The 72,089-nt window shown below is 37.8% G+C and overlaps 1 protein-coding gene and 1 pseudogene across 2 annotated transcripts; both read right to left on the reverse strand.

Moving 5' to 3' along the window:
* Positions 1–15,067: 15,067 nt before the first annotated feature.
* On the reverse strand, positions 15,068–37,480 carry Manea (mannosidase, endo-alpha). 2 transcript variants are annotated; one of them, XM_006537899.4, is made up of 5 exons: positions 36,987–37,480; positions 30,979–31,560; positions 27,183–27,292; positions 19,648–19,724; positions 15,068–18,870 (listed from the first exon to the last, which is right to left on the reverse strand). In XM_006537899.4, the coding sequence occupies exons 2-5, from the start codon at positions 31,520–31,522 to the stop codon at positions 18,213–18,215; spliced, it is 1,389 nt and encodes a 462-aa protein (XP_006537962.1). In that variant the 5' UTR covers positions 31,523–31,560; positions 36,987–37,480; the 3' UTR covers positions 15,068–18,212. The 2 variants fall into 2 exon arrangements, with proteins under 2 accessions (XP_006537962.1, NP_766453.2); NM_172865.2 differs by having other exon boundaries at positions 37,159–37,214.
* Positions 58,966–60,837, reverse strand: Bhmt-ps1 (betaine-homocysteine methyltransferase, pseudogene 1; annotated as a pseudogene).

Raw genomic sequence — 72,089 nt, forward strand, 5'->3', positions numbered from 1 at the left:
TAGAGATCAGTTTGAATTAGGCAATCAAATAAGTGATATGAACAAGTTGAGATATTATAAAAAGAAAGAATATAGTTTGTTGGATTTTATCTGAGATGCTGTGGAAAGAGAGTATAATAAATATTTAAGAGACATACTCAATACTATATAGAATGTAGGGAATGATGGCTAGGAGAAGGGAGATTAGTTTTATCCAAGGGTAAGCCACAGAGCAGGTTATCCAATCCCAAGAGTCTTTTCTAAACACAAGGAAAATTCTAACAGGACTCAGTAGGTTTCTATCTCTTGAATGGGGGCAGTTGTTACTGCACGTGCACATAATGAACAGAGATTTTGGGGGAATCACATATTTCTTCTGTTGTTTATGAAATATAGAGTCAGATACTGTCCACAATTTCAAATTAAACAAAAGAGTATAATATAGAAACATTTTGCATTGTTATATTTTTTTCAATGTACTAAATAGACCTTACTGTACTTCAGGTTTTAAATATTTCCTTTACAAATTTTATTCATCTTCCTTCTAAACTTTTTCTTATTTCCACCATTCATAGATTTTTTTTCCGTACACACTTTCACCATATTTCTTTCTTCGAACATCTTGTTACTCATAATCGTTTTCCAGACTAAACTTGCTTTACACGTGTGATAAGTGAACCACAAGCAACATGTCCAATCAGAGTCATGAAGTGAACAATTGGTTCTTTGAAAGTTTCACAAGATTGGACAATGATTAGTCAAATTACTAAAAGCAATAATGATTCAAATTAATAAAACTGGAGATAACAAAGGAAACATTAAAACAGACACTGATGAAAGTCAGAGAAGCATAGGAACATGATTTAAATGATTTCACCAAAGTGCAAAATCCAGAAGAAATGGATTCATTTCTAAAGGTATATGCAGGCTTAGATCTTTCAATACCCACCTAAATAAGGGTTCTCAAATGCCTTGACCTCCCTTCTTGCCCACCATCCAAAGGAAGGGGAGAATAGATAGTAAGTAGGACCGGGTGATGTCAACCTGTTCAGAAGTAATTCTTTGGAACAATTACAATCTATCTTTGTCAGCATACCAACAGTCCAATTCAAAAGTGTTACCAAACACAAATAATCAGTGGGGGCATGATTCAGTAGAAACTTTCAGTTCTCTTCTGAAGCTGCATTGAACTGAACCAGCCTGAATGACCATGACCAGCTGAGACACACGGAGAAGTTCACTGTCATGCCTTTATCAATCAAGTGAAGATCAGTAAAAACTTGGGACCAATGAAGAACTGTACAGCTAACAATTCAAGCACCCTGTCAATGTCCATTGAATCCCACTTATACTCTCTCAAAATATTATGTTTCTTGCCTTAGCAAAATAACACAAGTGTGTGAATCACATGACACATCTAGAAAGTTTCGCTTCAGATATATATGTAATCTGCCAAAGTTAAAAGTTAAGTCAAAATGAAATGAGCAACTTAAACTTTTAACAACTAATGATAGAAACAGTAATTACAAATATTTCATCTAAGTTCCCAGATCCCGCTGAGACTAGTCTGCACAGGTGAAAGTGTGGACTACAGAAGCTAACAGCTTCTGGGACAGGCCCTGTTTCAGACCTTCATCTTCTGCCAGAAGGCAGGGATGAATGCCAGACATCTGTGAACATTCCCTGCAAAAGGAGAGCTTGCCTGCAGAGAGTGCTCCAACCACTGACACTCAGTAGAGATCTAGTCTTCCAGGTCTGCTAATAGAGGGTAATGGAATCACAAGAGGAACAAGCTCTAACAAGAGACAACTATAACAACTAACTTCAGAGATTACCAGATGGCAAAAGGCAAACATAAAACTCTTACTAACAGAAACAAAGACCACTCACCCTCATCTGAACCCAGCCCACCCACCTCACCCAGTCCTGGATACCCCAACACACCCGAAAAGCTAGACCCGGATTTAAAAGCATATCTCATGATGATGGTAGAGGACATCAGGAAGGACTTTAATAACTCACTTAAAGAAATACAGGAGAACACTGCTAAAGAGTTACAAGTCCTCAAAGAAAAAAAGGAAAACACAACCAAAGAGGTAGAAGTCCTTAAAGAAAAACAGGAAAACACATCAAAATAGGTGATAGAAATGGACAAAAAAAAAAAAAATACTAGACCTAAAAAGGGAAGTAGACACAATAAAGAAAACCCAAAGTGAGGCAAGGCTGGAGATAGACACCCTAGGAAAAAATCTGGAACCATAGATGTGAGCATCAGCAACAGAATACAAGAGATGAAAGAGAGAATCTCAGGTGCAGAAGATTCCAGAGAGAACATGGGCACAACAATCAAAGAAAATGCAAAACGCAAAAAGATCCTAACTCAAAACATCCAGGAAGACCTAACCTAAGGATAATAGGAATAGATGAGAATGAAGATTTTCAACTTAAAGGGCCAGCAAATATCTTCAACAAAATTATAGAAGAAAACTTCCCAACCCTAAAGAAAAAGAAGCCCATGAACATACAAGAAGCCTACAGAACTCCAAATAGACTGGATCAAAAAAAGAAATTCCTCCTGACACAACATAATCAGAATAACAAATTCACTAAATAAAGATAGAATATTAAAAGCAGTAAGGGAAAAAGTTCAAGTAACATGTAAAGGCAGGCCTATTAGAATTACACCAGACTTTTCACCAGAGACTATGAAAGCCAGAAGATCCTGGGCAGATGTTATACAGACACCAAGAGAACACAAATGCCATCCCAGACTACTATACCCAGCCAAATTTTCAATTACCATACATGGAGAAACAAAAGTATTCCACGACAAAACCAAATTCACACATCATCTTTCCACAAATCCAGCCCTTCAAAGAATAAGAACAGGAAAAAACCAATACAAGGACAGAAATCACATCCAAAAAAAAACAAAAAAAAAACAAAAAAAACAGGAAAGCAATCCTTCAACAACGTAAAAAAAGAAAAACACAAGAACAGAATGCCAACTCTAACAAAAAAAAAAAAAGAAAGAAAAAAAGAAAGAAAAAAAAACAGGAAGCAACAATTACTTTTCCTTACTATCTCTTAATAACAATGGACTCAATTCCCCAATAAAAAGATATAGACTAACAGACTGGCTACACAAACAGAACCCAGAATTTTGCTGCTTACAGGAAACCCATCTCAGGGAAAAACACAGACACTACCTCAAGGAAAACAATTTTCCAAGCAAATGATCTGAAGAAACAAGTTGGAGTAGCCATTCTAATATCTAATAAAATCGACTTCCAACCCAAAGATATAAGAAAGACAAGGAGGGGTACTCCATACTCATCAATGGTAAAATCTTTCAAGAAGAACCCTCAGTTCTGAATATCTATGCTCCAAATGCAAGGGCAGCAACATTCATTAAAAAAACTTTAATGAATCTCAAAGAACACATTGCACCTCACACAATAATAGTGGGAGATTTCAACACACCACTTTTATCAATGGACAGATTGTGGAAACAGAAACTAAACAGGGACACAGTGAAACTAACAGAAGTTCTGAAACAAATGGATTTACCAGATATCTACACAACATTTTATCCTAAAACAAAAGGATATACCTTCTTCTCAGCACCTCATGGAACCTTCTCTAAAATTGATCATATAATTGGTCACAAAACAGGCCTCAACAGATATAAAAATATTGAAATTGTCCCATGCATCCTATCAGATCTCAATGGATTAAGGCTAATCATCAATAACAACATAAATAATAGAAAGCCAACATTCATGTGGAAACTGAACAACACTCTTTTCAAGGATATCTTGGTCAAGGAAGGAATGAAGAAAGAAATTAAAGACATTTTAGAGTTTAATGAAAATGAAGGCACAAACTACCCAAACTTATGGGGCACAATGAAAGCATTTCTAAGAGGAAAACTCATAGCTCTGAGTGCCTCCAAAGAGAAACTAGAGAGAGCACCCACTAGCAGCTTGACAACACACCTAAAATTTCTAGAACAAAAGGAAGCAAATTCACCCAAGAGGAGTCGATGGCAGGAAATAATCAAACTCAGGGGAAAAATCAACCAAGTAGAAACACGAAGAACTATTCAAAGAGTCAACCAAATAAGGAGTTGGTTCTTTGAGAAAATCAACAAGATAGATAAACCAGACTCACCAGAGAGCACAGGGACAGCATCCTAATTAACAAAATGATAAATGAAAAGGGCAACATAACAAAAGATCCTGAAGGAATCCAAAATATCATCAGATCCATCTACAAAAGGCTATACTCAACAAAACTGAAAAACCTGAATGAAATGGACAAATTTCTAGACAGATACCAGGTACCAAAGTTAAATCATAATCAGGTTAATGATCTAATCAGTCCTATATCCCCTAAAGAAATAGAAGCAGTCATTAATAGTCTACCAAACAAAAAAAGCCCAGAACCAGATAGGTTTAGTGCAGAGTTCCATCAGACCTTCAAAGAAGATCTAATTCCAGTTCTTCACAAACTATTCCACAAAATAAAAGCAGAAGGTACTCTACCCAATTCATTCTATGAAGCCACAATTACTCTGATACCTAAACCACAGAAAGACCCAACAAATATAGTGGACTTCAGACCAATTTCCCTTATGAATATCGATGCAAAAATACTCAATAAAGTTCTTGCTAACTGAATCCAAGAACATAAAAACAATCATCCATCCTGACAAAGTAGGTTTCATTCCAGGGATGCAGGGATGGCTTAATATACAGAAATCCATCAACATAATCCACTATATAAACAAACTCAAAGAGAAAAACCACATGATCATCTCATTAGATGCCGAGAATGCATTTGACGAAATCCAACACCCATTCATGATAAAAGTCTTGGAAAGATCAGGAATTAAATGCTCATACCTAAACATGATAGAAGCAATCTACAGCAAACCACGAGCCAACATCAAAGTAAATGGTGAGAAGCTGGAAGCAATCCCACTAAAATCAGGGACTAGACAAGGCTGCCTACTTTTCTTACATATTCAACATTGTACTTGAAGTCCTAGCCAGAGCAATTATACACCAAAAGGAGATCAAGGGAATACAAATTGGAAAGGAAGATATCAAAATATCACTTTTTGCAGATGATATGATGGTATATATAAGTGACCCTAAAAATTCTACCAGAGAACTCCTAAACCTGATAAACAGCTTCGGTGAAATAGCTGGATATAAAATAAACTCAAACAAGTCAATGGCCTTTCTCTATACAAAGAATAAACAGGCTGAGAAAGAAATTAGGGAAACAACACCCTTCTCAATAGTCACAAATAATATAAAATATCTTGGCGTGACTCTAACTAAGGAAGTGAAAGATCTGTATGATAAAAACTTCAAATCTCTGAAGAAAGAAAATAAGGAAGATCTCAGAAGATGGAAAGATCTCCCATGCTCATGGATTGGCAGGATCAACATTGTAAAAATGGCTATCTTGCCAAAAGCAATCTACAGATTCAATGCAATCCCCATCAAAATTCCAACTCAATTCTTCAACGAATTAGAAGGAGCAATTTGCAAATTTGTCTGGAATAACAAAAAACCTAGGATAGCAAAAAGTCTTCTCAAGGATAAAAGAACTTCTGGCGGAATCACCATGCCAGACCTAAAGCTTTACTACAGAGCAATTGTGATAAAAACTGCATGGTACTGGTATAGAGACAGACAAGTAGACCAATGGAATAGAATTGAAGACCCAGAAATGAACCCACACACCTATGGTCACTTGATCTTCGACAAGGGAGCTAAAACCATCCAGTGGAAGAAAGAAAGCATTTTCAACAATTGGTGCTGGCACAACTGGTTGTTATCGTGTAGAAGAATGCGAATCGATCCATACTTATCTCCTTGTACTAAGGTCAAATCTAAGTGGATCAAGGAACTTCACATAAAACCAGAGACACTGAAACTTATAGAGGAGAAAGTGGGGAAAAGCCTTGAAGATATGAGCACAGGGGAAAAATTCCTGAACAGAACAGCAATGGCTTGTGCTGTAAGATCGAGAATTGACAAATGGGACCTAATGAAACTCCAAAGTTTCTGCAAGGCAAAAGACACCGTCAATAAGACAAAAAGACCACTAACAGATTGGGAAAGGATCTTTACCTATCCTAAATCAGATAGGGGACTAATATCCAACATATATAAAGAACTCAAGAAGGTGGACTTCAGAAAATCAAATAACCCCATTAAAAATGGGGCTCAGAACTGAACAAAGAATTCTCACCTGAGGAATACCGGATGGCAGAGAAGCACTTGAAAAAATGTTCAACATCCTTAATCATCAGGGAAATGCAAATCAAAACAACCCTGAGATTCCACCTCACACCAGTCAGAATGGCTAAGATCAAAAATTCAGGTGACAGCAGATGCTGGCGTGGATGTGGAGAAAGAGGAACACTCCTCCATTGTTGGTGGGAGTGCAGGCTTGTACAATTACTCTGGAAATCAGTCTGGCGGTTCCTCAGAAAACTGGACATAGTACTACCGGAGGATCCAGCAATACCTCTCCTGGGCATATATCCAGAAGATGCCCCAACAGGTAAGAAGGACACATGCTCCACTATGTTCATAGCAGCCTTATTTATAATAGCCAGAAGCTGGAAAGAACCTAGATGCCCCTCAACAGAGGAATGGATACAGAAAATGTGGTACATCTACACAATGGAGTACTACTCAGCTATTAAAAAGAATGAATTTATGAAATTCCTAGCCAAATGGATGGACCTGGAGGGCATCATCCTGAGTGAGGTAACACATTCACAAAGAAACTCACACAATATGTATTCACTGATAAGTGGATATTAGCCCCAAACCTAGGATACCCAAGATATAAGATATAATTTGCTAAACACATGAAAGTCAAGAAGAATGAAGACTGAAGTGTGGAATCTATGCCCCTCCTTAGATTTGGGAACAAAACACCCATGGAAGGAGTTACAGAGACAAAGTTTGTAGCTGAGATGAAAGGATGGACCATGTAGAGACTGCCATATCCAGGGATCCACCCCATAATCACCATCCAAACGCTGACACCATTGCATACACTAACAAGATTTTATTGAAAGGACCCAGATGTAGCTGTCTCTTGTGAGACTATGCCGGGGCCTAGCAAACACAGAAGTGGATGCTCACAGTCAGCTAATGGATGGATCATAGGGCTCCCAGTGGAGGAGCTAGAGAAAGTACCCAAGGAGCTAAAGGGATCTGCAACCCTATAGGTGGAACAACATTATGAACTAACCAGTACCCCGGAGCTCTTGACTCTAGCTGCATATATATCAAAAGATGGCCTAGTCGGCCATCACTGGAAAGAGAGGCCCATTGGACTTGCAAACTTTATATGCCCCAGTACAGGGGAACACCAGGGCCAAAAAGGGGGAGTGGGTGGGCAGGGGAGTGGGGGTTGGTGGATATGGGGGACTTTTGGTATAGCATTGGAAATGTAAATGAGTTAAATACCTAATAAAAAATGGAAAAAAAAAAAGAATATCTCAGAAGATGGAAAGATCTCCCATGCTCATGGGTTGGCAGGATCAATATATTAAAAGTGGCTATCTTGCCAAAAGCATTCTACAGATTCAATGCAATCCCCATCAAAATTCCAACTCAATTATTCAACGAATTAGAAAGGGCAATCTGCAAATTCATCTGGAATAATAAATAACCAAGGATAGCAAAAACTCTTCTCAAGGATAAAAGAACCTGTGGTGGAATCACCATGCCTGACCTAAAGCTTTACTACAGAACAATTGTGATAAAAACTGCATGGTACTGGTAGAGCGACAGACAAGTAGACCAATGGAATAGAATTAAAGACCCAGAAATGAACCCACACACCTATGGTCACTTGATCTTTGACAAGGGAGCTAAAACCATCAAGTGGATAAAAGACAGCATTTTCAACAAATGGTGCTGCCACAACTAACTGTTGGTTATCATGTAGAGGAATGCGAATTGATCCATTCCTATCTCCTTGAACTAAGGTCAAATCTATGTGCATCAAAAAAACTCCACAAAAAATCAGAGACAGTGAAAATTATAGAGGAGTAAGTTGGGGAAATCCTCGAAGATATGGGCACAGGGGAAAAATTCCTGAATAGAACAGCAATGGCTTTTGCTGTAAGATTGAGAATTGCCAAATGGGACCTCATAAAATTGCAAAGTTTCTGCAAGGCAAAAGATACCATCAATAAGACAAAAAAACCACCAACAGATTGGGAAGGGATCTTTACCTATCCTAAATCAGATAGGGGACTAATATAGAATATATATAAAGCACTTAAGAAGGTGGACTCCAGAAAATCAAATAACCCCATTAAAAAATGGGGCTGAGAGCTAAACAAAGAATTCTCACCTGAGAAATACCGAATGGCAGAGAAGCACCTGAAAAAATCTTCAGCATCCTTAATCATCAGAGAAATGCAAATCAAAATAACCCTGAGATTCTACCTCACACCAGTCAGGATGGCTAAGATCAAAATTCAGGTGACAGCAGATCCTGTTGAGGATGTGGAGAAAGAGGAACACTCCTCCATTTTTGGTGGAATTGCAAGCTTGTACAACCACTCTGGAAATCAGTCCGGTCATTCCCCAGAAAATTGGACATAGTACTACAGAAGGATCCAATAACAGCTCTCCTGGGCATATATCCAGAAGATGTTCCAACTGGTAAGAAGGACACATGCTCCACTAAGTTCATAGCAGCCTTATTTATAATAGCCAGAAGCTGGGAAGAACCCAGATGCCCCTCAACAGAGGAATGGATACAAAAAAATGTGGTACATCTACACAATGGAGTACTACTCAGCTATTAAAAAGAATGAATTTATGAAATTCCTAGGCAAATGGATGGACCTGGAGGACATCATCCTGAGTGAGCTAACCTAATTACAAAAGAACTGACATGATATGTACTCACTGATAAGTGGATATTAGCCCAGAAACTTAGAATACCCAAGATATAAGATACAATTAGCAAAACAATTGAAACTCAAGAAGAACAAAGACCAAAGTGTGGACACTTTGCCCCTTCTTAGAATTGGGAACAAAACACCCATGGAAGGAGTTACAGAGACAAAGTTTGGAGCTGAGATGAAAGGATGGACCATCTAGAGACTGCCATACCCGGGGATCCATCCCATAATCAGCCTCCAAACGCTGACACCATTGCATACACTAGCAAGATTTTGCTGAAAGGACCCTGATATAGCTGTCTCTTGTGAGAACTTGCTGGGGCCTAGCAAACACAGAAGTGGATGCTTTCTGTTAGCTATTGGATGGATCCCAGTTCCCCCAATGGAGGAGCTAGAGAATGTACCCAAGGAGCTAAAGGGATCTGCAACCCTATAGGTCAACTGCAATATGAACTAACCAGTATCCCCTGGAGCTCGTGTCTCTAGATGCATATGTATCAGAAGATGGCCTAGTCAGACATAAGTGGAAAGAGAAACCCATTGGTTTTTGCAAACTTTATATGCCTCAGTACATGGGAATACCAGGGCCAAGAACTGAGAGTTGGTGGGTGGGTGAGGGTTTGGGGGACTTTTGGAATAGCATTGGAAATGTACATGAATAAAATACCTAATAAAAAATATTTCATCTAAAAGAAGCCCACAGATAGTCGGAGGAAGCAAAGCTGAATTCTGCCAAGCTATCAAGGAAGAACTAGTAATCCACAAAATAGTCTCAAAAAAAAATAGAAAAATAATTCTTTTTAAAAATGAAGCGAGTATTTCCATGGTACATAAACCAGGTAAAGACTTAAAAAAAGAAAGGAATTATCAGTCAATATTTATGAAAAAGAAAGACAAAGAAGCTCAAAATATGTATCCCTCCTACCCCCCTTTGCTGTGTAATTGCTCTGACTCAGAGTTTGAGGACTATATTGAATAAGTAGGGAGAGTTGGGCAGACTTCTCTAGTGCCTGATTTTAGTGGGATTGTTTCAAGTTTCTCTCCATTTAGTTTGATGTTGGCTACTGGTTTGCTGTGCATTGCTTTTACTATGTTTAGGTGTGGGCCTTAAATTCTTGATCTTTCCAAGACTTTATTATGAAGGGGTGTTGGATTTTGTCAAATACTTTCTCAGCATCTAATGAAATGATCACATGGTCATTTTATTTGAGTTTGTTTATACAGTAGATTACTTTGATGGATTTCAGTATATTGAACCATCCCTGTATCCCTAGGATGAAGCCTACTTGATCATGATGGATGATCATTTTGATGTGTTCTTGGATTTGAGAATTTTGTTGAGCATTTTTAAATCGATAAATCGATATTCATCAGGGAAATTGGTCTGAAGTACTCTTTATTTGTTGGGCCCTTGTATAGTTTAGGTATCAGAGTAATTGTGGCTTCATAGAACAAATTGGGTAGTCTTCCTTCTGTTCTTATTTTGTGGAATAGTTTGAAGAGTATTGGTATTATATCTTTTTTGAAGGTCTGATAGAACTTTGCACTAAACCCATCTGGTCCTGTTTTTTTCTTCTGGTTGGAAGACTAATAATTACTGCTTCCTTTTCTTTAGGGGTTATAGGAGTGTTTAGACTGTTTATCTGATCCCGATTCAACCCTGAAATTACACCTCACACCAGTCAGCATGGCTATGATCAAAAACTCAGGTGACAGCTGATGCTGTCAAGGATGTGGGGAAAGAGGAACATTCCTTCATTGCTGGGATTGCAAGCTGGTACAACTACTCTGGAATTCACTTTGATGTTCCTCAGAAAACGGGACATAGTACTACCTGAGTACCCAACTATACCACTCCTGGGTATAATCCCAGAAGATGCTCCAACATGTAATAAGGAAAAATGCTCCACTATGTTCATAGAAGCCTTATTTGTAATAGGCAGAAGCTGGAAAGAAACCAGATGTCCTCCAACAGAGGATTGGATACAGAAAATGTGGTACATTTACACAATGGAGCACTACTCAGCTATTAAAAACAATGAATTTGTGAAATTCTTAGGAAAATTGATGGATATGGAGGATATCATCTGAAGTGAGGTAACCAACAAAAGAACACATGTGGTATGCACTCCCTGATAAGTGGAGATTAGCCCTGAAGCTCGGAATACTCAAGGTAGAATTCACAGACCACATAAAGCTCTAGAAGAAGGAAGATCAAAGTATGGATACTTTGGTCCTTCTTAGAAGGCAGAACAAAATACCCATGGGAGGAGATACTGAGACAAAGTGTGGAGCAGAGACTGAAGGAAAGGCCACCCAGACACTGCCCTACCTAGGGACCCATCCCATATACAGTTACCAAACCCAGACAGTATTGTGGATGTCAACAAGTGCTTGCTGACAACAGCCTAATATAGCTGTCTTCTGAGAACTGTGCCAGAGCCTGACAAATAAAGAGGTGGATGCTCTCAGCCAACCATTGGACTGAGCACAGGGTCCCCAATGGAGAATCTAGAGAAAGAACCCAGGGAGCTGAAAGGGTTTGCAACCCCATAGGAGGAACAACAATATGGACCAACCTGTACCCCCAGAACTCCCAGGGACTAAACTACCTACCAGAGTGTACACATGGAGGGATCCATGGCTCCAGCCGCATATGTAGGAGTGGATGGCCTTGTCAGAAAAAAAATGGGAGGAGAGGTCCTTGGTCTTTTGAAGGTTCAATGCCCCAGTATAGGGGAATGCCAGGACAGGGAAGTGGGACTGAGTATGTTGGTGATCAGGAGTAGGTGGAATAGGATAGAGGGTTTTCAGAGGAGAAATGAGGAAAGGGAATGACATTTGAAATGTAAATAAAATCTAATAATTTTTTTTTAAACTTCTCAATAAAACACTTGCAAAGGGAACACAAGAATATCTTTACACTATAGAGAGATTGAGCTGGTGAGGGTATGTAACCTTCACTTCTACATTTTATCCTCTTTGGCCCAAGAAGGTACTCAGCAAGTTATAAACAAACAAACAAACAAAAACCAAAAAAAAAAAAACCAACAACAACAACAAAAACCTATACAGGACCTTAGCCACAAAACATTTAAACTACCATCTGCCCTGCTGTCTAAACTGTTGGGGTGAAGCTGATACAGAACTTGTGGGAGTAGCAAACCAATGTTTGGTTCAACATGAGACCCATGTCAGAAGAGGAAGCCCATGTCCAACATCGCTAAGTTGATCAGAAACCATAATCCACATATCTATGGTAGAATCAAACATGACTGGCAACCCCCCCCCCCCCCCCGCCAAACCAAACCAAACCAAACCAAACCAAACCAAACCAAACCAAACCAAACCACACCAAACCACACCAAACCAAAACGAAACAATCCAAAACAAAATGACAAGCAAACAAACAAAAATCAAAAAACAAAAAGCAAGTGGAATGATTCCTAATGATATTCTGGTATGTTCATAGTCTGGGGCCTTGTCCAATCATCATCAGAGAGGCTTCCTCGGGACCCATGGCCAGAGATTGTACAGAGAGAAGGTCTTAATTGGAGGTCTCCAATGGGTTACTCCCCTTGGAGATCATGAAACCACACAGAAGAGGGGGTAAAGACTTTAGGAGTCAGAGGAGATGAACACCAGGAGAACATGGCCCACTGAATGAACTAAGTAGAGTTCACATGGGCTCACAGAGACTGAAGTGACAAACATGGGACTTGCATTGGTCTACAACAGGTCCTCTTCATATGTAATGACTGGTGTTTTGTGAGACTTCTAACAGGAGGAGTAGGTGTTTCTCTGACTCTTTTGCCTGCTCTTTAAGCTATTTCCTCCTTTTGGATTGCTATGTCCAGCCTTGATAGGAGGGTTTTTTTACTTGTCTTATTGTATCTTGTTTTATCCAGTTAGTCAGCTATCTGTTGAAGGCCTGCAGTTTTCTGAAGAAAAAATGTAGGGGGAGTGGATCTGGGAAAGGGTGTTGGTGAGGAAGAGTTGGGAGGAGTAGGGGAAGGGCATAGAGTGGTTGAGATATATCATATGAGAGAAGAATCTAATTTCAATGGATCTTTTAAATTAAAAATCAACAACATATTATTGACCATGATCACATCATCTTGAATCCAGTGATGCAGGGACAGGTTAACCTGAACAAATCAATAAATATTATCTACTATATAAATAGACCAGTGGGTAGAAACTACAGGATTAGCTCATTAGATGCAAAAAAAGGCCTTTGAGAAATTCAACACCTTTGGGTCGTGGTAGCTCACCTTTAATCCAATCATTCAGGAGGCAGAGGCCGGTATTACCCTTTTCCACTTTGCAAACACCTATTGTTCATCCACATTGTCATGTATCTTTTTGGCTTCACACTCATTTGTTAGGGTCTTATATCCCCAAGTCTGGAACTGAACTTTTTACATAATTGAGTTGCTAATTTGTTTTAAGGTTTTTTTTTTCTATTTTTTAAAAAATATATATATCAGGTAAGCACTGTGACAAGCTAAGCCATTCCCGAGTTATGGACTTGTCTTCTATTGTTATGGCTAAATTGTAAATGTTACTTCAAATCTAACTTGGATATTGGTGAGAGTATTTTGTATAGATGATTTTTTTTTTTAAGACAAGGATGGCACAGTAACCATAAGCCTTCACTAATGTCACACACCTTCTTGGTAACCAACAGTTCTCTAATCAAATTTAAGATTTGCTCAAAGCGAGGGGGACATAGCCAAATAATTAGTGTTAGTGAAGTGATCGTTATTGAAGAATATGCAATTACAAACTTACAGTGTTTGCTTAGAGTTTTCACTTAATTCACTTCAAAAGCAGCAGGCACGCACATATATGTTACAGAATATACAACATAAATTGAATTATATGTGTCCTCTTCACTTGGCAAACCTTGTTTTGAACTGGGGCGTGTTTATTTCAAAGAATTTTCTAAAGGGTATTTACCTCTATAGTGGACTTATAACTAATTTTATGTAATCTGTGGAACTTGAAGTTTATAATTATTTAAAAATAAAATGTAGGATATACACTAGAAATATACATTTTGATTTCAATTTTAGACTCATGATTTGCTTTTGATTACTTTATTTTTATATCATAAGATAAATAGGGCCTATGTAACAAGAAAATTCTCAGTTGTACTGAAAAAAAGTCACTCCCTTCATTGTTGGAACAGAAAGGAGTAGTGCTTAGCTTACTGACTTGACTAAGCTGATTCTCTATACATTAGTAAAGGGAAGCAGTACCTGCATTCTTAAGGAGGTAAAAAAAAAAAGATTAAGGCCAGAAAAAACATTTAGTTTTTAAATAGTTATAGAACAAAGTGGTTTTAAAATTAATTTGAAGTATGTTTCTCTTTCAAAGGAATGCTCTAAAACATAAAGACCTTTCACCTACACCTAAGTCAATTTTTTTTTTTTTATTCTGAACTGGTAAAGACTTATATAAATACATTTTTGCTGATTGAAGTAAAACGTTGCTTTTCTGTATAATGATATTCAAGCGCTTGATTGTCAGTTAAAATACTCCAACATCTCTATATTTATTAAAGAAAGGTAATCCTATCTAGCACCACAAGTCAGAAAACCACAACTATGCACAAATGGGAAGTCAAACTGCCAAGTAGTGTGCATGAGATGATCTTACATACAGAGCTGACTCCTCTCCTCCCAGCTCTACTCAGAACTGCGAGAAGGCATGAATTCAGTAAAACTGTGACATATGATATTTACATACAAACCCAACACAGTTTCTATGAGGCAGAAATGAATTATCTGCAGAGAAATTAATAAAGCAAGTTGGTTTGCTCCAGCTACGTTATTTTGACTGTTTCTGCAGGTGTTATTGAGCTGGGAAGTCATTATTCTTAAACCGAGTAAATGTCACCAGTTTAGAAAGCCCCTGGCTATGAGTGCAGCTATTCTCTTGAGGCTTGTTACTTCACTATTTTAGATTAATTTCCACCAGAAGTAATGTATAGTTATATTGGCATTTATGTGAATATGAAGCCAAGTTAAAGATGTTACCTTATCATACTCCACCTCATGCTGACTACTACCTTTCTTCTATTACTATTAAGAAAACTTATCATAACAATGAATAGATTTCCAGTTATGAACAGTATTCATTTATGCTTTTATTAGACAAAATTAACACCATATAATAAAATAAAACATTTTCCACTTTACACACATAAATAAGCAAGTTAATATACAATTCAAACACTAATAAGGGCAGTCTTTTACAATTACATCTTGAAAGAAGAAATAAGGATCTAGTTCTCTAAACAATTAGATGGGTTAATCCACAAAACAAAAGGCTTATTAAAAAACTGATTTAATTCATACTGTACCTCTTTAAGTTTACTGAATCCTAATATTCAGATTTATAAAAATAAGAACAGGATCATTTGATTAGATTGACTTGTGATCATTGCAATTCCAGCTGTGTTTCCAGTCAGACAGCAGAGACACCTGGAAAAAGAGGCTCCTCTAACAATCACTAGCAATATTGTGAATATAGCCATCCCTTGATATCTGTGTAGAACTGGCTTCAGGACCCAAAGGTAAAAATGGCTGAATATGCTTAGGTCGTTTTAAAACGTGGAACAGGATTTGAATATAATTCCACAATGATCTTCAGGTACACTTTAAACCCTCTCAACTTATTTGTAATACCTAGAAAAATCTAAGTGGTGGTTATACTGTATGGCTTAAGGGATGGAGACACACTAAACATGCTTGATATATACAAGTGGAGTTTTGTTCCCAAGTATTTTGAGCCTTAGTTGGCTGAATATTTGGTTGTGGAAACCAGAGGGGTGGCTATGGTCCTTTATATAATTATCAACTAATAAGTCTTATGAAAAGATATTTCAGTCATTCCTTAGACAGCAATTCTTTAAAAAAATAAAGATAACGTCTGTCTAATTTTAAGTTCTGACTGACTATTGATCGGGTAGATGTACTGGGAACAGCAAGAGCTAGAGTGAGCTGTCCACTGAGAAAGTTGAACTCTTATGGACAGTTGCTAGACCTTATTTGCGTAGACTTATTCTGTCTCAGAATTGTTTCATAACATTCACTTTTTGTCATGGTGGACTCAAATAGAAAATGTAACATAAGGTATGAAGAAAACAGCATATGCTGTAAAAGTCTATGTATTAAAATTCAGCTTTAATCTAGTAGCAAAGCAAAAAAAAAAGATCTATAGGTTATATTTCTCCTTATCCCAATGGAGATGTGTAATATTAAAATACTACTATATTAAATTATTCTTACAATTTATCTGGAAAAATCAGACTATTATTTTCATAATTTTTAATGGCCCAATAATATTCTGATAAATAGAAAATTTTAATTTAATAAGGTTAGTATATCTCTTGAAAAAGATTTTATGCTAAAAGAATTATTTTAAACATGCGTTTTAAAAAAGCTCTGTGTGTAAGTATGTTCAAACATTCCAGAGTAAGAGGGAGACTGACTATGACATGACATGGGTCTGAATGTCAGAGCAACCTTGCCTGCCGACCTCTGCTGCCCACCATGTTTGAGACATATGTCTTAGTGCTGTTGTGTACGGCAGGCTAACTGGCTCATGCACTTCTGGGCTCTGTACTGTGTCCACTTTCTCTCGCTCACTGGAGAAGCCGTGGACTAGAACATGCATGCTCGTGAGCTCGTATCTGTTTGAGTTCTAGGTGTTCAGACTCAGGTCTTCAGGCTTGCACAGCAAGAACTTTCCCCACAGAGCAGTCACTCTTACCCTAAAACTGCTTCCTCTCTGCTGTGTATTTTAAAATACATCCCAGAACTTACTGGTTTCTAAATGTCTTTATGCTATGAAGGCTGGCATGCAATATTTGTTAGTGTTACTCAACTGGTCCTCTCTGTAGTACTAAGAAATAACAGTTGTGTAAAATTATATAGACTAGGTGGTTTTTCTATTTTAATTATAAATATTGAATTCAGTCAATTTCTCCTATTTTCACTTTTACAAAAATTTATTTTTAGCATAGAACTTTTCAATTTGTAACTATATCACTAACAGTTTCTTTTTAAACCAAAAGTGTAAGACATCCAAATATGAGGACATAACTGAAAAATATGTTACTTTAAAACTATTTATCTCTAGTTTTGAAGTGATAAGCAATTTTTTTCTGTCTTACAGTAAAATTAAATGAAAATATTAAAAGGAAAACACTCTTGAGGATTAATGTTATCCTTTTTCAGTCAGTTCAGTAGTTTCTGGTGAACATTTATTTTAACCACTGAGAAACAATGGTTTTCCTCATAGATAAGAGCAGTCATTAACATGTATGTATGTATGTATGTATGTATGTATGTATGTATGTATATATGTATGTATTTTTCTGGGTTTTCGAGACAGAGTTTCTCTGTATAGCTCTGGCTGTCCTGGAACTCACTTTGTAGACTAAGTTGGCCTCGTACTCAGAAACCCACCTGCCTCTGCCTCCCAAGTGCTGGGATTAAAGGCGTGTACCAGTCATTAACACTTAATAAACTATATATTGTTTCTAGTCTTTAATTCAGCAGGACACACCAGGCAGGGCATTAAACATAGAAAAGCACTTAGAGCCACAGGCACCCAAGTCTTCAAATGATGACACTGATGGATGCTCTGCACAAAGCCATTCGAGAACAGACCATGGCTAACAGAAATAGAGAAATGTAATAAAATAGCTTGTTACTTAAACAAGTTTGTGTTCACAAGAAACTTGAGAAGTGAGTTTGATCACCAGGGGAAGCCAGCCGGAATCTGAATATTATTAACAAACTTCACTGAAGAGACCAGAAATGAAGCACATCTGGTTACTGTTCGTTAGCCTGAACTTTTGTTGCCAGATGTACTTAGCATGTACATACTTCTATGTCTTTGGACCCAGTATATAAGTATGACTTACTTGGACGTTAGCTACTTTTTGTGATGATAATATAATCATTTTTTTTTCTACTGTGAAACAAAAAACTAAAAGGCTATCCCATTAAGATTTCAATGTAGCTAGAAATTCAGAATACCACATCATCAGGAATGTTACAGACACAATCTTTCTTGTCAGATGTTTTCTCTGTATGGTATTATCCATTGTAGGAAAACGAATCTTTTAAAAAGTAAAAATGAAATAACTGATAAAGGTTATAATTGCAAACACAGATTGATTTTGAGTTTTCTTTCCATAACAAAAACACAGCATGTTGACTTAAGCTAGTAGACGTGATAAACTGTAAGGGATACATTATGAAGCAGGCTGCTGTTGATCCAATGCATACGTCATTCTTTCCTTACTGAATTTTTCAGACCACTTTCGAGTTAGTTCTAGATAAAGACTTGGCTTATGAGGCCGGTAATCCAGGTATATCGTGTTAGCAGTTCTTTTGGGGACAGCCTTTTCAATTTGAGTTCCTTCATGCCACTCATTGAAAGAGGTGATGGAAATTAAACTGGGGTGGGTCTGGAGTGCAGCACTTAGACCAACTTCATAATACTTCCCATTGACTCTGTTCCGGGTGTTCTGAGTGTTCCATGGTCGGATGCTTGTATCTATGTATCCTGGGCCTACACTTGGGATAAACATCAAGTTGTTCTTTTCACAAAAGGATTTCAGGTTATTCCAATTCTGATGAGATGAGCCATATGTAAAGCCATTTGTGGCAAAATATGTGTAAATACCATCAAAACCACTCTGAAGAATATCATTTTTATGCTTTTCTTCTACTAGAAGTGCAATAAACAATCCATCATAAGGAGAACTGCGAACACTCTGAGATCCGGAGGGTGTTAACAGATTGGCCCATATTGTAGGCTTTGTGATGTAAGAATCATAGACATAAAACATGGGCAGAGAATGCCCAGTCCTGGTCTTGTATCTATAAAAGGCTGGATGGTTTCCATATCTACAATAAAGATACATTAAAAAGTAAGATGAACATTCATAGAATATGCCACAATAAAACTATTCACCAAAATGAAACTGATCTATGAGGTTTAAGCATATGGTTATCAATCTTCAGGGAGTCAGTTTTATAAGTATAATAATGCAAACATATTTTTAATTTTATACATTATGAGACCCTCGCTATATTACCAGACAGGAAGTTAATTATCTCAATTATCTCAAAGAAAGCAAATGGTGACTAAATCCATAGAGAAACTACTATGATCTGCAGGAACAAAGAAACTGGTTTATCTTATCTGTGACAGGTGTCCATTTGTTGTTGAGATGATTCTTTATAAGACGATAACATACCTTAGAGAATCTTATCAGAAAAATACTTTACCAGAATGAAACTAATTACAAAATTCTTTAGCCACTGCATATGCAAATGGAAACATATATGCAAATACTGCTGTATCAACTCACTTCACATCTCATCAGAACCTTCTTTTAAAAGACAAAATATATATTCATAAGATTTTAAAAATAGAAACCTAAAATGAGTATAAATGGAAATCATAAATAGCCTGAAAAGCATACAAAATAGTGAATGTACCACCCTTCATTCATCAAAAAGTGAACTATAAGAACCTTGTGAATTATCTTCAGTTTACTTGTGGTAAAATTATCAGAAATGACAGCTCATAAACCAATTCTCAGTTATCATTTAAATGTACTCAGAACAGTGATTACCACCAGCTCACACAGTATAACTATGAACGTTGAAGAAACTCACTTGTCTATAATATACTTGATATTTTGATGCATGTTTTGATCATCTCGATTGCTATATGGCTCTATGTGAAAAGTGACCTAAAAAAGAAAAACAATATCAATTTTAAAAGCATTATCTATGGTAGTACATTTTACATAAGTAATAAGTTATCAAGTCAACAACATTAAGGTGAATATTTACTGAAGCCAGTGGATACTAACTCTATCTTACTAGATAAAACCTACTGAAAGTTTCCATGACTATATGTAAGTCAAGCATGTCATACACATGGGCTCACTTAGCCCTCATTACTGCACTGGGTACTCATTGAATCCATTTTCTTTTCCTTCTTTTTTATTAGGAATGCATTTTTTATTTTATTCATTATTTATTTATTTACATTTTAAGTGTTATCCGCCTTCCCATTTAAACCTTCTACCCTCTCCTCCATTCCCCTGCTTCTATGAGGGTGCTCCCCCACATTCCACCCTCTCCTCCCGCAGCACCCTAGCATTCCCCTACACTGGTTCATCCAGCCTCCACAGGACCAAGGGGCTCCCCTCCCACTGATGCCAGATAAGGCCATCCTCTGCTACATATGCAGCTGGAGCCATGGGTCGCTCCATGTGTACATTTGGTTGGTGGCTTAGTCCCTGGGAGCTCTGGGAGGTCTGGTTGGTTGATATTGTTGCTCTTCCTGTTTCGTAATAAAATTGTAAGTTGGCTTAGGAGGAGCAAGTTGCCAATCGCCCTGAGTTTGTTAGCTACAATGTGAGGTAGTTGACTGAAAGCTTTTATAGGATGGCATTCTTTCTGAAGTAGATTGTAAAAGACTATACTATACTATACTATACTATACTGTTTGTTTATTTATTTATTTATTTATGTTTTATTTTTTTAATTCTTTAATCTTTTTTTTTACAGTTTAGTCTTTTCCCCCATCTCGGTCTGCCCTCTAACTGTTTCACATCCTGTACCTCCTCCCCTATAATAACATGAATTGTTTTCTTTTTTATTTGACCATTACATTTATACCAAAGAGAAACAATAGAGCATTCGATTAAATCATAGTTTAATATCCTTAAAAAGGCATCCTGTGAATATGCATTTATTCTTTTATTATTCAAAGGATAGTTTATATAAAAAAAAAAAACACTTAGACAATTACATCTGAAAGCTTCACAGAGCACAGAAATTTTCATTTTAATACTGCTAAGGTCCATAAGTCACTATTGTAATAGTAGAAAGCAGTAACAAAAGCTTTCTTTCAAATATCACAACCAGATACTTAAAATTTCTGCCTAAAAATTTCAGCTGTAAAAAATCAACTTTATGTCTCACAAGAGAGAACTATATCTGGGTCCTTTCAGCGAAATCTTGCTAGTGTATGCAATGGTGTCAGCATTTGGAAGCTGATTATGGGATGGATCCCTGCATATGGCAATCACTAGATGGTCCATCCTTTCGTCACAGCTCCAAATTTTGTCTCTGTAACTCCTTCTATGGATTTTTTGTTCCCATTTCTAAGAAAGGGTAAAGTGTCCACACTTTGGTCTTCGTTCTTCTTGAATTTACTATGCCGGAGCCTAGCAAACACAGAAGTGGATGATCACAGTCAGCTATTGGATGGGTCACACGGCCCCTAATGGAGGAGCTAGAGAAATTACCCAAGGAGCTAAAGGGAACTGCAACCCTATAGGTGGAACAACAATATGAACTAACCAATACCCGGGAGCTCTTGTCTTTAGCTGCATATGTATCAAAAGATGGCCTAGTCGGCCATCACTGCAAAGAGAGGCCCATTGGACTTGCAAACTTTATATGCCCCAGTACAGGGGAACGCCAGGGCCAAAAAGGGGGAGTGGGTGGGTAGGGGATTGTGGGGGTGGGTATGGGGGACCTTTGGGATAGCATTGAAAATGTAAACGAGGAAAATACCTAATTAAAAAAAAATCAACTTTATGAAATTATGTTAACTAATAAACAATGTTGTTATATTATCTCTAGCTAGTAAGATATATACGGTATAAGGAATAAAGTACTTTAAATGATAATCATAAAAATTATTCTGAAATTCAATGATTTATCCAGAGAGAGTACATTTTATTGCCAATGAAATGAAATTATTGTTTGAGTTTTACATTATAAGTGTCACAATGCCTGATGGTGAAAAGCCACGTTACTGTAGCTTAAATCTTCCTTTTTAAAAATTGTGTAATTAAAGCAAATGTAGTTTTCATTAATTAATTTTCAAGTAAAGGTATTTAGCAAATCAATCATTCTGTCCTTAGGAGAGCACACTTATGGACGGGTCTGTCAGTAACAAACTCAGGCCAAGTCATCCTTGCAATTTGCTTCTGGAGCTGCAGACCATAAAAGATCACCTTCTTCCATTAAATGCAGATCAAGGCACTTCAGTAAATTGTTATACACTTATAACTTCTCAACTATTAATTATATATCTTGAATTAATGACAGGATTTGGTCACAGTTTTTCTCCTCCTTTCAGAAAAATATATTATACTAACATTAAAATAAAATCTAAAATAACAGAATTTCACATATAAAACTCAATGTTTGCATTACTTTTAGAGAATGTGAAACATGTAAGAACTTGATTCCACACTACTGATTTTGTCTTTACCAAACTCTTTAGAACCCTGTAGCTAAAGTACTTTCCCATGTGAACATCCTACTGTATACTTCTTCCTTAATTCTGCCACCCACTGCCTTCACCTGGTAGCACCCATTATGTCATGAGTGATGCTAAGTCCTCCTACAACTGGCAGTATCAAATATTTTGTAATTTTCTCTTTCTACAACTTACTTGTGTTTTGTTTTGTCTCTTAGAAGACTGCAAATTCTCTTAACATAAGATGCAAAATCTATTTCATTTGTGTTTTATGTAGATATGGTTGTGTCTTTGCCTCTATCTTACACCTAAGACTGTAAGTGTGGATGGATGAGTACTGTTCATATACCAAAAAAAAAAAAAAAACAAAAAAAAAAAAAAAAAAAAACAAAAACAAAAACAAAAAAAACCCCCAAAAACAAAAACCAAACCAATCCAAACCAAAACCAGAATCTGGTACATAATAGCTACTGTATGAATATATGCAAGCATATATTAATGATTTCAATGCAAAATGAAATAACAGCTAAATTAAACTCTATACCACTGCTTAGATCTCATTTAGATAAAATTTGCTAATTTCTCACTATGAATTTATACTACTCATTCAAGAAACATGACTGCTTATAAACCATTAGTATAAAACATATGGTTTATATAAACGTTACAAAAACCTGTTACTTTAAAATAAAATGTTAAATTTATTGCAATATAAGAAAATCAACAACTGAAGTTTTTATTTTCCTTATACTCCTAGGAAAACAAATTGATCCCTCCAGCTGAATTTATTGTGATAGGATCTTTGGTTTCTTTGAGATCTGATGTGATGATGCTTTATAACAAATGTCCCCACAATTTTTAACTGTACATTTTATTTATTCAATGCAAATAAAGTCTGTATTAGTGTGATGACATTGCTCTAGGCTGTGAATGAAGTTTAAGTAAGTTTCATGGTTTTTGTCACTAGGGTCACAAGAGAAGGGTAGGTGTCTTCTCATATTAAAATAGCAAATAAACAAAATAGAAGCATGAAAGCACGCAACATTTCTATTTTTCTCATGATTCATGAGCCAAAAAAGGCCAGCAGAAAACCTAACATCAACTGGACAAGAAACTCCCAATTCGAGAAGTGGTAGAGTCTTCCAATTGGCTCCACCATGTCTGCTAAAAGCAGGTGTTTCACAGTTTTTTTGTTTTTTTGTTTTTTTTTTTTAATCTTAGGATGTTACACAGAGAAGACACAGTGAGCAGAAATGATTCAGTTTTGACTTTATAACTGTGACATATCTACCCTAATGGAATGACAGTTCCAAGTGTTACAAATGTATGTTCTAGTAAATAATACAAATTTATATATTAAAAATTTCATCTGTGGAAAAAAATAGCCACCACTTAGATTATATTTGCATCAACAGTAATGCAAAACAAGTCACTAATTCTTCAAACATTTTTATTAGCTTTGCTTATTTATAATTAAAAACACTCAACTAAAATGACTTTTAGTTTAAATAATCAAAATTACCATTACAAAGCATTTAGTAAGTAATGCTATTAGCATATTATATAATTAAAATTAATAGCTTAAACATAAGGCAAAGCCATGCCTAGAAACTCTTTTTCTAATCAAGCATTAACAAAAGAGAAGGACAACTTTTTTTAACCTTCCAAATAGAGAACTTTAAAATCAATCCAACCCCCAAAATCAGAAACAATTAATATAGGATAATCAACAAACTATTTTCAAAGTACGTTTGGTAAGTTGAAAAGCTACTGAGGTGAGCAATTAGTATTAAGCACTAAAAAATCTGAATATCAGCAAAAAAATTTTATCAAATATAATCTTTTACTGATTATTAAATATCAAATCTGATAAATGGAGAGATCAAGTATGTAGTTGATGTTTACTGAGGTCTTCATTACATTCTTCTTCTATATAAGAGCTTTTAGTAGAAATAAAAGGGGTCTATTTTCATGTATCATCAGATTTTAACAACTTTACCTTTAAAAACTTCATTAAAGCTAAAATGTCCAATTTTATTACCTCTCCCCACAGAATTGGGGCACAGACTGGACAGATCAGGGGCCCTGGATTTACTCTGCATGAAATAAATCAACGACTTATTCAACCTCAGTTGTAGTTCCAGAACTTGATGACTTGACTATCTGCAGGCGCCAAATGACAGTTCATTGAGAGATACTATCTCAAGGCTTTCTTTAGGGCTACAGAAATCTATGCTGGAGTTTAAATGATAAAAAGGTAAAAATAAAAAATCCTTCCTTGACCCTAGTTTGGATCTATAAATGACAGAAAAGTAAACTTCTAGAAAAATAAAAAGAAAGAAAGGAGAAACAAAAAAGGTAGACCAACAAACTGTGAAGCAGATACTGGGAAGTTACCCACTGCCTCTAACCTAAAATACCACATATTTTGTTGGTACAAGGGGAAACTGCAAGCAAATACGTTGCTGGGAAGTATAGAAAACTACATACTCATGTCTCCAAAATCCAACCCCAAGAGAGGAGACCCAGAGAATCCCAGAACCCCTCATGGGAGTTCCTTTGAACTAAAACTCTGAAACAAGGAATGTCAGATTAAGAGCACTGGCACAGGCAGGCTGACCCTCAGTAGGACTAAAAGTTTTATTTGCAAAGAGAGACAGGAATGGGCTGGTACAGCCATTATTCAGGGTTTCATTGGGTAACCCCTGCGTAATCAGGTTTGAACTGCACACAAAGGTAAACAGCTCTCCTACCAGCAAATTCAAATGCACAAGACTTCTTGGGCAGAAGAGGGCTTTCCTTGATGTTTTCTAATCAAGGAAGAAATTTTAATTAGAGGTTTTTTTTTATTTAATTTTTAAAAAACTTTCACCCTTATATAGATATTTGCTCTTATTTATTTGATTTAACGCCTATTTCTATTGTCTCCTCATATATTTCTCTAACCTACAACCCACATACTTTCTCTCTCATTTACACTTCATTTTATTTTCTTCTCTTTCCCTACCACTTCCTCTAATTTGAATTGCAATTTTCTAATGTCAGTAATCTTTAGGGTCTGTTTTCCCTAACAAATTTCCTACTTCCTCCCTGCTACTTACTATTTTACATGAATTCTTGTTCATACTCAACTTATTATCTTTCCATTCCTCCCCTTAGTAAGTAATATCCTAGCAAACACTATCCTTGTGCCTTTATTCTCTATGGTCCTTAAACTTAATGAGTTTTCCTAGTAGGTCTACCCATCAGTGAAGTTTTTCCTGCAATGTTCTGTTATTGAAGCTGTGCTGGATATTATAACTGATGCTCCCTGCGCACATGAGCTGTATTGCATGCCCAATACGGGAGCTATTAGGGGAAAGGCACCTTAACCCTGCTAAAAGCTAGTCCAAGACTTTCCAAAGGAATTTCAAATTTCAATGCAAACAAAAAAGGAGATATAATAAACACTCACAATGGCCTAAAACCAGATATACAAATACTGACAAAGAAACAAGGACCAGGAAAAGTTAAGGCAACATGACTCCTCTCAAATATTCAGTTCCACAGTGTTAGATTTTCAAAATGAGAAACCAGAATAAAATACCAGACAAGGAATTCAAAAGAATGATCCAAAAAAAAAAAAAAAAAAAAAGATTGAGAGAACCAACTACCTTCTGATTTAAGGCCCACTCTTTTAGATGAAACCCATACTAGAGCCTTTATAGGGCCAAGAATTTATGGCAAAATAAACCATAGTCTCTGAAGGAGAACTTACTACTATTATTTTGCTAAGTAGATATAATATTAAGCCAAATTCCTAATGACTTATCATTATACCCATAGATTAGTTCATCTGTAACCCTCAGAGACTATTGTTTCTGCAGTATATGTGAACTGGTCAAGATCCAGAGAATAAGAAGCTGTAAAATGCTTAGCCTTCCATGGGACATCAACATCACACATCTCTCTACTAGAAGAAAGAATCAATGCAGAAGAAGAGATAGAAAAAGTCTAAGAATCAGAAGCACAGATGACTAAAGGAAACAGTACTTTCTGGCTAAAACAGGGTAGGTACAAATACGAATGCATAGCAGTTATGTCAGCATCAATGAGATCTGTGCAAGCTCAAACTGAATACAATTGAGGCATGGAGAGGGGAGCTGGACATCAAGTCCTACACATAAACTGTTAGCTTCTGGGAGAGGTGCCATCAGTTTTCATTAAGAGTATGCACCTAACTAGGCCAATCAAACTCCAGTTGAAGGCCAAACATCCAAGAACACCAAGAAGTGGACTTGCCAGGATAATTAAACAGGGCGTGTGTGTGTTGGGGGGACTGAGTGGGTGGGACAAGGGGATGGATCTGATAGACAATAGGATGAACATTAACAGAATGAACTATATAAAATTTAAAATTCAAAGAATTGTCAGAAATTTTCTAACCAATTTATAAAGATGTAAGGTTATACTGTTAAGCATAGTAGTTTTTGGAATTTAGGGGATACTCAGACATTAATTTCACTAATTTCTATACTCTGTTCACAAAGAAACCCTCCTTTTCTTATTAAACCACATAGTACGGGGTAGACAAATTAGTACATGTCTTTAATCACAGCACTGAGAGGGAGAAGGCAGGATGACTCTGAGTTCCAAGTCAACCTGGTCTATAGGTTCCAAGCAAGAGCTACATTGGGAGTTCCTGTTTAAAAATACAACAAAATCTAATAAATGAGTATAAAACATGGTCAGTAAAATAGTAAGGAGTATCTTATATAGGTTCTGAAATTTAAATTATCAAAACAAACCTTTAAGATGCAGTATTGTTTTAAAATATTTCTACATATATCAAATTTTAATTAAAATGAGTACATAAAATATTATTACTATCATGAGGATAAGAGGATTAGCAATGACACATATACTTTTAAAGTAAATTATATACCTTCAGATTATATTTATGAGCTTTATCCAAAATGGTTGGCACCAAGTGATCAGTAGCTTCGCCATTGTCATCCCTTGAATCAGGTGGGTACCAAGACAGGGCCAGAACTCCTAATCGAGAAGCATAAGAAGGAACAAGAGCAGCAGGGCGTTATCAACAGTGATGCCGGTGGAGAGAGCTGGCGACATGACTAAGCACATTAAAAAAAATGATGCACTTATTTGGTTATGGTATCTAATATTTATGAACTATTTTAAGCAATTGGTATCTTCTGATATTAATGTAGTACACATTTTAGAATAATGAAGGCTCTCAGCAAGAAAGCATGTAGTCCCTATATATTATCTCCTACAGTTCCAACCATCTTCCCCAGTTCTCCACATTCACACCTTTCATTCATATGCAGTATTTACTATATTTGATGAACAGTATCATCATATTATTATTACTATTGACTGCAGCTTTTATTAGTGCTGTGAAATTTGGTGGATTTTAAGAAAAGCATAAGGTTGCTGGGCATGGTGGCACATGTCTTTAATCCCAGCACTTGGGAGGCAGAGGCAGGCGGATTTCTGAGTTTGAGGCCAGCCTGGTCTACAAAGTGAGGTCCAGGACAGCCAGGGCTATACAGAGAAACCCTGTCTTGAAACACACACACACACACACACACACACACACACACACACACACACACACACAAGAAAGAAAAAGAAAAGCATAAGGTTATGAGCTAACCACTATAGTATCAGACAGATTCGTTTCCTATAAACATTAGTCCTTCTGCCTATTCACCCCTTCCCCCTTCCATTTACCCCCCAGCAATAACTGATTCTTCACTCTCTATAATTCTCTCTTTGCCGGGATGTCATATAGCTTGAATCTCAAGGTACAGAGCTCTCTCTAACTGGACTCATTCGTGTAACTGCTTGTATTTTAGGTCATCCTTGTTTTTTATGACTCAGTAACTCATAGATTTTTTACTGCTGCATAGCCACTGTGTGGATGTTTATCCACTTTCCTATTACAGGACACACTAGTAGCTTTTTAATTTTTGGCAATTATGAATAATACTTCTATAACCATCCCTATGCTGTTTTTATACATAAATATCATTTATAAGATTTTATAAAAGCAACATGATTGGAGTGTTTTCCTATAGTATCTAATTATTTCTATGCTAAGAAATTACAATATAGGTATGAGAAACACCAGTCTACAGAGAAATCGCTAACTATAGAGAAAATAAGATAAATACTTCAAAGCTTCAAATATAAAAAATGGTATAGTAGAGAGACAGCATGGATATCTCAATGAACTAACACATATTTTAAGTTAGGGGAAGAAATAATAATGTTGTATAAAGGAAAGTTTATGCAAATTAAGAAATCAAGATAAGAAATGTCTTAAAATCAAGTCAGCTAAAATCCAGAACCATTAGCTGAGGCAATGTTAAGGCTGTTGGAGGAGTATAAGTTTTCTAGAGGGATGTGGTCCCAAAGAGGTTACCCATGTTCCAGTAGATAGTCCTAGAAAGCATATATGAGCGGCCCTAATTGGACACAATGACTTAGTTTAGAAACAGAGTACATAAGGTTGAAAACAAAAAGTGGTGGTGGTTCGGAGGATAGGGAAGGAACTAGGAGGGAGGGGATGGGGAATACATTTGACTAATATACATTAAATGCACAGGTGGAATACTTAGCCGATAAAGAGAAAGAAATTGCCTGAGAGCCAGAATTTAACACTTAAATTTTGTCATAGTGAAACTATGTACAGACGAATTCTAAATAGAGGACCAAGACAACATTTCATTAGAGCTGATGTGGAAAAGGCTGTCTTTGTCCTCCATCCAAACAACAGCAAAAGGATGTAGCACAGAATAAAGAACTGATGGTGGTTAGGGATACAGGGAAACAATGGCTATTGAATAAATGAGCTGCACCTGGATAAGGATGTTGGTGAAAAGAAATGCTGGGAGAGAAGTGATCAACATTTAAGCAGCCCAGTAGCCCAACTGTGACAACAGCATCAAGAGCAACAATAAACACTTTCTCAGCATATAGCTCAGGAAAGAAATTTTCCTCTCAGAAAAACCAGTGAATATAATCACACACAAGGGAAACAGTATGTGTCAAAAGCCACAAAGCATGTGAATGTTAAAAGTAGCATTCTACCACAGTTCAAACCGAGATTCTATTTATAATAATTATGCAAACGTTTCTAACAGCTACTGACGTCATAGCCGACCAACATCAAGTATAGGCAAAAAGTAATGGCATGAAGGCAAAGACCTACTCCTTAAGAAGGGAGGTCGTAGCAGAAGGATGATTGAGCTAGTAATAAAAGTAATCCTGGAAGCCAGTTTCCTTGGGAATGCCTGAGGGAGTGAAGCAGTTCCAGGAAGCAGCACTATCAAGCCCTGGTTCTCAATGCTCACATGTCTCTGCTGCACTTTATGCAGGTACTTAAGTGAGCCAGCATCAGCATTCTCAACAGCCAAGACAAAGCAATGTCACTCAAGAAACAACTTTCCTGAGCTCAAACAGCATGTATCAAAGAACAATGAATAAAGTATAAGCAAGCACAATGAAAAGAACACAAGAAAGAAAGTTTCAGGCTTTATTAGTGGAACTCAAAAAGACAACAGCCCTGGCTATGTGAAATCTTCTGACACTGGCCCTTAGAGATTCTAAACCATTTTCCAGGCACCAGATTATATATTGTCATTGTAGGATTTTATGATTATCTAAAGCCCTGTACCTGGAAATCACACAAAGGGCAGAGTTGAATGAGGGGCATTGGTGAGAAGAGAATAACTGATCACTTTTCACCAGTTGTGTTAAAGGTACACACTGCAATGCTCCACCATATTAAACAAGAAGTAAGAACAAGGACCGTATATACTAGGCCAAAGAGACTACAGGAAGAAATAATTCAGATATTCAATGTCAGATAAGGCATATACAAAGTTAGGAGAGGAGCATAAACAGGACAAATGGAAAGGCAAAATGGAACATTAAAAACCATATTACATTAAATAAAAATGAAACTGACAAAGGATTTGCAACGGGGGAGGGGGAGCTCAAGTCACAAAGCCCAGCCACAGGCTACAGAAAAGCAAAAACACGGTGGAACGTCCAATGCACGGCTGAAGAAGCAAACACCCTCAATCATATGATGAAATGTAATCCCCTGTAAAAATGACAAAAACTGATATTCTTACCACATAGGCGAATCACAAAATACTGTGCTATGCAAACTAAGACAAGCAAACAGGATAGCTAACTCATTCTGCTGTGTGTCATAAAGGAACAATCCCAAGCACTTCCCAGGGACAGAAATCAGATCCAGTTGCTAGAGTGGGGTCAGGGTCAGCAGTAAATAAGGAAATGAAGATGATGACAAACTGAAGGCAGGGGACAAAAGTCCCCTGCACTGAACTCACGACCTTCAGCCTTCAGCCTTCCAAGCACTAGGGCTAAAACAGGAGGACCAGGCTTCAGTCCTAAAGACCCTTCCTCACAATACAGCACAAAAGAAGCTACAGGTCAGGTGTGGAGGGGTTGCCCTAGCACATGTGAATTCATCAGTTCAATCCCTGGTACCCCCCAAAAATCAACAAAAACAAATGACAAACACCACAACATAAAAAACTTGGAAAGGACACACATGCATTTTAATCAAGGGGTATTACCTATTACTGTAATTAATAAAAGAATGATATTTATTAATGATTTAATTGTCCACCAGAATTATTTATATACACATAAATAAATAAAATAAAATAATTACCAACCAATTGAGGCTGAGCGCATTTGTTTCATGTGAGTTTCTATGACAGAAGGGTCTCGAGAGCTGTAACTTCCTAACTCAGGATAAAAACTGGAGCCAATGTCGTCTGGAGGACTATGTTGTCCTTGTGGATAGTTCTTGGCTATCCGAGGGTCCCAGTGTTCCAGGACCGGATGATTCCAGTGTATATATTTACCATCAAACTGTGGATTTCCATACCAACTGTAATAAAATGCATGTAAAAAGTAATTCAGAGGAGGTAGTTCTTCCAGGTTCACCTCAGAGGCTTTGGCTGGCAGCACAGTCATGCCAGCGCCTTTTAAAGCCTTGGTGTTTGTTTCCATGTTGATTCTATCACTCCTTTGGAAGTCAGCTTTGTTTCCCGAATGCGCATTTAGTGGATGAAGTTCTGGAAGGAGGTCAAGTCCAAAAGGAGGTCCAAAGGATGCTGCGTTTGGCCACAGCATCTTTAAGCCCATCATCAGAGAAAAAATAAATAGAATAAAAAGTGACAAAAGGATGCAGGTCCTTCTTCGAAATTTTGCCATGATGACATACTTTAAACTCCAAACTAGTAAATGTTTTTCTGTAATTCATTGAGAAAAGGATCATTAGTAATTGATATCAACATTTTCTAAGGTATTTAAAATGATATCTAAAACACAGTCACTACAATTAAAAAATAAAATGTATTATAATCATTATTAAATACTGTCAAATAAAAAAACATGCACGCAGACACACTCACATATGCGCGCGCATACACACACACATACATACACAAACACAGCAAACACATATATACAAGAACTACTGACTGGGAAATATCATATGTACATGCCAATAATAAAAAACCCATGAGTCAGAAACATAGCCCCTAATTCAACACGGTTAAGATGCAGACTCAGTAGGAGATGAGATCTCCATTCATCATCATGAATATTTTTTTCAAACTTTTATCAAAAGTTTTAAATTTTACATTTTAAATGTCTTAGGTTTGCTGATGGCCCTTTCAAGCAGATTTGGTTTTGGTGGGTCTCCTCCTTTCTTGTCCCCCAGCCCCTGACACCCCAGCTTCCTTTCCACTGTCATGCTTCCTGAGTCCTACTATCCTTACCTCCTATTCAACACCTTTCCCACTCCTGAATTTTTCTCTGAAGTTCCATAACGTATATCCATTTTCCCACCTCTTTACATACATATATACCAACAAGCATACCTTAAAGATATGCATATGAGACAGAAGGCATGACTTTTGAATTGAGTTACATTATTTAATACATTCCAAATACCTCAATTTTCCTGCAAATTTCCTCATTTCATGTTTCTTAAAGGCATCCCAAAATTCAACTATATACATACACCAGATCATGAATGAATTAATGGTGCTGTGGGTTGGTTTGCTCTCCTGAGCTCTACCTACTCAGAGCATACAGCATCTAGACACCACCAGAGAGGAAAGCTAACACATGCACATACGTGTGTGTGTGTGTGTGTGTATTCATCCACTATGCAGAGTGTATATAGTCAATTGGAGTTCTATATCCATGATTCAAGTACCCACAGATGCCTACTGACAAAGGCATTTATATCTGTGGCAATGATGTACAGATTTTTTTTCATATCATTAATCTCTAAACACAGAATACTGACTATTTTGACAATATTGATAGTGATTATTACCATCTAAAGATGATTAAAAATTCACTGGAGGAAACATGTGAATTGTATTCAATTTCTCAGATAAACTTAAACATCAATGAATTTGGGTTCCCAGGAAATTCCTAACCAATCTATCCAACTTGCTTAGAGACGGCTGTTCACATATATAATAACACAATGCAATTACATTGTAGATATGATTAACACTGCAAGTAAGAATATAGGACTTGAATTGTTTTCACTATTTTGGCAACATTTTTTTAATGGTGAAAATTTGTTTTAATGAAAGAAAAAAAAAAAAAAAGGAATGCCATTAGGCAAGTATAGAGTGCATATGAGACCTGAACATAACCTCTGCTTATTTCAGGAAGGATCAGTTCTATATAGTCCTTGAAGTCTATATAGAGCTTCAAGCTCAGCACTGCATAACAACAGGAAATGAATGCTCTGCTGTGCAAATGTGACAGAGCTAGTCATTGCACAGCAGTTGTGAAGGAAGTTGTGATAGAAGAACATAACCACTTTGGTTTGCTGCTGTAACTTGCTGTCCTGGATTTTCCAAACTATAAATGTAATACCATATCCTTCCTTCCCTTTGATTAAAGAAGATGATAATTTTTGATGAGCCATGAAGCAGAAAAAAATATTTTAAGATATGACTTTGACTATTTTAATCAAACACAAACTGGAAATATGCTTGAAGCATGTACAGTTGCTATCTCTAAGTGAAAAAAAAAAAACATAGTAATCTCTTCTCATTCTTCTAAACTTAAAATATAACTCTTAAAAAAGAACTGTGTGTTTGGGGTTAAGTACTTTATAAGTAATTAAGCATTGGTATTGAATGCTGAATAAACACACAGAGAGAATGGGTGAATGAATAAATAAGGGAGAGCTATAGATTTAGATGTAACTATAGGATTAACTTTAGAAATACTAACTCAGTAGGCTGGTGTGAAATGGACTGGTCAGGGTATGCAACTGAAAAACAATTGAGGTTGGCATTTGAGAAACATGCTAATGATACACTTGTGTGAGGATGGATAGCTCACCAAGATTCTTTATTAATGTGAACATTTTTGTTTTTAGATAAACTTACTGTGTGGGCGATGCAAGGTAATGTTGGCAATAGAAAATAAAAAAGAGAAGTATTTAAATTAATCACCAAATAGTATTCAAGATTTTAAATAAATGTGAAAGAAACATAAAAAACACTAAAGGTAGGTGTGTGTGAGTGTGTGAGTGTGTGTGTGTGTGTGTGTGTGTGTGTACGTCTAAATATTTTTTTATCCATTGATTTATGTTGCTCTAAGTCGGAGAAGCTTCCTATTGCAGTTGATAGTAGTTAATGAGATTCCTTACTGTTCAAGTTGCTGTGAATCAGCAACTGAGAGCACTTGGCTGTAGATGGCATGTCTGTACCACCACCATGCCCCTACAACACTGGAATATGGAACGCTGCTGAAGAAGAACAGTGGGAACTTAAGAGCTGGAGGTGGAAAGGGGTGCTGTGAAATGACCTGAGCATGACCAGGCTGCTGCACACATGAACTCATAGTAACTTTGACGAACTACACAAGAATAAGCATGGAACAGTGTTCTCAAGGCCCCAAATCCAGCTGAGTACTACCAGTAGTTGATGACTGCTTGCAGAGAGGGAGAGTCACATATCCTTGGGGATGTGGCCACCCTTAGGTTGCTCATACCACAGGAGATGACCCCACACCCATGAGTTATCATGCAGCAGTAAATAGAAATCAATCATTAATTGTAGAGGACATAAAGTTGGGATATGTGATGGCCAAATTCTGGACAATGTTGGAGTGGTGAGTAGTGGGTAGGTAAGACTGAGATATAAATACACATGAAATTTTCAAATAAGTAAAAAATATTATTTAAACATTTCTTGAGCTCTATAGTTACAAGAAGTCCACATTTCTATTTTTCCTTGTATAGCCTAACATTTCTATATTTCTTTTATCTGCTCCAGTTATCTCACTCATAGGGTTCCTGTCAGGATGAAGGCTTACTTCACATCTGACAATGTACTACTAAGTAGTTATGAGCCATGAGCAATTATTCATGAGGAAAATATGGGTATCAGGAAAATAATCCAGAACTAGCAGGGGGTGGAGGGTGTATGTGATGACACACTTTAATCCAAGAATCTGTGAGACAGAGTATCTCTGAGTTTCCAGGCCACTCTGGAACTTCCAGGCTAGCCAGGGATACATATTGTGGCTCTGCCTATCAATTAATTGATTGATAGATGAAATACAACCAATCCAGCATATGGGATTGAGCATGTAATTCAGTAGTTAGAACATATGTGTAGCATGAACAATTCCTTGGGTTCTAGGTTTGACCCTTAGTCCAACCTGCAGAAAACAAACAAACAAATACAGCATATGCCTTATTCTCTAAAATACCATTCAAGGTTCAAGTCAAAGCAAAAGTCTGGATTCTCTCCTCACGTCTCTCCTAAAGACTCCTGAGTAGAAAACTCTATTGAAGCAACCCTGCTCTTCTTTAATGTTGGCAATTCTTACACTGTACACTATACCAACTTATCTGTGTACAAGTTTTTGAATATATATATACTACAGCATATATATATATATATATATATATATATATATATATATATGTGTGTGTGATTGTGTGTGTGTGTGTGATTGTGTGTGTATAGGGTATATATATATATATATATATACACCCTAGTGTATTTATACTCTACTAGATCCCAAAAAATATTATATACCTCTGATTATTATTCAGCTTACTTAAGTTTTGGCCCTCCTTTTTCTTACAATGGTAGGTATTCAGCAAATATATCTGTAACATATTCTATTATACATATGCAGACCATATTTGTGTGAGGTGTATAAACAACACTGTAAAAGAAAATTTATGATTTGTGTGAGGTGTATAAACAACACTGTAAAAGAAAATTCATGAAGATTCAATAATTTTGAAGACCATCTAAACAATAGAGCATCTTAAATTTTGTGACAACACATTGCCCCTGAAGCATAAAACAAGCAGTGCTCTTGCAGGAGACAGACAAAGAAACTACTTTACTTAGCTCTAACTAAAGAAAGAGGTTTCATAAGTCCCTTGTGAGAAAAACAACTACCAAACTTCCAGTCAACTGCAGGTGTGTAGCTTCTTAAAGCAAGAAGCTCAGGCTACTGACTACTAACAATGTGTCCTCACTCAAAGGGAAGTTTGCACTACCCCGAGTTAGAAAACTAGTTCTTCTGAAACCATGCTAATTTTATGTTGTGAAAGTCAAGTGATTTCGAATGAATAGTACTACATACTCCTCAAGCAGCTAAGAGATCTAAATAACCCTGAAGCCGAATGTTGTGGATTGTTTTAAATGCATTTGCTCATATTATATAGCTCAGGAAAATGCAGATTCCATTTTAAAGTTATAATTAAATTATAAAGATTCTTCCTGTTTTATTTCATTCTGTTGATGCTATTTTCTTCTAATTTTATGCTAGAGGAAGTACCTACAGTTAGATACAGCTAACGCTCAGAACACACATCTAAAACTTTCAGAATCTTGCTCAGGTCAAAGTGTGGGTAATCTTTTGTACACAAGTTCTGTCCGGCATAATCTCATTTTCCATTTTTATCTTCACAACCGTCTATGAAACAGAACTTCATGTTACAGGTGATGAAACTGAGCAGAGAACTTTTTCCAAGATTTTGGGCTAGTAAACAGCTGAGCACCCTACAAAGGCAAAACACTGTACTGGACCTTAGGTTCCTGGCTCCAGCCTGCCCTGAGCGGCCTCAAGTAGAGAAGTCATACTACAATGACATTTTTTCACTGTGGAAGGTGACTTAACAATGGTTCCCTCGCCTTCCGCTGTAGCTCACACTTAAGGAGAAGGCAGCTAGCTCATTGTGTTTATTTTCTGACCACATACTCAACTCATTGCTTATTATAGGAATAAGAGCAGCAGCTTTGTAAGTGTAACTAACCTGAAATAGTTTCACCAAAACCTACAGTAGTTCTGCATTTTTTTTTTCTTCCAAGCTGCAGCCCACACATTGCAATGCGATCAGACCAACCACTCTCATTTGTCTTTCTAAGCTCATTCCAGACCCACAACAACGCTCACGAAAGCCTCCTTGTAAGCCATTTTCAGTACTTCTCCCACTATATTATCCGTTTATGTCTTTGACAACAACAAAACAAAAGTTTTAAGCTCCGGTCCTCGCCAACTTGTTCCTCCGCAGACAGAAAAGGAGACGGCCACCCTGAAGGGACAGTGGAAAAGGCAGAGCCCGGCCAGTTAAAGGAGAACAGAACAAAGACCCCGGAGGAGGACGCACTTGTCCTGGCGGCCTTCGGGGTCGTAAGCTGGGCTAGGAGACGGCCGGGCGACCGCCAGGGGCCTCCGCTCGCAGGTTCGGGGCTCAGGACCGAGTGGTGATGAACCACCTCAGGGCCAACTCGGGCATCCAGGCAGACAAGGACGGGCTCAGGCGCGGTGCGGACACTAACCTAGCGGCGGGGACCGGCGCGGAACCGGGCTGCTGGGCTGAGCGCGACTGGATTCCTAGAGGCCCGGGGTCAAAGGGCGTCGCAGGCAGGCGGCCCACGATTGGCTGGCGGGCGAGCGCGCAGGGGTTAGCTGCGGAGTCCCTGTGGGTCTCAGTTCCGGGGCCTCACAATTGCTCACCGGGGTCTGGGACCCTGCCTCCGCGTGGACCCACCGGATAAGAGAAAGAACCGTGAATCCTACCAGGGCTGACAGCTCTTGCGGCCGCACCGCTACCCCTCCCAGGTCCCGCCTCCTAAAGGACAGCGCGGGGCGTGGCTCCAGGGGTTGAATCTCCGAGAAGGCGGGGCTTCTGGGCGGACCTAAGCGGGCGGGGCTTTCGGGGAGAGGCTCCGAGTCCCCTAGCTTGTCCTGGAGTCTACTGCAGGGTCATGGTGGAGGAAACTACATTAAGTCAGACAGTATCCCTTAATTGCTCCAAGGAGAAATGAAAGTTCTTTTACACTTTTGCCTCTCAAGATAAGCCAAGACTCTCTGATAGAGACCAGATGTGTTTTGTTTTTCACTTTTAAAAAATCCTTTTAAATGTTACTCAGATTTATAATACATTGGGTATTTCCAAAGTTTTAAAGTTGAAAACGTGTTTTAGTTTATCAAACAGTTATTGGCAAGTCAGAAGTAGACAGACAGATATATTAAACTTCCACAAGTATACTAGGAATCAATACAATTGTACAATACAATTGTGTAATTGTACAATTACAGTAGAAAGAGAATAAGTCAGAAGCAAAAAAAAAAAAAAAAAAAAAATTGCAGCAGAGGCGAGGCTGCATCTGGGGTTTCCATCTTACATCAGCCTCACATACCAAGAGGATTCTATGTTTTGTTTTTGTTGCATGGTAACAAGGCAATCTTGACTCAAGGGGTAGAACTTTCAGATGTGATGTTGTGAAAAGTATTGTAAAGGCTTCCCTTTAAAAAACTACCGGATTATAAAAGAGATTTGAAATATACATGTAAATAATGAAAGAAAATACCCTAGTGATGGCTGCAAAAGCTTAAGGCAAAGAGTCTTGTTTCACTATCACCATTAAGCAGTATATTGTGTTCTTAAATATCTTGCTCTTTTAAAAGTAGGATTTTGAAAATATGTAGTTTCCTAAAAATCCTATCTTCCTGGCTTTGCATATTAAATAAGTGAAATATTTTCTGATTTTCCATGCAAACATGTTTGCTACACATTTATGATTTGAAATTCCTAAACATACAATCTATTTTGCATCAACTAGTTTGCTTCATCATTATAAAAACTGTCTTTTAATGTTTTCCCCAAAATGTCATCAAATTGAATTTCCTTTAAGTTATGTGTTCCCCTCCATCCTGAAGATATCCGCCTGTTCACATCCCTCTGGCTATTAGGCTTACTGGAAAAATGACTGCTTTCAATCTAAGTTCATTTTATTTTGGATATTTTAATTAATTTCTATGTGAAGAAATAAATGTACCTTATGTACAAATACCTTCACTTTGTGCATTGTCTTCACTTCTGTGGTATCTTGATAATCAAAATCCTTAAAGTTTAGGATATTTCTTGTTGCATTTAAGAATATTACAATTGTGTAACCTTGCATCAGACATTAAATTTTTACAATTGACACAAAAATTTGTGGTACAACTTTAATAGTGTTGTGGTAACATCAAGAACAAAATGTTGTTAGTAGCTCTATTCAACATAATACTGAAGTCCACCTTACTGTATCATTTTTAAAATGGTCATGAACTATTCTCTTTTGCTTCTAAAAATCTTAGCTTTAGTTATATGAAACATTATACATAGAAATGAATGAACAATATTGACAATCAGTTAGAGCACCTATGTACCAGACTGTATGTACATATAAAATTTGTAACATCATTTTTCTTATTGATTTTATTTCAATTATGTTAGCTAAAATTGGGTTTTTATACATTTTTACAAATTTTAGAATAAACTAGCCAACATGCATTAAAAGACTCTGGATATTGATTGTATTTCAATAAAATTTTAGAGTTAAATTTATAGAAATTTACAGTTTAGAGATATATTCTCTGGGAAAATGTTATGTTTATAGATTTATATTTGAGACTGGTATGTTCCCCAATGAGTCTTAGTTCATGTTACTTAAGTTTTTGCAGGCTTTTATTACATAGATTCCTCATGTTTCTTGCTAAATTTAAACATAACTTTCTTTAAATTACATATTGTATAGTCTGATCCTCTATGGTCAATGGTAAAATGCATATGACCCTGAGATTAATTTCGAGCACTGAAAATAAAATTCCAGCGGATTATTATCCTAATTAGCCCAAAGGAGCCATGTTCTTATGTGTATTTCCTATCCATAGAGTGGGCTAGCATTGTGATGTGTTTGCTGTACTTGCTGTTACCTGTGCAGACTTGTTCACTTTATAAATGTGATTTTTCTATCTAAATCATCTCTTCTTCTTTAAAACACATTCACCAGACATTCAGCATCATGTCCTATGGCCCTAGTGACAGACTGCTATACTATTCCAAGTAAAATTCAATACCATTTAAATTTTATCATGAATTTTGAGGTGTAGAATGCATTTTTCATTATACAATTGACTGCTTCTAAGCAATTACCATACTAAGTACCCCATTTCCAGCTTTTTTAGCATGAAAATTTGCTTAGTTGATCAAATTAATTTTTACCATCTTTTAAAATAGTCATAATGTCCTGTTCTAGTACATTTATGGTTATTAATAGATTTTCCTGATGTTGAATCCAAGGGAAGGACTTTATTCTATAAATATTTATATGTATGCCCACTTGCTTTAAAAAATATCTTTTATTACTGCCAGAGTAAATCAATTAAAGTAGATTCACATTGCATCACCCTGTGGTTGTCAGATTTGTGCAATAATCTTTTAAAAGGTGTTAGTGCTACAGACTGGCCTCAGTCAGCCCCTCAATCCGCAGGAGAAATCAGGGTCCCGATACAGGTGGGCAGGAGTTGGTGAAAAGGTGACAAACAGACACAGACAGAAGGGAGTATGCTGTATCGGAATGTAATTTTTCAAAGCAAGCACCAGACTTTTAATACGGAAGAAAATCGGGAAGTTAGGTGACACATCAGTCAAGGTACAATGAGGTTACTTGGATGCTTAATGGCTCTTACACAAAACAGAGGAATGCAAACATAAAGACTAGCAGGAACTAGGCAATAAAACAACTGAGACAAAGTCAGCTCTATCTAAGGTCAGCTATATTCTTAGAAGGCAGGTGTGAGGTCTTTACACTCCAGGGCAAGGGCTTTCATGCCCAAGCCATAGTTCTAATTAGGGAGTTCCATTCTAGCTAACCTTCTCATGAATAATGCAATACTCTAGTTCCTCCTGAAGCCACAGCCCAATCTACTTCCTAAACCATTATAAATCCCTGTATACGGGAGTGACTCAGTTTTTGTTCTAAGTATTTACTATGTAAACTAGCCCTGAGATTTCTAGCTCTAGTCAAGTAAATTGTAATGCCTGATTTTTTTCACGGTCTCTCCCACAATACTAGAGGCAATTTTGAATGTTATTGAATAGGTAACATCCCTACTGAATTCCAAGCCCAGGGTCGGCTCAAGGACTACCTAGGGTATTGGTGAAGGCCAGGAAGCAAAGTTCAATTTTGCTTAGGTATTGGGCAAGTCATTGCTTGGAGGAACCTACAATAAAACAATACTGAAAGAAAGCACACAGATGTATTCACTGACTAAAGCAAGGACAGTTTTGGAGCATTCTCTTTACAGGATACCACAGTTTCAGGAGACTAAGTTTCCATGAACTTTTCGCCTCAGGACTGTGTCCAAGCTTTTGGGCCTGTCATGTGAGTCACTACTGGAGTGGGTGTGGCAAGTTAGAATTGTGGGTAATGTCCTATCCTGCAACTCTGAGCACTCCTGCTCCTCCCCTGTTATTCTAGAAAGGTTGAGGTGGTTAGAGCCAGTGTTGCCAGTAGTCTTTTTTATTCCCCATCACTTTTCAACATATTTCATGTAGATGATGTATTTACTTTCCTTTCTGAACCCCTCATTTGTTTTTATTACCATATATGAAGTAATCTTATATGCCAGATTTTAACATATTTCAAATATGCTGTCATCATAATTACTGCAAAGTCTAATTTTCGGTATCCATAATTCTAAACACTACATAATTAGATGGGTATATTTCTAAATATTAATTATATCAATCTCTAAAGTAAACAGATAGCCAGTAATGAGTAAATTAATGAAAGTTCTTTTGTAGAACGTTTATATGCATGTGTTCATGTAAATATATCCAGAATATCTGAGAGGATGCATCCATTTTAAGTTTATGTATGTGTGTTCATGTAAACACATACATAATATCTGTTAGGATCTGTTGATTTTGACCTATTGTGACTCTTGCTCATTTGCCCTTTTTTCCTTCCATCTATTTTTTTTTTTTGTCATTACATATTTTGTCAATTAAAACTATGGTATTAAAAGAATGTGTCATATGTTTAGTGGGTGAATTACTTGAAGAAAACAGCTGCATGTGCCTTAACTTTAGTGGAATATACCAAGAGTGATCAGTCATTGAGATTGCCAATACGGCAGAGATGGCCAATGGTATAAAGAGTGGAGAGGAACAATCCATATTTTTCCTCATAAATTTTTTTCATGAACTGGCCTAACTCAGTAACCCAAGAGCACCACCTTTGGTGCTTTCTACTGTCATTTTATTACTATAACAGTTCCAAATACCATAAAGTACTTAAGGTTTCTCTTATCCCATTATGAAAATACCAGCAATGTTTGCATTTGATTATCAGCAATGAATGGTCTTCTTATTTCCTATACCTAGCAAAATGCTTGCATTTTCAGCCAGCATTTTCTCATCTCTATTTTAATGGGTCTTCCTCTGTTTCCTGAATATCACATGCCTCTCCTCCACTGCTTTTTCCCAAACCTGGCCACAAAGTGTCATTTAGTAACTTTAAATGTCATTGTTCCTCTCATCTGGAAAGCAAACTCACAGATCAAGGGAAGCCTGTTTCCTGAAGTACAGTGTGCTGGTGAAGGCTAGTGTTCTAGGCAGTGATAACTGCTAGGAACCAAAAGGGCTATACAGAAGAGTACAGTTTGGTTCTTCTCTTTTATGGCTCACCATTAGACATTGCTCTTATTAACTCCATCTGCATATTCTGTATTCTTCAGAATTCTATTTTACTGATGACTCTCTCTATCTAACCTATTAACCACTATGTCTTTAGTTTTCCCCAAGTAAAAGCCACTTAGGACATTCTTGCTAATAAGTAGCAACAAAACAAAACAGAACAAAACAGGAAATCCCCAAGGAAAAGCCTTTTTAAAAAAATCACAGTGAGCTTCTTAATGTCATGCCTAGTTTTGTTTTGTCCATGTGTGTCCTGCTACAAATTTTTGAGTCCTTCAATCCCAGTTTCATTTACAATTTTGGCATCAATTATATTTTTGTTCTGCACTTTATGTACTATTTGGCTGCATACATGTTTAGAGTGTTATATGATAGATTGGCACATATAACTCTAAGAAGTCCCTGAGTAAAGTTCTACACTTTCTATTGAATGACAATGCAGCTCTTTCAACTATTCTAGTCTTTTGTTAAATGTACTATGAAATCTGGTGGATGACCACTATTCTGGCCACCAGGAATCCATTTTAACTCAAATAAATCTACTCACAATTGCTAATGGGATCAAAGATGTTGGCTTTTAAACATAGATTCCTGAATCTATAAGTCAGATAAACTCTCAGATTTTATAGTGCTCACCATAAAATAACTTTTGACCAAAGTGTAAGGCTTTTCTAAGTATAGACATTCTGTGACTCCTGCATTTTATCAGGTCAGGGTAATTGTGAGGGATGGAGGTTGCTGTATCACCCTTTTGTCCACATTGATGAATGATACAAAGCTCCTGGCTAGATAATAGGTGCTGGTAGAAGTGAATGTACTAATGACTAAGCAGAGGCAATTTCTCCAATGGAGATTGTTCCACTCAGGGATAATGACTGCTGAGTAGGTGCATGTCTACAGTAGAAAGCTGAGCCAGCAGGGAGATTACATGCTCTGAGGGGGAAGTTAATGCAAAAATCCATGCAGAGCATCTCTGAAGGAATGAAGCTTCAAGTACTATGATCCTGCAAAAGTGTCCGGCCACATTCAACCAAGTTGCAAATGTTGTACCACTTAAAATGCAGACGTTGTCCTTTTAAGGTGATATGACTGGATTTTCTTCCTTTCCAAGGGATCATGCATTAGAGTCAAATGACCTTACAGTATCTTCTATTATGAAAGAAAATGTACCTTCTATTATGAAAGAAAATAAGTTCATAAAGACAGAAAATTAACATAAGCTTTATTATATCTCAAAATAGATGAGCTCTTGTGCTCTCTTTCTATATCAGGGACTCACAGCTCCTTCAAGATTATTTTCTGGGTCTATTCACTTTAAGAGGTAGTTGATAATTCTTTCTATTAAAATAGAAAAAGAATGTAGATTTATTTGCTGGAACTTCTTTGTTAAAGAATGTTGTCAAAATTCACTTATGCCTGTATTGTGTGCATTTAAAAAGAATTATGATGCTAAGGTCCATGAATACATGTATAGAAACTGATTCATGGCTGGGTCTCCAAACGCCAGCCCCTAGTAAGTGTTTACAGTAAGGTGAACAATGATTCCCAAATATACACAGCTCATAATCACCTGAACCTATACATGTTTAGTTTTCAAAGGAGCACTGTCCACACGATTGTTAACTTTCAGATGCTCAGCATAAACTCTTAACAGAGAGACCTCTTTTATGTGCCTGCAGAAACCAGAGAAAAGCACTGGATACACTGGAAATGGAGTTACAGGTGTTTGTTAGCAGTAAAATCACAGAGCCAGAGTGATCTCTCTCCAGCCCCAATCAAAGGATAATTTAAAGAGGAAATAAGGTAACCACTGCAGTGAAACACTATGACCCTGCTTTGAGAACTGGGAACAGGACAAGGAATGTCAAAAATGCAGTCTCTCCTGTTGTGGTAAGTGTCCAACACCAATAAACTCATTCAAAGAACTCACAACTCAGTTATAATATTTATAAGCTGCATGCCTAGATTGGGCAGATATACCACTACACCACTTTATTCCCTACCTATGAGTTCCCTTGCTACTTGCAGCTCCTCCAGGCCATCTTCCTTCTACTTCCTCTTCCTTGGACTTCCTCTTTCTCCTCAGACTCTGTCTTTCCCTCCTCCTTCTCTCCCCTTTCTAAAACTTCCAACCTCACCTTTCCCTTCCACTGCTCAATCTCAGGCTCTAGCTTTTATTTGACAAGTTAAAATGGGGAGAAAGTTCACAAGCAGGGTGGTCCCTCTTGAAGCGAAATTAGCATCAGAATACCAACAGCACCAGGGCAATCCAAAACACTCCCCTGACAGGGGTGTGAGTCACTGGAAGCTACAAGTAAGCTTCCTAGATGCTGGGGCTCCCCAATCAGAAGAGTCTAGTCCTCTCAAGCCAGCTTTCTGTCCATGTGTCCCTCTGTTTGTCGTTTACTAATTCCCTCATATCCTTCTTATTCAGGCTGAGTCCCTAGGAGAGATGTAAGTATTTGGCAAATGGTGCCCAAACAACAGAGACCTTGGACACCGCTATGGGGTGTTCTCATTGGTCAGAGGAAGGAGTGTTCTTGAGAGTAGCATGATTACACAGGAAAAAGAACCAATGCAGGAAAAGGAAGAAATACAGGGAAAGGAAGAAACAAAGGCAGAGAAAGAAAGAAGGAAGAAGGCACTAATAAAGGGTTAGAGGGAACAAAATTTAAAGCATTAGGTGTAAAACATGGGACAAATGAAATTCTGAGATAGGTCAGAATGTGTTGGTGCTTTGGGAGAGAGTGGGAAGAAACCCCAGAAGGGCTGTGAAGGCTCTTCAGCTTCATAGATTTCTGGACTGTGTTCAGGAAGCATGCCCATGATTTTCAGGGAAGTTGATATGAATTAGGTTACTTGAAAAACAGACAATAAAAGAAAAATGTAGGGATGCCATATTTGCTTTCAGTTTAACTGCTTTCTCATTACATTTGGCAAAAGCCAAGCAGTACACAGATGGCAAAGGCATGGTGGAAGTCTGGACTGAGTGACTATGTAAGCTATGTGCCAGCTCCTGCAATTGGCATTTTCAGAGGCCTTTCCTAGGAAGTAGACTCTCCAGAACTTAAGCTGAGAACAGGAAGGTGGTGGGGACCTGTGCAGGCAGGAGGACTACGCTGTTGCCTGTGCTTTCTCCTCACCACTGTGGCTGCAGTGCAGCAGCCACTGCATGCCAGTAGCCAGGAGTTCTGCGGAGGAATTCCCTCAATCCCAAATTATTTGTACATTTGTCTTTCTATTCCTTACCTTGCTGCCCTACTTACTCAGGTCTGTCCCTGGGGCCATGCTAGATGTGGCAAGTACTGATATGGCTTTGGGGAAAGTGAACCATTTCTTCATTGGTTATGAAAAGAAAAATGGACACAGCCATTGTGGAAATCACTTTGTAAGTTTCTCAAAAAGCTAGAAATGTAATTACCACATGATCGAGCTCTAGAACTCTTGGGCACACAGCAAAGCTTCTCTAAATTACTTGCTCATTGATGTTTGTTGTTGCTGCCCATTTCACAATAGTAGGAATTGGAAACAGCCTTGATGCTGATTAACTGATGAATTGATAATGAAAATGTGGCACATTCACATACAAATAGGAAGTATTTTTTTCAGCTATGAAGAAAAAATTAAATTGCAAAATATCGGGTAAATGGATAGAACTAGAAACAATCATCCTGAGTGAGGTAACTCAGACCCAGAAAGACATTCAAATGGATATATATATATATATATACATATATATATATATATATATATATATATGTATATATATATATGTGTGTGAAAGTTTATATATATATGTGTGTGTGTGTGTGTGTGTATATATATATATATATATATATATATATATATATATATAAACTTATAATATCCATGTAGGTCAGGAAACTAGTATGAACTAATGAGGGAATTGGAAGTTTACAAACAAGGCAGAAGAATGGTGTCATATAAAGAGGGGAATAGAATAATCGGGCAGTAAATTTGAATGGAGTGGGAGTTAAGAAGGAATGCTAAAAACTACTACTGAAGAAACTTCTTAAATATATATTCATACAAACATATAAAAATTTTAAAGGAGTTGCCCTATAACAGAGTGGCAATAACACCATAAGACACTAATAAACCTATTAAATGGCTACCTCTTTTTCAGTTGTCGATTGGTGAGGTCCCACAGAGTCATAAATGCTCTAAATTTTTGCACTTGCTTTTGGTTACACCTCAGAACTTGATAAGCAAGAGCTTGTTTCCAGAGATATCACACACTTTCCTCATAAAACATTGAAAAAAATCAAGAAAGTACTAATCTGGAACCCTTATCCTTATTGACGACCTTTCATAATAATAGAGCTATGCACTCCACTGAGGACAAATAGTAGTTGTTAAGTAGCACTTAATAGGCAGTGATAGAACTATGCACACAGCTGAGGGATGCATTAAGTTTGTCTCTCTTAACACACCTATCGAACCCTATGAACTACGATAATGGCCCACCTAACAATTCCACTGCTGTACTTGAGGCATGACTTTTGTGGGTGCAACCAGTCACATTCTAATGAAATCAAGGTTTGCTCTACAAGATAGAGCCCATACCTGGCATCAAGGCCAAGCCAAGAACTTGTGGCTGGACAGCTCATAGATTCTAGGAGACAAAGTACTATTGCTCCTATGCTAATGGTACAGAGTGCTAAACTAAAACCAAATCCCAATGACTTATTATCATACCATAAATTAATGTGTCTCTTAATCCACATTAGAGAAGCTTCGTTTTTAAGTAAATATGGAAGTAGTTAACACAGAGACCCACATCTGTTCAAGATGCAGAGAATAATGGACTGCAGAGTGCTAAACGGAACATTTGTAATATGTTCTGCTCCAAAGGCTCAGGGATTATGGCATTAGAACAGAATGATATTAAGCACCAGCATAGGTAGATTAGAAATAAGAGAGATAGGAAGTTGCTCAAAGGAACTTAATGTTTGTAACTGCATGCAAAAAACAAAACAAAAACAAACAAACAAACAAAAACCATACAAACCCAAAGGAGACAACATCTCAACACAAACTGGGGAAGTGCTTTTGAAGCCACACCCCTAGCTGAGGAGCTACTGGTAATGAATAGTTGCCAGGATAGGGAGGGGGTTTTAATTAAGGCTGTGGAGCCTTGTAGATAGAATTGGAATGAGCTCTAATGAATGTGTACATACAAAAGCATTTGGTCAGCACAAATTTGATAGGATGGGTTTAAAAACAAGATCAAAGTCGGGTAGGTAGGGAATGTTGTGAACTTGGAAAGAGTTGGTGCAGGAAAGTGAGTATGATCAAAATATATGTGAACATCTCAAACAAATACAAAAAAATATTAAAAGTGGGGACACAAACGGGAATGGAATGACAAGCAGATGTGAGAAGAATTGAAGTGATGTAGATTAAAATATAATGTATGAGATTCTAGAGGAATTAATAAAAATATTTATCAATCTTTTGCTTTAGAAAGTGATGCAAAAATTTATTCTGAGCTCTAGAAGCTGGAGAAGAAGGGAATAGATTAGACTCTGAGCTTCTGAAGAGAGTGTTCCAGGAGGCACTCAAGTTTCAGTCTAACAAAACAGACCATGTTTCTGGCACCCAGCATCATAATAAATTAAGTAACATTTATGATGTAAATGTTTCATTAATATTCAGTATCACAAGAAATCAAAAATTAAATAAATATATCTTGAAAAATAAAAAAGCAGTAATAACCCACTAAATACTTTATGCACTTTAATATGCTGAGGTTCATGTAAAAGTACACGAGGAAGTATTGTACTGCATATTTGTCCATTAAAAAATTTAAAAGGAGCTTTAAAATTCATTCATTCATTTTATGTGCATGAGTAATTTTCCCAAGAGTACATATGTGTGTCATGTGTGTACTTTAGGTCCTCAAAGGTCAGAGGAGAACATCTGATTCCTCTGAAACTGGAATTATAGATTAGGAATTATATGGATTCTGGGAACTGAAACTAGGTCCTTTGTAAGCAGCAAGTGTTGGTATTCAGAAAACTATCTTCCTAATTCCTTAAAAGCCTCTATTGGAGAGAAAAATTATATCTCAACATATTAATAATGATTGCCTTTATATAACCAGGGATTTTATTGTTATCTATTTAGGTTGATTCATTTGCTTTTTGTTGGTAAACATTGTTACCCTGAGCAACAGAGGCACAGCTCAATTTCATTCCCTAAAGGAGGCTGAAGAGTTCTCTTTTCCCTTAGGATCTCTCTCCAGGCAAAATAAGATGTGAGACTTCATGACAGAAAATAATTTCAGAAAGAACCAATATAAAGACTTGGAATTTTAAAGACGTTTTAAATATAGACCTTAAGCAAAGAGTCTAATAAAGTACAACCTAAGTAAAGAATAATATATACGTGTATTAGTCAGGGTTCTCTAGAATCAGAGAATTTATGGATAGTCTCTATATAGCAAGGGAATTTGTTGATGACTTACAGTCTGTAGTCCAACTCCCAACAATGGTCAGCAACAGTTGAGGATGGAAATCCAAGGATATAGCAGTTGCTCAATCCCACAAGGCAAGCAGGCAAGGAAGAGAGAGTAAATCTTCCTTCTTCCAATGTCCTTATGTAGGTCTGAAGGTGTGGTCCAGATTAAAGGTGTGTGCCACCACACCTGGATCTGGGATTTGCTTTGTCCCAGGTGACACTGAACTCAGAGATCTCCTTGTCTTAATCTTCTGGGATTCATAGACATTATGCCTCAAGGTCTCCATGCCAAGACCAGGTCAGAAACTTGTATCTCCCAGCCTCCAGATTAGGATCACAAGCGAACCTTCCAATTCTGAATTGTAGTTCGCTTCAGATATAGTCTAGTTGACAACCAGAAATAGCCACTACAATACTCATAAGTAGATAGGAGATTATTTTATTGGTTATTCTATTTATTTACATTTCAAATGTTATCCCACTTCTTGGTTTCCCCTCCACAAAACTCCTCTTCCCTTCTCTCTCCCCCTGCTTCTATGAGGGTGCTCCCACATCCACTCACACATTCCCACCTACCTGCCCCAGCATTGTCCAGCACTGGGACATCTAGCCTTCACCGGACCAAGGGCTTCCCCTCATATTGATGACAGATAATGCTACATATGCAGCTGGAGATATGTGTCCCTCCATCTGTACTTTTTTAAATCTTTTATTTTATTAGAGATTTTCCTCATTTACACTTCAAATGCTAGCCCAAAGATCCCCTATACCCTCCACCCACCCTGCTCCCCTACCCACCCACTCCCACATCTGGGCCCTGATGTTCCCTGTACTGGGGCATATAAAGTTTGCAAGACTGTACTGGCTAGTTTTGTGTCAACTTGACACAGGCTGGATTTATCACAGAGAAAGGAGCTTGAGTTGGGGAAATGCCCCCATGAGATCCAGCTGTAAGGCATTTTCTCAACTAGTGATGAAGTGGGAGGTCCCCTTGTGCATGGTGCCATCTCTGGGCTGGTAGTCTTGGGTTCTATAAGAGAGCAGGCTAGCAAGCCAAGGAGAGCAAGCCAGTAAAGAACATCTCTCCATGACCTCTGAATCAGCTCCTGCTTTCTGACATGCTTGAGTTCCAGTCCTGCATCCTTTGACGATGAACAGCAATGTGGAAAGTATAAGCTGAATCAACCCTTTCCTCCCCAACTTGTTTCTTGGTCATGATGTTTGTGCAGGAATAGAAACCCTGACTAAGACACAAGACCAAGGGGCCAATCTTCCCAATGATGGCCGACTAAGCCATCTTCTGCTACATATGCAGCTAGAGACACGAGCTCTGGGGTTACTGCTTAGTTCATATTGTTCTTCGACCTATATGGTTGTAGAACCCTTCAGCTCCTTGGGTACCTTCTCTAGCTCCTCCATTGGGGGCCCTGTGTTTCATCCGATAGATAACTGTGAGCACCCACTTCTCTTTTTGCCAGCCTCTGGAAGAGCCTCACAAGAAACAGTTATATCAGGGTCATTTCAGTAAAATTTTACTGGCATATGCAATAGTGTCTGCGTTTGGTGGCAGATTATGGGATGAACCCCGTGTGGGCAGTCTCTGGATGTTCCATCCTTTGGTCTCAGCTCCAAACTTTGTCTCTGTAACTCCTTTCATGGGAATTTTGTACCCTATTCTAAGGAGGAATGAAGTATCCATGTGTTGGACTTCCTTCTTCTTGGTTTTCTTGTGCTTTGCAAATTCTATCTAGGGTATTTAAAGTTTCTGGGCTAATATCCACCTATCAGTGAGTACATATCAAGTGAGTTCTTTGTGATTGAGTTACATCATTCAGGATGATATCCTCCAAATACATCCATTTGCCTAAGGATTTCATAAATTCATTGTTTTTAATAGCTGAACAGTACTCCATTGTGTAAATGTATCACTTCCTGTGTATCCATTCTTCTGTTGGGGAATATCTGGGTTCATTCCAGCTTCTGGCTATTAAAAATAAGGCTGCTATGAACATAGTGGAGCATGTGTCCTTATTACCAGTTGGAATATCTTCTGGGTATATGCCCAGGAGAAGTATTGCTGGATCTTCTGGTATTACTATGTCCAATTTTCTTAAGAACCGCCAGACTGATTTCCAGAGTGGTTGTACAAGCTTTCAATCCCACTAACAATGGAGGAGTGTTTCTCTTTCTCCACATCCTCTCCAGCAACTGCTATCACATGATTGTTTAATGCTAGTCATTCTGACTGGTGTGAGGTGGAATCTCAGGGTAGTTTTGATTTGTATTTCCCTGATGATTAAGGATGTTGAGCATTTTTCAGGTGCTTCTCAACTCTTCCGTATTCCTCACTTTAGAATGCTTTGTTTAGCTATGTATCCCATTTTTAATTGGGTTATTTGAATTTCTGGAGTCCAGCTTTTTGATCTCTTTTATATATTGAATATTAGTCCCCTATCAGATTTAGGATTGGTAAAAATCCTTTCCCACTCTGTTTGTGGCCTTTTTGTCTTATTGACATTATCTTTTGCCTTACAGAAGCTTTGCAATTTTATGAGGTCCCATTTTTGATTCTTGATCTTACAGCACAAGCCATGGTTGTTCTGTTCAGGAATTTCCCCCCTGTTCCTATATCTTTGAGCTTTACCCTGCTTTCTCCTCTGTAAGTTTTAGTATCTCTGGATTTATATGGTGTTCTAAGTTCCACTTAAAATTGAGCTTTGTACAAGGAGATAAGAATGGATCAATTTCCATTCTTCTTCATGATAACTGCCAGTTGTGCCAGAACTATTTGTTGAAAATGATTTCTTTTTTCCACTGGATGGTTTTAGCTCCCTTGTCAAAGATCAAGTGACCATAGGTGTCTGGGTTCATTTCTGCATCTTCAATTCTATTCCATTGATGTACCTTTCTGTAGCTGTACCAGTACCAAGCAGTTTTTATCACAATTGCTCTGTAGTACAGCTTTAGGTCAGACATGGTGATTCCTCCAGAGGTTCTTTTATTTTTGAGAATAGTTTTTGCTATCCTATGTTTTTTGTTATTCCAGATGAATTTGCAAATTGCCCTTTCTAACTCAGTGAAGAATTTGGTTGGAATTTTGATGGGGATTGCATTAAATCTGTAGATTGCTTTCAGCAAGATAGCCATTTTGACTATATTAATCCTGCCATTCCATGAGCATGGGAGATCTTTCCATCTTCTGAGAACTTCTTAAACTACTTTCTTCAGAGACTTGAAGTTCTTATTATACAGGTATCTCACTTCCTTAGTTAGAGTCACACCAAGGTATTTTATATTATTTGTGACTATTGTGAAGGGTGTTGTTTATCTAGTTCCTTTCTCAGCCTGTTTATTCTTTGTGTAGAGAAAGGCCATTGACTTGTTTGAGTTAATTTTATATCCAGCTACTGCACTTAAGCTGTTTATCAGGTCTAGGAGTTCTCTGGTGGAATTTTTAGTGTCACTTAAATATACTATCATATCATCTGCAAAAAGTGATATTTTGACTTCTTCCTTTCCAATTTGTATCCCCTTGATCTCCGTTTGTTGTCGAATTGCTCTGGCTAGGACTTCAAGTACCATATTTGAATAGGTAGGGAGAAAGTGGGCAGCCTTGTCTAGTCCCTGATTTTAGTGGGATTGCTTTCAGCTTCTCTCCATTTAGTTTGATGTTGGCTACTGGTTTGATGTAGATTCCTTTTATTATGTTTAGGTATGGGCTTTGAATTCCTGATCTTTCCATGACATTTATCATGAAGGGGTTTTGGATTTTTTTCAAATGCTTTCTCAGCATCTAAAGAGATGATCATGTGATTTTGTCTTTGAGTTTGCTTATATAGTGGATTATTTTGATGGATTTCCATATATTAAACCATCCCTTTATCCCTGGGATGAAGCCTCCTTTTCATGATGGATGATCATTTTACTGTGTTCTTAGATTCAGTTTGGGAGGATTGTATTGAGTATTTTTGCATTGATATTCATAAGAGAAATTGGTCTGAAGTTCTCTTTCTTTTTTGTGTCTCTATGTGGTTTAGGTATCAGAGTAATTGTGGCTTCATACAATGAATTGGATAGATTACTTTTTGTTTCTATTTTGTGGAACAGTTTGAGGAGAATTGGGATTAGGTCTGATAGAACTCTGAACTAAATCCATCTGGTCCTGGGCTTGTTTTGGTTGGGAGACTATTAATGACTGTTTCTTTTTCTTTAGGGGATATGGGACTGTTTACGTCATTAATCTGATCCTGATTTAACTTTGGTACCTGGTATCTGTCTAGGAAATTGTCCATTTCATCTAGGTTTTCCAGTTTTGTTTTTTTTTTTTTTTTTTTTTTTTTAGTATAGCCTTTTGTAGTAGGATCTGATGATGTTTTGGATTTCCTTAGTTTCTGTTGTTATGTCTCGTTTTTCATTTCTGAATTTGTTAATTAGGATACTGTCCCTGTACCCTCTAGTTAGTGTGGCTAAGGGTTTATCTATCTTGTTGATTTTCTCAAAGAACCAGCTCCTGGTTTGGTTGATTCTGAATAGTTCTTTTTGTTTCCACTTGGTTGATTTCAGCTCTAAGTTTGGTTATTTCCTGCCTTCTACTCCTCTTGGGTGAATTTGCTTCCTTTTGTTCTAGAGCTTCTAGGTGTGCTGTCAGTCTGTTAGTGTATGTTCTCTCTAGTTTCTTTTTGGAGGCACTCAAGGCTATAAGTTTTCCTCTTAGGACTCCCTTTATTGTGTCCCATAAGTCTGGGTATGTTGTGGCTTCATTTGCCTTAAACTCTAAAAAGTCATTAATTTCTTTCTTTTATTTCTTCCTTGACCAAGGTATCATTGAATATAGTGTTGCTCAGTTTCAACATGCATGTTGGCTTTCTAATATTTACACTGTTATTGAAGATCAGTTTTAGTCCATGGTGTTCTGATAGGATGCATGGGATAATTTCAATATTTTTGTATCTGTTGAGATCTGTTTTGTGACCAATTATACGGTCAATTTTGGAAGAGGTTCTGAGTAGAAGGTATATCCTTTTATCTTAGGATAAAATGTTCGGTAGATATCTGTTCAATCCATTTCTTTCATAACTTCTGTTATTTTCCATGTGTCTCTGTTTAGTTTCTGTTTCTAGGATCTGTCCATTGATGGGAGTGGGGTGTTGAAGTCTCCCCTTATTGTGTGAGGTGCAATGTGTGCTTTGAGCTTTACTAAAGTTTCTTTAATGAATGTGGCTGTCCTTGTATTTGGAGAATAGATATTCAGAATTGAGAGTTCATCCTGATAGATTTTACCTTTGATGAGTATGAAATGTCCCTCCTTGTCTTTTTTGATAACTTTGGGTTGGAAGTCAATTTTATTCAATATCAGAATGGGTACTTCAGCTTGTTTCTTTGTACCACTTGCTTGGAAAATTGTTTTCCAGACTTTTACTCTCAGGTAGTGTCTGTCTTTTTCCCTGAAGTGGGTTTCCTGTAAGCAGCAAAATGTTGGATCCTGTTTGTGTAAGCAGTCTGTTAGTCTATGTTTTTTGATTGGGTAATTGAGTCCATTGATATTAAGAGATGTTAAAGAAGAGTAATAGTTGCTTCCTGTTATTTTTGTTGTTAAATTTGGCATTCTGTTCTTGCAGCTGTCTTTTTTTAGGTTTGTTGAAGGATACTTTCTTGCTTTTTCTCGGGTGTAGTTTCTGTCTTTGTGTTGGTGTTTTCCCTTTATTATCCTTTGAAGAGCTGGATTCCTAGAAAGATATTGTGTGGATTTTGTTTTGTCATGGAATACTTTGGTTTTCCATTTATGGTAATTTAGAGTTTTGCTGGGTATAGTAGCCTTGGCTGGAAATTGTGTTCTCTTAGGGTTTGTATAACATCTGTCCAGGATCTTCTTGCTTTCATAGTCTCTGTTGAGAAATCTGGTGTAATTCTAATAGGCCTACCTTTATATGTTACTTGACCTTTTCCCCTCAATGCTTTTAATATTCTATCTTTATTTAGTGCATTTGTTGTTCTGATTATTATATGTTGGGAGGAATTTCTTTTCTGGTCCAGTCTATTTGTAATTCTGTAGGCTTCTTGTAAGTTCATGGGCATCTCTTTCTTTATGTCAGGGAAGTTTTCTTCTATAATTTTGTTGAAGATATTTTCTGGCCCTTTAAGTTGAAATCTTCATTTTCATCTACTCCTATTATCTGTAGGTTTGGTCTTTTCATTATGTCCTGGATTTCCTGGATGTTTTGAGTTAGGATCTTTTTGCATTTTTCATGTTCTTTGATTGTTGTGTCCATGTTTTCTATGGAATCTTCTGCATCTGAGATTCTCCATCCATCTCTTTTATTCTGTTTCTGATGCTCGAATCTATGGTTCCTGATTTCTTTCCTAGGTTTTCTACCTCCAGAGTTGTCCCTCTTTGGGTTTTCTTGATTGTTTCTAAATCCATTTTTAGATCTTGGATGGTTTTGTTCAATTCTATCACCTGTTTGGTTGTGTTTTCTTATAATTCTTTAAGGGATTTTTGTGTTTCTTCTTGAAGGGCTTCTACTTATATAGCAGTGTTTTCCTGTAATTCTTTAAGGGATTTTTTTTGGCTTCCTCATTAAAGTCTTCTATCTGTTTAGCTGTGTTCTCCTGTATTTCTTTAAGTGAGTTATTAATTTCCTTCTTAAAAATCCTCTACCAGCATCATGAGATACGATTTTAAATCCAAATCTTGCTTTTCAGGTGTGTTGGGGTATCCAGGACTCGCTCAGGTGGGATTGCTGGGTTCTGATGATGGTGAGTGGTCTTGGTTTATGTTAGTAAGATTCTTACATTTGTCTTTTGCCAACTGGTAATCTCTGGTGTTACTTGTTATAGCTGTCTCTGGCTGGAGCTTGTTCCTCCTGTGATTCTGTTAGCCTCTGTCAGCACTCCTGGGAGTCCAACTCTCTCCTGAGTCTCAGTAGTCAGGGCACTCTCTCCAGGCCTCCTCTCCTCTGAAGGGAAAGAGCACAGATGTCTGGAGCTCAGCTCTGCCTCCTGGCTGAAGATGAAGGTCTGAACAGGGGCCTGTCCCAGAAGCTATGTTGCTTCTGCACTCAGCAGGAGTAGACCTGAGCAGACTGGTCTCTGATGGACCCGGACACAAGATGGCTCTAGCACTTGAGCCCTTCCTGGCTGGCACCCCTCCTCTGGTGGGGAAGGAGGGTAGGTGTCTGGAGCTTAGATCTGCTTCCTGGATTCAGATGAAGGCCAGAACTGGGGCCTGTCCCAGAAGCTATGTTGCTTCTGCAGTCTGCAGGCTCTCCTGAGCAGACTGGTGTCTGAGGGACCCGGGACACAAGATGGCTCTCCCACATGCTCTGGCAGCCAGCCCATCTGTACTTACTTTTTGGTTGGTGGTTTAGTTCTTGGAAACTCTGAGGATATATGAGATATGAGATGGATAAGAATAATCCTTATGTTTTTTAACATAGAAAAAATCTAGGTTACAAGAAAGTTATATTGAGAAACTTTCTTCTGTGTATGGGGTTATATAGTATATTTATGGGAGGTATCGTTTAAATCTGGGAATGAGAAAGAAGTGCAAGGAACTCAAGTGTATACATCATTTTGGTCCTGAGTAAGCATAAGATTTCCTTTGTAAAAACATAAATTGTCTCCATGAGCAATTTAGGATTTATTAGCACTATTAAAATATTTTGCCTTTCTTAGTAGGACAAGCAGGATACATCTCGAGAGTAGAATCATTTGCCACTCAGCATCTCAGCATGCTTTTTGCCCATATTATCCAAATTTCCTATCTTTCTACTACCTTAAGATATATTAAGATATCTTCATGATTATCGGTTTCTTTTGATTATTTTTTTAATTTTGGGGCATCCTACTGTTATCCTTTATTAGATTAGAGTAAATTTATGTATTCTAGGAGCTTGCCATTCTCTTCAACCTATAAAGATTAACTGTTGTTATTAATAATCTATATGGCAATGTTTTGATCATTTAATTATAATTGTACATGTCTCTATATTAAAAGAGTTACTGTAGAAAAAGTGTTTCTTCATTTATATGTATATTTTATGACACGTAGAATAATTTCTTGCACATAGGAACTCTTCAGAAATTTTTGATTAACTGAATTCATCTAGTAGCAAGAAATTTATTCTTTATTGCCTAATTAAGAAACAAATCACTATGTGTGAATGTGTATGTGTGTATGTCTCCTAGTTACTATTAACTGTCAAGTTAACACAGCCTGAATTCACTAAAAAAGGGAGTCACAATTGAGAGATTACCCAGATCAAATGATCTGTACAAATTCCTGTGGGTCGGTGTCTTGATTGCTAATTGTTGAGCTACTCTGGACTCTCTCACAACAATACCTTGGGCAGTTGGTTTTGGCTATAAGCTATACCACTCTTGGACATATACACAAAAGATGCCCCACCATAGTACAGGGCACATGCTCCACTATGTTCATAGTAGTCTTATTTGTGATAGCCAGAACATGGAAATAACCCAAATGTCCCTTGACAGAAGAGTAGATACAGAAAATGTGGTTCACTTACACAATGGAATATCACTCGGCTATTAAGAGTGAGGACATCATAAGTTTTGCAGGCAAATGGATGGAACTAGAAAATTTCATCCCAAGTGAGGCAATCCAGACCCAAAAGGACATGCATTAGTTTATGTACTCACTAGTAAGTGGATACTAGCCAAAAAAAAAAAAAAAAAAAAAAAAAAAGCAAAAACAAAAACAAAAAACAAACAAAAAAACCCAACCAACCAACCAACCAAACAAACAAACAAAAAACCAACCAACCAAACAAACAAAAAAATCAAAAGCCCCAGAATACCCAGGATACAATCCACAGAATTCAAGAAGCTTAGCAAGCTGAAGAGCCCACGTGAGGATGCCTCAATCCAGGTTGGGAGGGAGAAGAAAGCAATCGGGGGCTGAGTGGGGAGGTGTCAGAGGTAGTGGGGACCTGGGTGGGTGAGAGAGCAGGGAGGGGAAAAGGGGAACATGATCAGGTATTGAGTATGTGTGGGGAACAGTACTGAAGCCCTAATGACCATTTGAAAGAACAGAGAGGCGGGGGTGGGGGGTTGGGGTGGCAGGGAGGGCACTCTGGAATGTACCAGAGGTGAGAGACTCTCAGGACTCAAAGGTGTGTGTGTGTTGGGGGGGGACTTTACATGAAATGTCCTACAGTGGGGAGAGGGAACTTTTAGAGGCCACCTCCAGCAGATAGACAGGGCATCAATTGGAGGGATGGGGTTGCCATCCCACAGTCAAGTACTATGACCCAGAATTCTTCTTTTCTAAAAGAACTGAGGGGGACAAAAAAGAAGAGCCTGAGGAAAAGGAGGTCCATTGACAGGACCAAATTTGGAGTCAGCTCAACAAAAGGCTCCCAGGCCTAACAGTATTACTGTTATGGTGTGCTTACAGACCAGAGCCTAGCATGGCTGCCCTTCAAAAGGCCCAACAAGCAGCTCAAAGAGTCAGATGGAGACACTTACACCCAACCAACAGACAGAAGCTGGAGACCCCTGTGGTTGAATTATGGAACACCTGGAAGAAGCTGAGGAGGAGGACAAACCCATAGGAAGACAAGCAGTGTCAACTAAATCTGGACCTCTGAGATTCCTCAGACACTGAGCCACCGATTAGGTAGCATACACCAGCTGGTATGAGGCCCCCAACACATAAGTAGCCACAGCGAGAGAAGATGCACCCAACTCTTGAGAGACTTGAGGCCCCAGAGAATAGGGAGGTCTGGTGGAATGGGGTTGTGAAGGTAGGGACATCCTCTTCGAGACAAGGGAGTAGGAATGGGATGAGGAACAGCAAGAGGGCAGAAAGGGAGGGGGGAAATGACTGTACTATTAAAAGAGATTTTAAAATAATAATAAAAAGATATCCGGCTAAGCATGGGCCTGTAAGTGAATCAGCAATGTATTTCTCCATGTTTTTTTGCTTCAAGTTCCTACATCAGCCTTCAGTGATGACCTGGAATCTGAATATGTAAGCCAAATAAATCGTTTCCATCACTAAGCCATTTAACAGGCCAGATTCTGCTATCACAGCAATAGAGATATGCCTTTAACAACAACTGGTTACAGAAGTAGAACGCTGTTAGAAGTACCTGACCCCCTTTTTTTTTTGAAGGTTTTCAACCAGCACGTTTTTATTAATGAAATGGAATAGAAGCAGACAGAACAGCAGTCCATTGTTTCTTCTTTGTGGTTATATGTTAAGTTTTACAGGGCTGGTGCATTCGATGTTTCTCTCTAAGGGTCATGCTCAAAAGATCTTAGGATCCACTGCCAGCAGCACCTTAGATAAAGTCGGTTGCTATGTCCTTTATGATATGGTCCCTGAAGTTACTATGACATTTATGGTGGTTTGTGTCCTACACTCCTGCCTGTAATGGGACTCACACCTAGGTGACTTTCTCTTTGCCGCAGTGACTTCTGTATGACTGTTTGTTACACGGCAGGTACTTAGAAAATTTATTCAGGATCTACCGTGGACTTTTCCTTTCTTTGCTTCTAAGTAAATTTCTAAAACATAGTTTTGTAACTGTAAAATGCTATTACTTGTGATTCCATTTTGTCTACCTAGCACCAATCATAGGTGTAAGCTGGTATTAACACAAACACTGACTTTCAACCATCTTTTCCTTCCGGGCACACATTGAGGCCCAGGCATGGAGGGATTTACCCCAAACTGTTGCCTGTGGCTACAGTGCAGACTTGAATTTTTGTTTTTCAAAGAGCTCTCTCAGCTGCTGCTCAGTAGTGGCCTCCTTCTGCTGCATCAGCTCGGCTGCTCCCTTGGTCACGCCCCAAGCATCTGGCCGGGACATGGAAGGGTTGTACGGCCTGCCGGAAGCTATTCGCAGATTCTGCCAGTATTCCTTTCTGGCCCTTGCTCTGATCCAGGGTTTGGTATGCATGTCCAAACCACTTCCCCAGCTGCCATGTTTCTCTGAAGACGGTGGCAAAAATCCCCTTTCTGGGGCCAACTCCTCTGCAATCGCCCTGATGTGGTAGGGCTCAAATCCGCAGCAGCCGCCAATGTACCTAACCCCCAGGTTGTAGGCCTCTCTGGCATATTTTTGAATATCCCATCTAGTGGCAACTCGGGGTTCCAATCCAAAGGGGAATTCTGGGAGATCAATAAATCCCTGTTTGCCACAGTCAGGGGTATGGTAGGCCAGGGGCTGGCTCATCAGGTAAGCTTTCAACCGCGCAGCCTCCAAACCCTCCTTCATGAGCTTCACAGTCTGTAAGCTGACGCTGGGGTCGAAGTGGCAGTTCACGCCAACTATGGAGGCGCCTGCTTTTACCAGACGCACGGCACACTCTCCAGGGGGCACACCATGCAGATCTCCCTCGGGCCCGATGCACATGGTAGCTGCTACGGGCTTACCAGATGCTTTTAAGGCTTCCACTGCCCACACGGCTTCTTCAACATGTTCAAAATACTCTGCAATGAGGAAGTCCACGTTCTTCTTCATGAACACCTCTAGCTGTTGGCGAAATATCTTTTTCACTTCTACCTCACTCTTGCAGCTAAGGTATGAAGGCGTCTGGCTCACGCCTCCTGCAACCAAAGCGTCTCCTTCGTCAGCCACTTGCCGTGCAATGCCACAAGCAGCTTCGTTGACTTTCTGCCCAGAAATCTTCTCTGCCACATAGTTTCCTCTGTTTTCCAGCTTGTCTTCACTTGCATAGAAAGTGAAGGTCTGCATGACGTTCGATCCAGCTCTGAGGAACTCCCGATGAAGCTGACGAACTGCCTCAGGGTGCTCCACGGCAGCTTCTGGGGTCCAGGGTCCAGCCTTTACATAGCCCCTCTTTTCCAGTGCAAAGACAAATCCTCCATCTCCAATCACAACTTCTCCGGCATTTAAGCGTTCTAAGATCCCCTTCTTGGCCTTCTTGCCAGCAACTGGTGCCATCTTTCCGGTGTAGTGAGTGGCGCTGAACACAGCTGCGGACTGGAGGGTAGCTGTCCCCGGCAAAGTCTCAGTACCTGACCCTTTTTTGTCCTTTTTTTTCTTTCTTTCTGGTGAGGGGGATGATTGTGGAGTGTTTTGGAACTTTGATCTGTAAAAGCCATTAAGTGCTCAGGGCTAAATGGCCATTTTTTTAGGAGCTTAAAAGATAAGAATTCTGAGAATAACATAAATTAAAACTCACGCAGGGTATATAGATTTGTCTACCCTGTGTGAGTTTTAATTTATGTTATTCTCAGTAGTAGATAAAAACATTTATTTTGATAAAAAATTTCCGAACTATATCCCCAAGAAAGTAAAACTTTACAAAGATGTTATGTTAAAAAAAAAAGACATGAAACGTGAAAGCCTCCCATTACCTCATTGATATAAGATTTTTCCTCTCTAGAACTAAGAATTTACATTCTCATATTAGAAGTTCTGAATCAAGTGGAAGTCTTGTTCACTTTGCTTATCTGAGTATTTCCCAGAATTTATCTTTGCCACTATCTACCCATACCAGTCAGAGATACTGAGATGTGTCCTAAGTAAGATCCTGGCCACACCACACAGATCCAGGGAGACTTACTAAGAAAGCCAGTTCATACATAATAGGTAATTCATGATTGTCATTATCTTCAGCCCCATGTTAGCAATTATCAGACAGATGCTCAAGTGTGAATGTTTGTGTTGGTGGCCCGGGTATATTTATTTAAGACAAGTACCTCACATCCTTTACACATTAACTTTTATCTTTTTTATTACCTGGTCAGTACAATAAAGGACCATTTCAGTGGGGGAAAAATGTAAGAATTCTGGAGGAAGTGGACAGAATAGAAGCTTGAAGTATGGAGTTCCAGAAGAAAACAAAGACTTCGTTGACATTTAGGATTGTGGCCCTTTTTTGTTATTTTTGTTTAGTAATCCATGCTTATCAGCTAAGGCTAATGAGTAAAGCATGATTAATAAGAGTACTGGAAACTGGTTCCAAATTGGCACTGACTCTGAGGGACCACAAAAGGCAAAAGACATTCCAATTATAGTACAGGCTTATGAATTTTAGGTGATTGATGATGTTTTTGCTAAAGTCTGACTTACAGTGGAGCCAGTGGATCTTGGATCTCATCTTATTTTTATTCTTCCAGTCCTAGAATGTGTAGTTGGAATAGATATGCTCAGCAGTTAGCAAATTCCCACATTGGTTCAATTGCAGGTCTAACAAGGGCCATTTTTCTTGGAACAGCCAAATGAAAGCCACTGGAATTGCCTTTGTCAGTGAGAATAGCAAACCAAAACCATTAAAGCATGTATAAAGAATTTGGCTTACTTACTTCTTCCACAAAGTGTCCACTATATTAACAACAGTATGATGATTGGTAGTAGCTACTACAACCAGAAGAGCAGGTGGTAGTAGCTACTTTGAACTCCTTCAATGACAGCCTCTCTGAAGGAAAGTTTCTATGCTTCTCTGAGGCAGTAGGGCTTCTTCAGAATCAATGAACAGAGTTAATTCAGGAGGAAGAGGGCAGGTTGCATTTAAATCTTGTCCAATATTTGTAATCACTACATAAAAGTTGGTGAAGTAGTACTGGTATTGATGACACATAAGTGCTATAGACAGCAGCTAGGGCCTGGTGCCCTATAGCAAAGTCTGAGTCTCTGGGAAGAGGTTTAAAAAGGACATTAGTGAAGGTATAGCCTAAGATTCGATTGAAATGTTAAAACTGTGGACATTGGCAGGTGTTTAGTAGTAGAACTTTATTATCTTTATTATATCACGTGATGAAACTAGATTGAAAATTATGTATGGGTGGTGCAAAAAAAGTCTCTTGGTGAGGGAGACAAATAGAACAAAATATAATGGCATCTATGTAAAAACATCTCATTCATGAAATACATTATATTGTATATTAACTTTTGTGTGTGTGTATTTGTATGTGCTGTGCATGTTGAGGGTTGTCTATTTAGGTGCACTTGCATAAGTATTATATGTGTAAAGAAAACAGAGGGCAACTTTGCATGACACTACTCATGAGGCTTTAAAAAAGGGCCTCCCATTAGGTTGGAACTTGTTGAACAGATTAATCTAGCTGGCCAATGAGCCTGAGGGAGAATCTTGTGTTCTTCACAGTACTGGCATTACAAGTATCTATCATCCCATCTGGCTTTTTTTTGCATGTTCTGAGCATCAAAGTTCAGTCCTCTTGCTTACCAAGTAAGCACTATATCACCTAAGGTCCTTCCTCACCCTCCTTGTGCTAACTTACAGATTAATTGAAAATACATTCATTAATAAAGAAACTTCTTTAACTATAATAAAAATAAAGTAATACCTTATTTTATATTTGTGTGATTTATATTTTATTATTTTCAACGAATTTTGAGTTATATTAATAAGATGGGCATGGTGGTTCACGCCTGTAATCCTAGCACTCAAGAGACTGAGTCTGGAGGATAGAGAGTTCGAGGCTAGCCTGAGCTACATAACAGGAAAAAAAAAAAGAGAGGCTGTTTCAGGTATATTACTATTTAAATACTCCAAACCAAACTACTAAAATACCAAGTGAACAGAAAAATATAACATTTCCATAGCTTTAAACAGAGAAATATTTAGGTCCAATAGCTCAAAATTATGCACAAATTATACATAGCTTGTGTTCTGGATAACATGTAAATGATTCATATTTCTGTAGAATGAAAAGTTTATAGAAGGAAAGATCAGAGCTATATGGATTCAGCCATGATGCTTACATTTAGGTATATTCTAATTGTTATGAAGTCTTACAAGCTTTTAAGAAAAATGAAAGGGAAATTTTCTCAAATAAACAATGTAGGATGGACCTTAAATTGTAAGGACGGTATGACTTTTTCCTAATCAACAAACGGTGTACTATATAAGATAAAGACTGAATGTAAAGGAAAGAACAATTGGTTTTGCCCATTCTTGGTCACATTATTATGTGATTTTCATAATAAAATTATCTTTGCTTTTATGGTATGAGATAACAAGTTTCCCTTTCCTCTCTTCAAGCCCCATCAATTGAACAGGTAACCAAACTGACATTTTCAAGGTCTTCAACTTACATTCCATGTGGATGAGCATCCTGAGAATTTTTGGAGGGTGTGGTTGGGAACAGCACAGCTGCTTGAGAACCCTTGAACAAAGACTAGTTTTCTTCTTGAGACACTTTCTCCTCTTCATCAAAATCTCCAGGATTCCTTTTTACATCTTGATACAACAATTAAAAAAAAAAAACAAGTAACATTAGTTGATAACAAAAAAAAAATAAGAAAAATGGCTGCAATAATAGAGCACAAAACACAGATCATACAAGAGGCATGGTTTGGAAGGAGAAAAATAGGTCTCAAGATGTATTTAGCTTCTTAAAATGTGAAACCAATACAGATGGAAGTGCTTGCAGCAAACCATCAGACTGAGCACTGGGACCCCAATGAAGGAGTTAGGGAAAGGATTGAAAGAGCTGAAGGGGTTTGCAACACCAGAGAAAAAACAACAATATCAACCAACCAGGACCTCTCCCCCACCCCAGAACTCCCAGGGACTAAACCATTAACCAAAGAGTACATATGGAGGAGCCCATGGCTCCAGCTGCATATGTAGCAGAGGAATGATTGCCTTATCTGTCATCAATGGGAAGAGAGGCCCTTGGTCCCATGGAGGCTCTATGTTCCAGTGTAGGAATGCTGGGGCGGTGAGGCAGAAGTGGATGGGTGGGTGGGGGGAGCACTCTCATAGAAGCAGGGGCATGAGATAAGGGTTTTTGGAAGGGAAACCGGGAAGGGGGATAACACTTGAAATGCAAATAAAATAACCAAAAACCCCAAACAAACAAAAAACAAAAAACTGAGAAGGCAAACTGGCTGAAGGTAAGATTTCACACAGTAAAGATGCTTGCCACCAAGCCAGACAACCTGGGATCAATTCTTAGAGACCAAATTGTAGAAAGAGAAAGCAAATTCCCAAGTATAATATTGTCCTCTGAACTTCACATATTAGACACGCACACGCACACGCACACACACACACACACACACACACACACACACACACACTACTCCAAATGTTATCAAAAGGAAAAATGATGCAAATGTATTGAAGTCTGGTTTGAGAGCAGGCATAGTAATATATGCCTTTAATCCTAGCACTTGAATGGCAAAGGCAGGTGGATCTCTGTGATTTTCATACCAGGCTTTGGGACATCCAGTATTACATAGTGATACGATGCCTCCACAAACAAACAAACAAATAGTCTGGTTTTGGAGGACTGACCAATCAAGTAGATTAATGTCATAGAATAGGGAACACAGATATTGATTTCTAAGCTCTCATGGGCACATGAAAAATGTGGCATTTCAGTTCACTGGAGGAAAACATAGATTACAAAATAAATTATGTTAGTTAAATTGCATATCGGGTTTGAAAAAAGGAAATGCAGCTAACATATGATTTTAAATTTCAAAACTCCTTAAAGCCATAAAAACTAAATACAAATAACTAATAGGCATTAAACATGCTAAATTTGTAGTCAGCTTCATAAGTATATATCCAATGGAATAACTCAGGACTCTGAAACAATGAAGGCCCCATGTTTGACCAATGTACGATGATTTTTGAACCAAGCACGTTTTAGTTTTCATTTGCACTTAAATTTGCAAATGATGTAATCAGTTTCAGTCTTTCATATATACTATAAAATACAAATAAAAATTTAACTTAGAAAAATCAAAATGCTAGTGATATAGTATGATTTAACTAGTTTCAAACACGTTGACATCAGTTATCAAAATTTAACCAGTTTCTTACATCTAGAACTTTTGAAGAATAGATGTGTAGGTAGTTATTGAACTCATAAGGAAAATTAAGGATGCTAATGACAACTTTGCTCATAATGGTAAAAGTACAATCCTAGACAATAAAACTTGATTACAAATTGCAGGGTATATTTACATACTTTATGTTATCATTAAATATGAAATATTACATAAGTTTCTCCTGTCTGGAAATACATTTATCTAATATGCAATGTAACTTATATGAAAAAATACCTACAATTGATATTTTAGTGAAAAGTGGGCTAACATCAAGTAGATGAAATGTTTAAAGCCTTCCCGACAACTTATTTTACAGCACTGGTAGACTAGGCCATAGTCTAGATTCGGGAACTGAACCGTGACCCTGAATTAAGATCCTACTGGGTTTTTAAACACCAGATCCACAAATATTTGTGCCAAGTTATTTCACCAGTCAGGACTTAGGAACAGGGATTTCCTTAGGAACATGTCATTGTTATACATTTTTCCTGTTCCCATTGGTTGGGGTACTCAACTGTGGCAGGGGACTTGCCTCTTCTAATATTCATGTCCTTATATTGGGGTTTATCCCAGGGGCAGCTTATACCATAAAAGCTTACACACAAGTGCATGCCATGCTGTTGAGTGGCTAGGTCAGGTCCAACCTCATTGTCAGTAACTATACAGAACAGTGTGACTGTTGTTGGTTTCCAAGAGCACAGAATGTAACAGAATATGTAATCAATCTTGACATTAGAAAGCTTCCTAGTGACAACAGAAACATAAGAGAAAGTTTCCTTATAATGGCAGGCTAGCCAAGTAACTGTTATCTAGGCCTTAACATTGTATCTAGGCCTTAACATTCCATCTAGGACTTACTATTTTACTAGGTTTTAACACTCTGTCTAAGCCCTAAAATTTTTCTTAGGCCTTAATAGAAAACACAAAGGCATGTTTTTTTCTGAAACTAGAGGCAGTTTTCAACTTTGTTGTTATATTTTCACAGTTGTTAATAATGTACTTTTACTTCTATTATAATCATAAAGAGGGAAATAAATAATTAGGTAATATAATTTTAATATTGCATAAAACAAATGTAATTTTTTTCAAAAGTTTTATAAACAAAACTAAAATGTCATGTTACTGAACATGTGCTAGCTATATAAATCAAAATGAGAATGTGGGAAAGAAAGATACATTGACCTCACAAATAAACAGAATAGTGGCAATTGTAGCTACTTAGGAGAGTAGGGTAGAGGGATCCTATATTCCAAGCTAGCCTTGATAACTTACCAAGACCTTCCTTCCTTCCTTCCTTCCTTCCTTCCTTCCTTCCTTCCTTCCTTCCTTCCTTCCTTCCTTCCTTCCTTCCTTCTTTTTGTAGTGTGTGTGTGTGTGTGTGTGTGTGTGTGTTCTGTGTAAGAATATGCTACATGTGCCTTTTAATAGCTGAGTAGTACAAAGGAACTCACACAATATGTACTCACTGATAAGTGGATATTAGCCCAAAAACTTAGAATACCGAAGATATAAGATACAATTTGTTAAACGCATGAAACTCAAGAAGAACGAAGACCAAAGAGTGGACACTGTGCCCCTTCTTAGAATTGGGAACAAAACACCCATGGAAAGAGTTACAGAGATAAAGTTTGGAGCTGTGACGAAAAGATGGACCGTCTAAAGACTGCCATATCCAGGGATCCATCCCATAATCAGCTTCCAAACGCTGACACCATTGCATACACTAGCAAGATTTTGCTGAAAGAACCCAGATATAGCTGTCTCTTGTGAGACAATGCTGGGGCCTAGCAAACACAGAAGTGGATGCTCACAGTCAGCTATTGGATGGATCACAGGGCCCCCAATGGAGGAGCTAGAGAAAGTAACCAAGGAGCTAACGGGATCTGCAACCCTATAGGTGGAACAACATTATGAACTAACCAGTACCCCAGAGCTCTGGACTCTAACTGCATATGTATCAAAAGATGGCCTAGTCGGCCATCACTGGAAAGAGAGGCCCATTGGACTTGCAAACTTTATATGCCCCAGTACAGGGGAACACCAGGGCCAAAAAAGTGGGAGTGGGTGGGTAGGGGAGTGGCCGGGTGAGTGTATTGGGGACTTTTGGGATAGCATTGGAAATGTAAATGAGGAAAATACCTAATAAAAAATTAGTTCTAAAAAAAAAAAAAAAGAATATGCTACATGTGTATAAGTGTCCATGGAAGTGATTAGGAGCCTCCTGACAGGTGATAGGAACCAAACTTGAGTCCTCTGGAAGAGAAGCATGTGCTTTTGATAGTTGGTCCATCCTTTTGGCCCAAGACCCTGTTTCAAATTATGAAGAAGAAGGGCTGTCACAACGACTCACCTGTTAAAAACACTTGGTGGTGGTCCTCCAGCAGGGACATGGTGGCTTGTAGCCATCAGAACTCCAGTCTTATGAGATCTAATACCCTCCTTTGGGTTCCACAAGAATTTATGCATGTATAATACAGCAAACATATAGTCAAACACTTTAACACACAAAATAAATACATTTTAACAACTAAAATTTTATTTTAAAAGTGTGTATTTTGATATAGATGGCTACTCTAGGTTTTATTTGCTGCACAAAATAAAACCAATTCTAACGCAGACACTTAGGAAAATGAATTAAAATTTGTTTTTGAAAATTATAAAGGGAGTATAATATATAAAGATTTTGAGAAACAAAAAAAAATTATGTCAACTTGCATGGCACCATAGGATAGATATTTTAGTTACTATGTCTGGAGACAGTAATTAAAATGAGAGGAAATTTTACCACAGTTAATGAACTGCAAAAGATTTTAGTCTTTCACCTAAAATAAGAACACACAGAATATAGCTGAATCCAGATGATGGATTCCAGTCATTGAGGCAATTCTCCATGCTGATTAAAATAAATATATAACCTCCAATAAATTGCTTCCTGATACCCTTTTAAGTTGTTTTACTTGAAAGAGATGCTAAATGGAGAAAAATAAGAGCCATCTGAAGTATGTTCAGAACCACCTGCAGCTTGACTCTCTAAAGCTGATGATGAGAGACATTTTAGTCAAGTGTCTGATGCAATGCATCACATTTGTGTCATCACCACTGATTGGAAGTGGCTTCTTGAAGGTAATCCAGGAAGATGTGACAGTTATATGGAAAGGCACAAGGCAAGCTTTATCTGTACATTTAACACTACATGAACATATTAATACACTACTGCTAATGACATACTGCTAGTTCCATTCAAAGATCACTTGGTTGTCTTCAAAAGGACCTATTTGACTTCCAGTCTCCACATGGAGACTCATACACTCAAAACCAAACAGAGAGGCTTCCTGTAGTAGATGGTAATGGGTGCAGAGGACCACAGCTGCACAGAATGTGAGAAACTTCATAGTGCTCATCTCTAATTGGGTTGTCTCTAATTCAATCCTCTCTGAAATACTCAATGGTCTATGCAGTAGAAGAGGTGAGAAGATTGTGAGAGGTGTAAAATTGTAAGAGGCAGTGGTGGCACATGACTTAAAATTTCTTTTTCAAGGACACAGCCATGCACATATGAATTCACACTGAGAGCATGCATGAGACCTATACAAGCTCAAGACAGATAAATGCCCAGAATGGGCAGAGGGAACATGGACACAAATCTCCCTCTTAGACAAGAAAGAATTTGCGAATAATAGTTGCTGCAACAGGGAAAAATCAGTGTTCTTCAGTGAAGTGACACAGCATAAATCAGCCATGGCCCAGTTCATGGTTCATGCTCTAGAGTAGGTATGTGAATATATACATAACACAAATTAGAGTCTATGGTTGTATGTGTGTGTGTGTGTGTGTGTGTGTGTGTGTGTGTGTGTGTGTGTGTGTAATAGAGAGAAAAAGCCTGAAGTTGAGATGAGAGATGACCAAAAGGTATTGTATACAATTCTTACCCAATAAATAAAATGGTTAAGAGAAATGGCAACCATTTGATTTAATTATTTTATGTTAGACATATTTCATACTATTTTATTATGATTGTTTAATCTTTTTACAAGTTCTCAGACTTAATCTTTTTAAAGCTTTATTTTCATTCTGTATACTTGAATGTTTTTTTACCATGTAGATATGTTTATCATGTTCATGCTTGGTGTCTACAGAGGCCAGAAGAGGACACTGGATCCTTTGGATGGATCTGCAGTTCCAGATAATTGTGAACATCCATGTGTGTGGTGGGAAATGAAGCCAGGTCTTCTGCAAGAGCAGCAAGTACTCTTACCCACAGAGTCAGCTCTCTAATCCCATCAATTTTTAATAAAAAGAAGCCTTCAATAAATTCTGTATATATTCACAATGGATACATTGTTCAGTAAGTCTCCTGCCAGACACTGAACCTTTTGTTTACTGAACTGCAATCCATCTCAGTCACTTGTCAGTATCTAAGTTAAATATTAATAATTTCTCATAAGCTAATATATGTATATATTCACATAACTCATAAGATTGCATTTGTCTACATCTTTGTATTTTATCCACAGAGTAAAGAGAAAAAGAGTTCTAGATTATAAGAAAGTCAAGGGAATAGTGCCTTCAAAAATCTGAATGCAGGTCAGTCAGAGTGGGGCATAATAAATGAGAGAGATGAAAGAATGGCAGCTGTCAGTGAAGATGAAGGTGGAAGCCTGAGTCTGAGTATAAAATTAAATACTAGGCCGTGGTAGAGATGGAAGGTGGTAAAGAATATTCTTCACATGTCCAAGGCCCTGAATTACATACCCAGAATTGTAAAGCGGGAAGGGAAAGGAAGGGAAGGGAATGGATAGAAAGGGAAGGGAGAGGAAGAAGGAAAAGAGGAAAGGACTAGAAAAAGGAAGGAGTAGTAGAAAGGAGGAAGACATTTGAGAGAATGAGAAGGTCCTCTTGGCTGTCCCATGGAGAAGCCAGAGGCAACAATGGGGAGAAATAAGACATAAATTCACACTATGTACAAGATAATGACTTGCTTTGGGGTTTTCTAGTGAAAGTCATCAGAACAAATCAGCTTTAAACTGTATTTTTAATGTAAACCCACTTCAGTTATTGACAGATTGACTGTAGGAATAGCTAGAATGAGAAAAAACAACCCCCCACTTGGTATCATGGTCCAGGAATTGCCTCATAAACACCAATCTCAGTCCAATAGTGACAATTTATTGAGCATATGCCCCAGGACTCCTTGACCAGGGCCATGGTCCAGATTCAGGAACTAACCCGTGACCTTGAGTTAAAGACCTACATGGCTTTTTAAGCCTGAGACCTACAAACATCTGTGCCAAGTTATTCCACTAATCAGGATTCGGGGTAGGGGATTTCCTTACGAACATGCCTTTGTTGTACATTTTTCCTGCCTGCATTGTTTGGTGTATTCAACTGTGGCAGTGGCTTTTCTTGTCTAATGTTCATGCCCTAACTTGTCTACCAGGATGGGACTTGTCTAGCTATCTATTTCATAACTTGCCAACCTGGATGTCAGTTTACCCAGTTACATGTCTCTTTCTGCCAAGTAGGATGTCAGTCTCCAGGGAGGTCTTGCAAACTTTACTTTACTGGAAGACTACTAAAATGGAAGTCGTATTTCAAGTAGTTTCTTTTAATGGAGAAGGTGTCTATCTTACTTTGAGGTCCATCCTAGTGTCAACTTATACTAAAAGCTTATACACAGGTGCAGGAAGTGCTACTGGGTTGGTTGTTGGTTCAGGTCCAAGCATATTATGGGTAACTATACAAAGCAACACTCCTTACTTCTATTATGATTGCTTTCCAAGGACACAAAATATAGCAGAATATGCAAGCAGCTTGTCATTAGAAAATTTCTTAGTAACAACAGAAATATATGAGAAAGTTTCCTTATAATGGCAGGTAAGCCAGGTAATAGATACCTAGGTCTTAACATTTATCTATGTCTTAATATTTTTTCAAGGCCTTAACAGGTGCATTTCACAAATAAAACAACATAACTGTATTATGTAGTGTTGTGTTTACATGACACAAGCTAGGGTCATTAGAGAGATGGAGACTCAATTGAAAAAATTGTCTCTATCATATTGAGCTTTAGGCAAGCATGTAGGACATTTTTTTTAAATCAGTGATTGATGTAGGAAGGCTTTCCCCACTGTGAATGATGCTATATTTGTGTTTGAGGACCTGGATTTTATAAGAAAGCACGCTGGTAATGAGTACCAAGCCAGTAAATCATACTCCTCCATGGCCTCTGCATCAGCTCCTGCTTGCAGGTTTCTGCCCTTCTTGAATTCCTGTTCTGATTCCTTTTGATGATGAACTGTGATATGGAATCATAAGCTGAATAAATATCTCCTCCCCAACTTGCATTTTTGTCATGGTGTTTCATCATAGCAATAGTAAACCTGACTAAGACAAATCCTATCAGATATTTCTCATTTTCACACACTAGATAAGACATGGAAAATTGAAGCTT

The sequence above is a fragment of the Mus musculus genome, chromosome 4 (genome assembly GCF_000001635.26).
Source record: "Mus musculus strain C57BL/6J chromosome 4, GRCm38.p6 C57BL/6J".
NCBI lineage: Eukaryota > Metazoa > Chordata > Mammalia > Rodentia > Muridae > Mus > Mus musculus.

Bases quoted from the DNA above. Each gene is read 5' to 3' on its own strand.
- Manea (XM_006537899.4), bottom strand. From the start codon at position 31,522: ATGGCAAAATTTCGAAGAAGGACCTGCATCCTTTTGTCACTTTTTATT. The intron at 27,293-30,978 runs GTTGGTAATTAT...CTTCTCGATTAG, and splicing joins AATGCGCTCAGCCTCAATTG to GAGTTCTGGCCCTGTCTTGG. The intron at 18,871-19,647 runs GTGAGTTTCTTC...TCTTTATTGTAG, and splicing joins ATCAAGTATATTATAGACAA to ATATGGAAACCATCCAGCCT.